The sequence below is a fragment of the Rattus norvegicus genome, chromosome X (genome assembly GCF_036323735.1).
Source record: "Rattus norvegicus strain BN/NHsdMcwi chromosome X, GRCr8, whole genome shotgun sequence".
NCBI lineage: Eukaryota > Metazoa > Chordata > Mammalia > Rodentia > Muridae > Rattus > Rattus norvegicus.
The window spans coordinates 60,500,870-60,569,098 of NC_086039.1; the positions used below are offsets into that span (position 1 = coordinate 60,500,870).

The 68,229-nt window shown below is 38.7% G+C and overlaps 1 protein-coding gene and 2 pseudogenes across 1 annotated transcript; 2 read left to right on the forward strand and 1 right to left on the reverse strand.

The window, feature by feature from the left end:
- Positions 1–32,340: 32,340 nt before the first annotated feature.
- Positions 32,341–33,975, forward strand: Pkm-ps11 (pyruvate kinase M1/2, pseudogene 11; annotated as a pseudogene).
- An 8,199-nt stretch (positions 33,976–42,174) lies between these two features.
- Magebl1 (MAGE family member B-like 1) lies at positions 42,175–45,760 on the reverse strand. Its single transcript, NM_001128493.1, has 3 exons — positions 45,719–45,760; positions 43,757–43,826; positions 42,175–43,650 (listed from the first exon to the last, which is right to left on the reverse strand). The coding sequence occupies exon 3, from the start codon at positions 43,587–43,589 to the stop codon at positions 42,567–42,569; it is 1,023 nt and encodes a 340-aa protein (NP_001121965.1). The 5' UTR covers positions 43,590–43,650; positions 43,757–43,826; positions 45,719–45,760; the 3' UTR covers positions 42,175–42,566.
- Positions 44,350–56,834, forward strand: Magebl1-ps1 (MAGE family member B-like 1, pseudogene 1; annotated as a pseudogene).
- Positions 56,835–68,229: the final 11,395 nt, after the last annotated feature.

Here is a 68,229-nt window from a genome sequence, read left to right on the forward strand (position 1 = left end):
ATAACTACAGAAACAGAGGAAATTTAAAAAAATCATCAGATCCTACTACAAAAACCTATATTCAACAAAACTGGAAAATCTGGAGGAAATGGACAATTTCTTAGACAGATACCAGGTACCGAAGTTTAATCAGGAACATATAAACCAGTTAAACAACCCCATAACTCCTAAGGAAATAGAAGCAGTCATTAAAGGTCTCCCAACCAAAAAGAGCCCAGGTCCAGATGGGTTTAGTGCAGAATTCTATCAGACCTTCATAGATGACCTCCTACCAATACTATCAAAATTATTCCACAAAATCGAAACTGACAGAGGGCTACTGAATTTCTTCTATGAAGCCACAATTACTCTTATACCTAAAACACACAAAGACCCAACAAAGAAAGAGAACTTCAGACCAATTTCCCTTATGAATACTGACGCAAAAATACTCAATAAAATTCAGGCAAACCGAATCCAAGAACACATAAAAACAATCATCCACCATGAACAAGTAGGCTTCATCTCAGGCATGCAGGGATGGTTTAATATAAGGAAAACCATCAACGTGATCCACTATATAAACAAACTGAAAGAACGAAACCACATGATCATTTCATTAGATGCTGAGAAAGCATTTGACAAAATTCAACACCCCTTCATAATAAAAGTCCTGGAAAGAATAGGAATTCAAGGCCCATACCTAAACATAGTAAAAGCCATATACAGCAAACAAGTCGCTAACATTAAACTAAATGGAGAAAAATTTGAAGCAATCCCACTAACATCAGGGACTAGGCAAGGCTGCCCTCTCTCTCCCTACTTATTCAATATAGTTCTTGAAGTTCTAGCCAGAGCAATCAGACAACAAAATGAGGTCAAGGGGATACCGATCAGAAAAGAAGAATTCAAAATATCACTATTTTCAGATGATATGATAGTATATTTAAGTGATCCCAAAAGTTCCACCAGAGAACTACTAAAGCTGATAAACAACTTCAGCAAAGTGGCTGGGTATAAAATTAACTCAAATAAATCAGTAGCCTTCCTCTACACAAAAGAGAAACAAGCCTAGAAAGAAATTAGGAAAATGACACCCTTCATAATAGACCCAAATAATATAAAGTACCTCGGTGTGACTTTAATCAAGCAAGTAAAAGATCTGTACAATAGGAACTTCAAGACTCTGAAGAAAGAAATTGAAAAAGACCTCAGAAGATGGAAAGATCTCCCATGCTCATGGATTAGGAGGATTAATATAGTAAAAATGGCCATATTACCAAAAGCGATCTACAGATTCAATGCAATCCCCATCAAAATACCAATCCATTTCTTCAAAGAGTTAGACAGAACAATATACAAATTCATCTGGAATACCAAAAACCCAGGATAGCTAAAACTAGCCTCAACAATAAAAGGACTTCTGGGGGAATCACTATCCCTGAACTCAAGCAGTATTACAGAGCAATAGTGATAAAAACTGCATGGTATTGGTACAGAGACAGACAGATAGACCAATGGAACAGAATTGAAGACCCAAAAATGAACCCACACATCTATGGTCACTTGATTTTTGACAAAGGAGCCAAAACCATAAAATGGAAAACAGATAGCATTTTCAGCAAATGGTGCTGGTTCAACTGGAGGGCAACATGTAGAAGAATGCAGATCGATCCATGCTTATCACCCTGTACAAAGCTTAAGTCCAAGTGGATCAAGGACCTCCACATCAAACCAGATACACTCAAACTAATAGAAGAAAAAGTTGGGAAGCAACTCGAACACATGGGCACTGGAGAAAATTTCCTGAACAAAACACCAATGGCTTACGCTCTAAGATCAAGAATCGACAAATGGGATCTCATAAAACTGCAAAGTTTCTGTAAAGGAAAGGACACTGTGGTTAGGACAAAACGGCAATCAACAGATTGGGGAAAGATCTTTACCAATCCTACAACAGATAGAGGGCTTATATCCAAAATATACAAAGAACTCAAGAAGTTAGACCGCAGGGAGTCAAATAACCCTATTAAAAAACGGAGTTCAGAGCTAAACAAAAAATTCACAGCTGAGGAATGTCAAATGGCTGCAAAACACCTAAAGAAATGTTCAATATCTTTAGTTATAAGGGAAATGCAAATCAAAACATCCCTGAGATTTCACCTCACACCTGTCAGAATGGCTAAGATCAAAAACTCAGGTGACAGCAAATGCTGGCGAGGATGTGGAGAAAGAGGAACACTCCTCCATTGTTGGTGGGATTGCAGACTGTTACAACCTTTCTGGAAATCAGTCTGGAGGTTTCTCAGAAAATTGGACATTGAACTACCTGAGGACCCAGCTATACCTCTCTTAGGCATATACCCAAAAGATGCCCCAACATATAAAAAAGACACGTGCTCCACTATTTTCATAGCAGCCTTACTTATAATATCTAGAAGCTGGAAAGAACCCAGATGCCCTTCAACAGAAGAATGGATACAGAAAATATGGTACATCTACACAATGGAATATTAATCAGCTATCAAAAACAATGACTTTATGAAATTCATAGGCAAATGGACGGATCTGGAAAATATCATCCTGAGTGAGGTAACCCAATCACAGAAAAACACACATGGTATGCACTCATTGATAAGTGGCTATTAGCCCAAATGCTTGAATTGCCCTAGATGCACAGAACACATGAAACTCAAGACAGATCATCAAAATGTGAATGCTTCACTCCTTCTTTAGAAGGGGAACAAGAATTCCCTTGGGAGGGAATAGGGAGGCAAAGATTAAAACAGAAACAGAAGGAACACCCATTCAGGACCTGTCCCATATGTGGCCCATACATATACAGCCATCCAATTAGACAAGATGGATGAAGCAAAGAAGTGCAGGCCGACAGGGACTGGATGTAGATCTATCCTGAGAGACACAGCCAGAATACAGCAAATACAGAGGCAAATGCCAGCAGCAAACCACTGAACTGAGAACGGGACCCCCGTTGAAGGAATCAGAGAATGGACTGAAAGAGCTTGAAGGGGCTCTAGACCCCTTATGAACAACAATGCCAAGCAACCAGAGCTTCCAGGGACTAAGCCACTACCTAAAGACTATACATGGACTGACCCTGGACTCTGACCTCATAGGTAGCAATGAATAGCCTAGTAAGAGCACCAGTGGAAGGGGAAGCCCTTGGTCCTGCCAAGACTGAACCCCCAGTGAATGTAATTGTTGGGGGGAGGGCGGTAATAGGGGGAGGATGGGGAGGGGAACACCCATAAAGAAGGAGAGAGAGAGGGTTTAGGGGGATGTTTGCCCGGAAACCGGGAAAGGGAATAACATTCGAAATGTAAATAAGAAATACTCAACTTAATAAAAAAAGAAAGAAATGCATATCAAAACTACTTTGAGACCCCATCTTACACCTGTCAGAATGGGTAAGAACAATAACGTAAGTGACAAGTTGTACTGGCAAAGTTTGTATTAAGCAGAACACTCCTCCATTATAGGTATGAGTGAAATTTTCCACAGTTACATTGGAAATCAATAAGGCAGTCACTTAGAAAATTGGTAATCAATATACCTCAAAACCCACTATACCATGCTTAGGCATATACCCAAAGGACATTGCAACATACCACAAAGATACTTGCTCCATTATGTTCATAGCAGTTTTATCCATAATTGCCAGAAACTAAAAACAACCTTGCTGTCCCTTAATAGAAGAATGGATTTAAAAAAATGTGGTATATATTCACAATGAAATATTACTTGGCTGTTATACAAAAAGACATTGTAAAAATTGCAGGCAAATGGCTGGAACTAAAAGGAATCAAAATTAGTGAAGTAACCTAGACTCAGAATGATAAATATAGAATGATTAGCTTACATGTGGATATTAGCTATCAAATAAATGATAATCAACCTAAAATCCATAGACCCAGAGAGGGTAGGTATAGAGGAAAGGTCTAGGGTTAGGATAAATGAAGTCCCTGGGAGGATGAAATAGAATTGATTCTATGGGTAGACTTTAGGTTCATTAGAATGTGGGCAAGATCAGATAGGGAGAATGAGGGGACATCAGGTTGAGGGAGGAGATAATTTAATAATTTAACACCCCCAAAGACTTACAAACTCCTAAGATTATAAAAGCCAACGAAACCTGAATTAAAGATGTATGTTTAATCACTTATGTCTTTGCTAATTTTGTTAAGTTTTTGCCATTTGGAGAAGTTGAATCATAAAGTACTTTGTAAAAATATACTATAAAAGGATCAAGGCAATAAAGTTACCATTCTCTCCATAGACTTTATCTATGATTTATAGGTTTTCTTTTTGATAGCCAAAGCATTTAAAGTTAAAGATGTAATATTTAAGGATCAAAATCTCAACATGGAAAAGTTATAAAATTCTAGTCTCATGAGGGATACTAATTTATTGAAAATTGTTAATGATAATCAAGACATAAAATTTAATGGTCAGTCCCCTTACAAATGATCAAATATTTTAATGTACTCAAAACTATGATTATAGCCACGCTAGGTACAAATATAATTCGTTTAGACAGACAAGCTTGGAGAGAGACACAAATGTATAGGCTCTACTACCTAGTCTTTTGCACATGTTCTCAAATTTAAAGTTAAAGCAAGTTAACTCAAAACAAGTTTAAAATAAAATTTAAAATTTATTTATATACGTTTTAAGTTTATCCCAAGCCATATATATTTAAAATCCAGTTATAAAAATTAAAAACTTGAATAATATGGGTTAATTTACAATATACCTCCATAGCAGAACATCCCCAGGTTCAAATACTATCATTCTCTTGGATGAGGCCCAATCCCATCAGAAAAAGTTGAATGGAGTCCTCATTACAAAAAAAGGAATACATGGCAAAATAAGACTTACCAGAAACTTTCCACTCCTGTCTCCATCTGTGTAGGCCTGTCCACCACTGGGTATACAGAGCAGACCATGAAATCCTCTTCATCTATAAGGAAGAGAAACCTTACTCCTTATGTTTCACAAGAAAAAGGAATGGATTATTTTGCCAAGTGTTAGTACAGCCTTAGGGTCTGTACCACACTTTAAATGTCAAGGTAACAGAGAGAGGCAAATGGGAATCAGTCTTCAACATCTCCAAAACTGACACATGAAAACGCTGTGAATAGAGAAACCTTGTACCTAAGCCTACAACCTAACTGGTATGGAAGATGTGTATCAATTCAATTTGACATGCCCTTTACCCAGATTTTCAAATATTCCTCTGAGCAAAGCTTAATTCTATGGTCTATACCCCAACCATCCATGTTCCCCAATTAAAAGAATCTTCTATTATCTCTGTCTTTGGAAACTTTACTAAACAATTCAATAATAGTGACACAATAAGATGATATGTCTCTTTTAAATTTTCAGTTAGATGCTGCTTTTAAATTATTTTAAATAAATTATTTATTTGTTATTTATTTATTTATTTATTTATTTAATCTTTTTTGTTACAGTCCAAACTTTAATCCCCTCCTGGTCCACCCTCTGACTGTTTCACATCTCATATCTCCTCCACCCATTGTCACAAGGATGTCCACATGCCTCAACACCACCCTTTCAGGCCTCCCCACTCCCTTGGGCCTCCAGTCTCTTGAGGGTTAGGTGTATCTCCTCTGACTAAGGCCAGACCAGGCAGGCAGTCCTCTGCTGTATATGTGTTGGGGGCCTCATATCAGCTGCTGCAAGCTGCCTGGTTGATGATTCAAAGACATCGTCGGGGTCAAGATTACTTGAGACTGCTGGTCTTCTTATAGGGATGCCCTCCTCATAAGCTTCTTCCAGTTTTTCTCTAATTCAACCACAGGTGTCAGTATGCTCTGTCCATTTCATGAGTGTAAATTTCTTCATCTGATTCTTTCAATTGCTTGTTGAGTCTTTCAAAGGACAGTCATGATAGGTCCCTTTTCATGAGGTCACCATAGCCTCAGTAATAGTGTGAGGTTGTCAGGCCTTCCCTTGAGTTGGATCCCAATTTGGGCTTGTGCCTGGACCTCCTTTCCTTCTGTCTCTTCTCCATTTTTGTCCCTGCAGTTCTTTCAGGCAGGAACAATTATGGGTCATGGTTTTTGACTGTGGGATGGCAACCCCATTTCTCCACTCAATGCCCTGTCTTTCTACTGGAGGTGGGCTCTACAAGTTCCCTCTCCCCACTGTTGGGCATTTCATCTAAGGTCCCTGCCTTTGTGTCCTGAGAGATTCTCATCTCCCAGGTCTTTGGTACATTCTAGAGGGAACCCTCCCATCTCTTACCTCCTGAGCTTGCATGTTTCCATTCTTTCTGCTGGCCCTCAGAATTACAGTCCATTTCTCCCCCTAAATGCCTGATAATTTCCCCATAATCCCCTTCCTGTCCACTTTTCCACCAAGGTCACTACCTCTTTCCATCCTGTAATTGCTCTCTTCTCCCTCAGATGTGGGATTAAGGAACTTCAGCATAAAACTAGATATACTGAATCTAATAGAACAGAAAGTGGGAAAAGGGCCTCAAACTCACTGGCACAGGGGGAAATTTCCTAAACAGAACTCCAAGGGTTCATGCTCTAAGGTCAAGAATTGATAACTGGGACCTCATGAAACTGGAAAGATTTGTAAGGCAAAGGATATACCCAATAGGACAAATCAGCAACCTACAGATTGGGAAAAACATCTTCACTAAACCCACATCCAATAGAGGGATGATATCCAAAATATATAATATATAAATAAATAATAAAATATATAAATATATAAAGAACAAAAGAAGCTAATCACCAATAAACCAAACAACCTATTCAAAAAATATGGTATAGAACTAAACAGAATCCACAACAGAGGAATCTCGAAAAGTGGGAAGGTGCTTAAAGAAATGTTCAAAACCATTAGTCACCAGGAAAATGAAAATCAAAATGACCCTGAGATTACAAATTACACCAATAAGAAATGAAACCTCAGGTGACAGCACATGTTGGCAAGGATGTAGAGGAAGAGGAACACTCCTCCAATGCTGGTGGTATTGCAAGGTGGTACAACCAGTCTGGAAATCAATTTGGAGATTCCTCAGAAAATTGGAAATACATTTACATGAAGACCCAGCTATACTATTCTTGGGAATATACTCAAAAGACGCCCTACCATGCCAAAGGGACAAGTGTTTAACTATGTTCATAGTAGACTTGTGTATGATAGCCAGAAGCTCCAAACAACCCAGATGTCTCACAGCAGAATGGATACAGAAAATATGGTTCACTTACACAATGGAATACTACTCAGCTGTTAAGAATGAGGAAATCCTGAGTTTTGCAAGTAAATGGATGCAACTAGAAAATATTATCCTGAATGAGGTAACTCAGTCCCAAAAAAGATATGCATGGTATGTACTCATGGTATGTGAATATTAGCAAAAAAAAAGTACAAAATATACAAGATACAATCCACAGAACTCAAAATGGTTAACAAGCTGAAGGGCCCAAATTGGGAAGCCTCAATCCAATTTGGGAGGGAGACAAAATTAACTTCTTTTACAAAGCTTTTTCACTTATGTTGGAATTTGATTTAACTAACAGCTAATTGCATTTAACTTGTCTTTCTACGGAAATCTGGTATATGTCCCTGACCATTATATAATTGCATTTAACCTTCCTAAACATAATTTATGTTAATCTTAGTGTAAAATTTTTCCTCATTAATTTTGTCTCATTAATGTTCCCCACAAGGTTGTATAGTTATTACCTCCTGACTTAAATTCTGGATCTTTGTCATCTGTTAAATTTTGTGGTGATCACTTGGATAGATGCTTCCTTGAGGCACTGTAACTGTTGTCCTTTCTACATCACCCCTTTTGTCAGATCGAAGCAGTTAATATACTTTGGTGCCCTAAACCCCTGAAATTAATTTAGATGACCTCTGAAGGGTCTATCCAACTCCTTCTTCTTGCCATTTTCAGTATGTTTTTAGGGCTCAACTAAATCATCTGAACCAAAGCCTTTTCTACATCACTTAACTTTTCTGAATTGTCTGCTCTCAGAAATCCTTTTCAGCTCAGCTTGATATCCTGCAAGACCAACTCAATTCTTTGGCTGCTATAGAACTTAAAATTTAAATCTTGCTACTAGTAAAGATAGAATTTATGGTTTCTGTGAATGAGGCTGCTTCCACACCAACAAATTTTAGCTGGGTTTTAGATGTGTTCCAAAATAACCTTCAACTTCAAGCCTCTCCTTATGTTTTCTTTTTTAATTTCCTCCCACTCTGACTCCCCCACTTGCCCACTTCTTTCATCTTTATCTTATCCCATACTTATGTTTTTAACCTCTATTATAAATACTTTACTTACTGAACCCACTATACTTAAAATAGTCAGACTTCTCTCAATACCCTAACAAAATGTTCCACTAAGCACCAAGTGACTCTCATCCTAACACAGCTCCATGTGTTTATAACACAACTGCAAAATATCTCTTATCATCAAAGACATAAATGCTCAAGAAACTCTACCTGCAAAGGATCTTCATGACTTGTGCCCCAAGTCAAATAAATTTCTTTATTATTCTGTCCTGTTGTCATAAACTAGGACTCCCTCATATATGCTTTCAAACAGTTTTGGCTCCGGGAGATGTCCATCAAGTATACACCAGACCAAATCCATTTTTTCTCCTTCTGCCTGTATATCTTCCTCTTTCTCCTCAGGGATGTTCAGTAACCTCTGTAGTCTGGATACAGAGTTGCCCTTTTCTTCCTATTGGGCCTGCAATCTACAGACCCCAACACCTGGAATTAGAAGGAGAAGCTATTTCTAACTCTCCTGTATTTTACTATTGTCATATCACTAGGAGTTATCTACTACGGTCCCTACCTCACAGCACCTTCTAGCTAGACAACACCCTCAATTATGTGCACTCAAATCTTGACCCTTTACTCTTGCACCTGTTTCAACTTCCTCTTGTCAAACACTGTGTCACTCCAACCACACTACAAAAAAAAATGGAAGCTAACCTGTTCCAAGGTGTCCTCAATTTCTGGAACCCTACTCAACTTTACCATGTGCCCTCTCCTTGGCCTCTATAACCTCTTTCTTCAGATGATATGGTTGCAATGAAGCAACAAAACTGATGTTTATCTTAAATATCACTCTGTCTAGGGAGCCTGGACAATCCATTTCTTCAAAGAGTTAGACAGAACACTTTCCAAATTCATCTGGAATAACAAAAAACCCAGGATAGCTAAAACTATCCTCACCAATAAAAGGACTTCTGGGGGAATCACTATCCCTGAACTCAAGCAGTATTACAGAGCAATAATGATAAAAACTGCATCGTATTGGTACAGAGACAGACAGATAGACCAATGGAACAGAATTGAAGACCCAGAAATGAACCCATACACCTATGGTCACTTGATTTTTGACAAAGGAGCCAAAGCCATAAAATGGAAAAAAGATAGCATTTTCAGCAAATGGTGCTGGTTCACCTGGAGGTCAGCATGTAGAAGAATGCAGGTCAAACCATACTTACGACCATGTACAAAGCTTAAGTCCAAGTGGATCAAGAACCTCAACATCTAACAAGATACACTCAAGGTAATAGAAAAAAAGTGGGAAAGAATCTCAAACACATGGGCACTGGAGAAAATTTCCTGAACAAAACACCAATAGCTTATGCTCTAAGATCAAGAAATGACAAATGGGATCTCATAAAACTACAAAGCTTCTGCAAGTCAAAGGACACTTTTTAGGACAAAAGGGCAACCAACGAATTGGAAAAAGATCTTTACCAATCCTACAATAGATAGAGGGCTTATATCCAAAATATACAAAGAACTCACAAAACTAGACTGCAGGGAGACAAATAACCCTATTAAAAATGGGGTTCAGAGGGGCTGGGGATTTAGCTCAGTGGTAGAGCGCTTACCTAGGAAGCGCAAGGCCCTGGGTTCGGTCCCCAGCTCCGAAAAAAAGAATCAAAAAAAAATGGGGTTCAAAGCTAAACATAGAATTTACAGCTGAAGAATATCGAATGACCAAGAAGCACCTAAAAAAACTGTTCAACATCTTTAGTCATAAGGGAAATGCAAATCAAAACAACCTGAAATTCCACCTCACACCAGTGAGAATGGCTAAGATCAAAAAATCAGGTGACAGCAAATGCTGTGGAGGATGTGGAAAAAGAGGAACACTCCTCCATTGTTGGTGGGATTGCAGAGTGGCACAACAATTCTGGAAATCAGTCTGGAGGTTCCTCAGAAAATTGGACATTGAACTGCCTGAGGATCCAGCTATACCTCTCTTAGGCATATACCCAAAAGATTCCCCAAAATATAACAAAGACACATACTCCACTATGTTCATAGCAGCCTTATTTATAATAGGCAGAAGCTGGAAAGAACCCAGATGCGCTTCAACAGAGGAATATATACAGAAAATGTGGTACATCTACACAATGTAATATTACGCAGCTATCAAAAACAATGACTTTATGAGATTCATAGGCAAATAGTTGGAACTGGAAAATATCATCCTGAGTGAGGTAACCCTATCACAGAAAAACACACATGGTATGCAATCATTGATAAGTGGCTATTAGACCAAATGCTTGAATTGCCCTAGATGCACAGAACACATGAAACTCAAGAGGGATGATCAAAATGTGAATGCTTCACTCCTTCTTTAAATGGGGAACAAGAATACCCTTGGCAGGGAATAGGAAGGGAAAGTTTAAAACAGAGTCAGAAGGAACACCCATTGAGAGCCTGCCCCATATGTGGCCCATACATATACAGCCACCCAATTAAATAAGATGGATGAAGCAAAAAAGTGCAGGCTCACAGGAACCAGATGTAGATCTCTCCTGAGAGACACAGCCAGAAAACAGCAAATACATAGGCGAATGCCAGCAGCAAACCACTGAACTGAGAACGGGACACTCGTTTAAAGAATCAGAGAAAGGACTGAAAGAGCTGAAGGGGCTTGAGACCCCATATGAACAACAATGCCAAGCAACCAGAGCTTCCAGGGACTAAACCACTACCCAAAGGCTGACATAAACTGACCCTAGGCTCCAAATGCATATATAGCAGAGAATAGCCTTGTTGGGGCACTGGTGGAAGGGCAAGGCCTTAGTTCTGCCAAGGTTGGACCCCCAGTGAATAGGATTCTTTGGGGGAGGGTCGTAATGGGGGAGGATGGGGAGGGGATCACCCATGTAGAGGGAGTGGGGGAGGGGTTAGGGGGTTGTTGGCCTGGAAAGTGGGAAGGGGAATAACATTTGAAATGTAAATAAGAAACACCCAATTTAATAAAGATGAAAAAAAGGGCAAACAGATTTGCTTTGCTCACAAATTTCGCATTAAATGAGTGCTCTCAATAATCAACTGCCTGTATCTCACAGTAATAATTGGATTAAAAACATAAAATTTTAACTTTATTTAAGGTCTAAGAAAAATGTTTATGAAAAATATTTCAGATTGATAAATGCAAGTGATGAAGGTTAAAGGATGTAAATGAACTTGGATGATGATAAACACAATGATTTGGAAACAAAAATTCTTCAGATTAAAGATGATTAAAGTTGGTAAAAGCAAGTTATAAATGTTGAAGAGCTTAAGAAAATGCTTGTATAGGTATAAATGCAAAGTATAAATAGAAAAGTGATTCAAGATATAAAAATTGGCTCTTCTTCCAGCCAGCTTCCTACCCAGGCCAGATATTAGACAAGTATTAGACAGATATTAGACCCATACCTTTAGTCTGCTTGCCTCCCAGGAGGTCTGCAAAAATCAAAGACACAGGTGAGGACCTCACCCAAATACCATGGCATATGCCTCAGTACAACACATATGAATTTGGTTAGAACCACAAACAGGGGCCTAATTTTTTTCATCTCTATTAACTTGGGTGTTTCTTATTTACATTTCAATTGTTATTCCCTTTCCTGGTTTCTGGGCCAACATCCCCCTAACCCCTCCCCTTCTCCTTCTACATGGGTGATCCCCTCCCCATCCTCCCCCATTACCACCCTCCCCCAAAGAACCCCGTTTACTGAGGATCCAGCCTTGGCAGGACTAATGGCTTCCCCTTCCACTGGTGCCCCAACAAGGTTATTCTCTGCTATGTATTCAGTTGGAGCCCAGGGTCAGTCTATGTCAGTCTTTGGGTAGTGGCTCACTCCCTGGAAGCTCTGATTGGTTGGCATTGTTCATATGGGGTTTCAAGTCCCTTCAAGTTCTTTCAGTCCTTTCTCTGATTCCTTCAATGGGGTTCCCGTTTTCAGTTCAGTGGTTTGCTGCTGGCATTCGCCTATGTACTTGCCGTATTCTGGCTGTGTCTCTCAGGAGAGATCTACATCTGGTTCCTGTGAGCCTGCACTTCTTTGCTTCATCCATCTTATCTAGTTTGGTGGCTGTATATGTATGGGAGGCAAGCTACACCCTAGTAAAAGCAAGAAACTAATCATTTTGGCAACAAAACAGAGAGAAGAAAAGCACACAAACATAATCTCACATCCAAATACGAAGATAACAGGAAGCAACAATCACTATTCCTTAATATCTCTCAACATCAAAGGATTCAATTCCCCAATAAAAAGACATAGACTAACAAACTTAATATGCAATGAGGACCCTGCATTCTGCTGTCTACAAGAAACACACCTCAGAGACAAAGACAGACACTCCCTCAGACTGAAAGGCTGGAAAACAATTTTCCAAGCAAATGGTCTGAAGAAGCAAGCTTGAGTGGCCATTCTATTATCGAATAAAAATCAATTTTCAACTAAAAGTCATCAAAAAAGATAAGGAAGGACACTTCATATTTGTCAAAGGAAAAATCCACCAAGATGAACTTTTAATCCTAAATATCTATGCTCCAAATACAAGGGCACCTACATACATAAAAGAAACCTTACTGAAGCTCAAAACACACATTGCACCACACACAATAATAGTAGGAGATTTCAACACCCCACTGTCTTCAATGGACAAGTCATAGAAAGAGAAATTAAACAGAGATGTAGACAGACTAAGAAAAGCCATGAGCCAAATGGACTTAACAGATATTTATAGAACATTCTAACCTAAAACAAAAAGATATACATTCTTCTCACAACTTCATGGTACTTTCTCCAAAATTGACCATATAATCAGTCATAAAACAGGCCTCAACAGGTACAGAAAGATAGAAATAATCCCATGCATTCTATCAGACCACCGCGGGCTAAAGCTGGTCTTCAATAACAATAAGGGAAGAACGCCCACATATACATAGAAGTTGAACAATGCTCTACTCAATGATAACTTGGTCAAGGAAGAAATAAAGAAAGAAATTAAAGACTTCTTAGAATTTAATGAAAATGAAGGTACAACATACCCAAACTTATGGGACACAATGTAAGCTGTGCTAATTACTAATATCATTGCCTATGTTTATCCAAACTTACCTTTGATTTATGAAAATTATTTGGGCCAAGATGGAATAGGTGTCCAAAGACTGCAAACATATATGCTCCTTCATTCTCTGGGTCTTTTGGGTATGGGATCCAGAATATGGAAAATAGTTTGGCCACCCTTTAGATAATTTAGATCTCCCTCAGTGGAGATCCTAATTTTAAAGACATAATAAGTATTTTTCTCTTATGTGAGGTTATGAAACATTAGCTTTCTAGGTAACTGGTAAGGATAATTATATTTAGATAGAGAGTCTTGAGAGACACTCAAACACTAGAAAAAAATCAACCACATTCACATTAAGATTATATGTATATATGTATATACATATACATATAGATAGATAGATAGATAGATAGATAGATAGATAGATAGATAGATAGATAGATAGATAAATAGATGTGTGTGTGTGTGTGTGTGTGTGTGTGTGTGTGTGTGTGTGTGTATAAATGGGATAGTACAGGAAAACAGAGGGTGTGTTTTGGGTAGGGCCAACTGTTCAGAGCAATAACAGTCCTTATGGAAATGGTATTAGCACAACCTAGAAGAGGAAAGAGAGATTTCTGCTCCCAATTAGACAATGTGTAAGTGACATAATTAGCACTTTTGGTCCAAGAGTACCTCTGGTAATAAGCATGAGCATAGCCAGGTCTGCCAACATGAAGCAGCAACACTTACTAAGGGAGATCAAAATTTCAATTATTTAAGCCAACGAAGGCTGATATAACGGTGTGTCCCCCATGTCTCAGAGAACAAAAAAAAATGAGTCAATGATTTGACTCATTGGGACAACTCAAAAATGGAGGTATGTTATGGTCTGATACCCCTCCCAGAATTGCTATAGCCATTTTGTTCCATGCCTGCCAGCTATTTCATATTGTTACTGTAACATGCCTGTCAGTCATTGACAGAGAAGTGAATTGGCTCAAGGACATGCTGACCACAAATCCTGGTTTGTTCTGTATGTTCTGAATGTTATTTATGATGTTTGTTAAACACACAAAATTCCACAAAGCCTTCTGTAGGACCCATCAAGTCAAAGTCCATATGAACTGTTATATCAAAAATATCTTGAGCCAGAAGTGGCCACCTGGCAATCCTTCCTGCACCTATGTGTGAGCTCAATTAAGTTTTTGTGGCTGACACTGAAGAATGCTACCAATAAACCAAAAAATTATAAAACTCATGAAATGTTATGTCAGTGTTCTGAAATTCCCCTGTTCACCACCCATCCACCAATCCCCTTACCCTACTTGGGACCAATCAGTATAAAGGTTCCATGGAATCTTTGGCCATAAAAGAAGAGGAGATACATTTTACCTCTCTATGTAATGAATTATACATTATTTAGAAGACTAACTTTTATTTGTAAATAAGTACTTTAACTTTTACCATAGAGCTAATATTCTCTGCAAATAAGAAGTGAAGCCCCTAGAAAGAGCTGCTAGACAGAACCTATGAGTCAACCCTGGAATGGCTACAATCACAGTCCACTTTAGCTCTGTTTCCCATTTTTCTGATCTTCTAGAACTTCCTCATACATATTAGGAAACAAAAAATGCCATCATTGCTCTAGGTAAAAATGTTCAGGACTTTAATCTAGGTGATGAAATCACTTACAAGCAGTCATAACATGGTACAATAAGAAGAGTCCAGCCTGGGTGATGTAGTAAGATGATATTTATACAAATAAAAAACCTTAAATTAAACATTATAAAATACAATGTTTCTTAAACATGTTTTTATTTATATGGCAATTCAATGAAACCTAAAAGATTTCTGATAAAACAGGAACCAATTAACCAATAAACTGTTTTTGCTGATAAATCTGGGGTCTTTTACTATTCTTATTTGGAAGTGGAAATGAGAGAATATATTGCAAAACAGATAATAATCAGAAGTTAAAGTTGCTTGTTCTAAAAAACAGAATATAGTCTGTGAATATGGCAGAATAGAGAACTCAAAAAGACTACTGGTTTAAAAGACTTGTCTTGTTGATTATGTACATAGCTCTACACCTCCGTGATATATTACTGAATTTAAATTTTAGTCTCACTAATGAACATGTCATTTTTCTAAATGGACTTGCCTTTGAGAATTTACATTTACCTAACACTGCAGCTGACACAATTATTTTCCACTCCTCTTCTGACTGATAGTGTCATTCACAGTATTACATTTTCTAAAAACAAAGTTCATGAAATCCTTAATAACTATACATACATCATAAAAGAAATATCTACTCCAATGCCATTTTACCCAGTTCTGGGTTACAAAGCTTCCCAATTTGATTTCAATAGTATGAATACTTGAGAAATATGATGTCAACAAGGGAAATTAAACAATGTATACAAGGAAGATTTTATGGTGAAGAAAATGAGTGCCAGGGATCAGTAGGAGGTGAAGAAATGGCCACCAACTGAGACACCAATGATGAAAGCAGTACATATGGGAACATCACAAGGAAAAAGCACTGCAATGTTAGGGGGAATTGTAACTAAGCAAAATACCAGCTCCATTTTAATTTTCCTTTTAAATGGTCAGTGATCATGATCTTAAGACATTTCTCTATACAGAGAAATTAATTTGTAATTATTTTTATTTGCTTTCCCTTTATAAAAGTATTTTAGAACCAAAGAAGAGGCTGAAAAATACAAGATGCATGATTTAATCATTATTTTTAATTTCAATTTTCTCTCTATTATATATTATTCCACTTAGTATGGGTTGTTTTATATCTTCAAAATAACCCCTATTGTGAAGCTATGTTCCCCTCTGAGTAATCAGATATTTTCATATAGTGATGGCAGCTCTAGCTGTAGCAGTAGTGACAGAATTGGTTTCATATGTGATTCAGGCATTCACTTGCTCATCTCTCAAAGCTTCTTCACAAATCCTGATAAGGGACCAAGGGTGGTTTTGTTGATTTTAGCCAAAACCTGCATGACTTTTATCTTGCTTGTTTCAGCATGGGCTTGGTGACCCCACAGGAACTCATAGCGTGGAGGATCACTGTGGGCCACCTGCCGGTACTCCAGGTACTTCAACTTCACCAAATACTGGGTCATGAGCTTCCGGGGCTCACCAAAGACGCGGTGCTTCTTCCATGGATAGATTTGCTTCTTCTTCAGGATTTTCCACATGTCTTCTTCACTGGTGCTGTTGCCTTGAATGAAGATGATACCCAGTATACTCATCAGGAAACCGGTCTTGGGTAAGCCTTTACCAGCACGGATCCTCCCATTGTTGGGGAGCTTCAGCGTGCTGATGAGGTCGTATGAGGACTGACTGGAGCTGACTTCCCTCACTTCCACTACAAAGGCATCTTCCAGCTTCTCAGAGGAAAGTCTTTTTCATATTTCTTGGTGATAACCTTCGTCATAACTTCCTTGGTACTGAGCTTTTCATATTGTAGTTGTGGATTACAAACTGCAAAATCAAAGTCACCATTTGGTATAGATGTTCCTGATATAGAAAATAAGCAGTAATTTGAGATCTCATAAAAGCTTTCCGTTCTGTTACTGTCATTACTGACACAATTGTGGATCGAAAGCAAAAAGTGACTCCAGTATTGGTGGATGGTGGAAGGTTCTTCCGCTGTTTAGGTACACTACAGTATCCAGCCTCATTCTGGCTATAGAAAGTAGAAACCTCTTTTGTTGAGTCTTCTGTTTTCTGAGCACCCTACAACATGAGCATCTCTTTGAGTTTGGTGGTGGTGACTGCGTTTTCCACATGTTTGATGCCTACCCTTCTGATCTCAAGGCATGACTGATATAGAAATGATAATAAAGAGTGTAAACACTCTGCTGGAGTAGTAGACAACTGATTAAGGAAGAAACAGATGGTATGAGCACCTTCAGCATGGAACTCCTTTGTTGCTTTTCACAATGAAGGCTACTTTTGAGCATTTTCATGTGGGACCTACTTTACAAAAACTTTTTACAAAGCCAGAGCTCCTGTTCTAATCAACCTGTCTCATGGGAATAAGGTGATTAAATGTAATTCTGAAGACTGTCTTTAGGGTCAGCATTCTACAGAGATGGTAACAGGTTTAAAGAGCTCTTTTTCACTCTACATCATCATATCAGCTCTTGCTAAATCCTGGGTCTTCTACTCCAACAAGTAAGTCAATAGGTTTCCTCCTGAGGTACCTAGGAAGAAGTTAAAGAAATTCTCACCCTATGATCCAGATTGGCTAGGGAGAGAAACAACTGAGAGTTATCAGGAGCTCTTTATATAACAGGACACATGGCAAATGTTTTGCTCTAATCAACTTTACCTAATTTCTAGGTACTTCTTTTCTCTGCTAAATGATATACTCATTTTTCAAATATCTCACTTATTCTAGTTTTTTTGTACCATGAATAAGATATAGTAATAAAAAGCTGCAATACCATATACTTGGGAGTCTGAGGCAGGATAATCACAAGTGCAAACCCTTTCTGGGCTGCAGAGAGCGTTTTAGTGCAGTGTGGGCAAATTAATGATACCAAGTCACAAAATTAAAAGTTGGTTTGTGATAGTCTTTTCCTCAGAAGTGTGGCTATTGAGGAGAAGGAATTGGATGAGTGATAGGAGATGGAGGTATGGTATGGATTATGAGGAGAGAATAGTAGTAAAAATAATATACTTATGAAAACATTTTGAAACCTATGTTACATGCTCACTTAAAAACACTATAGTGATTAAAATATAATTAATTCAAAAGTAATGATTTTGAATATTACATTATAGGCACTTCAGCACAGTATATATCTATACATAGGCATTGCAGAGGAAGAAAAGGCTGACTCATCTTGTATATCTGTACTAACCTGTGCTACCCTATCACCCTAGCCTGGCAGCTATTTTATATTTGGTGATAAATGTTATAGATATACTTTTTTTAACCCAATAAAATGATTGCTAACTCTGTAGATATTAACACAATTACGGCCTTATCTGGCATCAAGAGAAGGAGAGGCCCATGGTCCTGTGGAGGCTTGATGCTCCAGCAGAGGAGGACCCCAGAAAGGTGAGGCAGGAGTGAGTGAGTGGGTGGAGCAGCAAGTTCATACATGCAAAGGGCAGGCGGAATGGGATGGGGAGTTTGTGGAGGGAAAACTGGGAAGGGGGATATCACTTGAAATGTAAATGAATAAAATGATTAATAAAAAGTGAAAAAAACAAAAAAAATGAAGGTTCAAACGAGGGCTGAGATATCAGGAAGAAAATCCCACTGTGGCTATAAGGAAGTCTACATATACACTTTTCATTGGCAGTATTGCTCTGGAAATCTCCCTAGAATAAGCTTAGAAGCCTGTTCTTTTCTAATGACAAACCAAAAAGGAATGGATCCATAATGGAGGGCTACTAGGGCAGGAGCTAAGAGGAGTAAAGAGAGGGAGAACTATAGGCAGGATATAATGCACACGAAAAAATTTATTTTCAGTAAAAGGAAAAGAGGAAAAGAAGATACAACAAAACTTCTTAAATACACAAAAAGCAACTCAATGAAAGAAATTTATAGCTTTAAGTGCCTTCATTAGAAAACATCACTATATTCAGGTGATATGATAATAAACTTAAGTGACCCCAAAAATTCCACCAGTGAACTCATAAACCTGATAAACAACTTCAGGAAAGTGGTTAGATATAAAATTAATTCAAACACATCAGTAGGCTTCCCTACTCAAAGGGTAAACAGGCTAAGAAGGAAACTTGGGAAATGACACCCTTCAAAATAGTAACAAACAAAATAAAATACCTTGGTGTAACTCTAACCAAGTGAAAAATTTGTATGACAAGAACTTCAAGTCTCTGAAGAAAGAAATCGATGAAGATCTCAGAAGATGGAAAAACCTCCCATGCTCATGGATTGGCAGGATTAATATAGTAAAGATGGCCTTCTAGCCAAAAGCAATCTACAGATTCAATGCAATTCCTATCCAAATTCCAACTCAATTCTTCATAGAGTTAGAAAGAGCAATTTGCTAATTCATTTGGAATAACAAAAAACCCAGGATAGGGAAAACTATCCTCAACAATAAAAGAACCTCTGAGAGAATCACCCATTATCCCTGATCTCAAGCTGTATTACAGATCAATAGTGGGAAAAAAACTGTATGGTATAGATACAGGGGCAGGCAGGTAAATCAAGGGAATAGAATTGAAGACCAGAAATGAACCCACACACCTATGCTCACTTGATTTTTGACAAAAGAGCTAAAACGATCCAATAGAAAAAAGACAGCATTTTCAAGAAATGGTTGAAGGGAGGTTAGTATGTAGAAGAATGCAAATTGAACCATTCTTATCACCCTGTACAAAGCTTAAGTCCAAGTGGATCAAGGACCTCCACAAAAAAACAGATACACTCAAACTAATAGAAGAAAAAGTGGGGAAGATGCTTAAACACATGGGCTCTGGGGAAAATTTCCTGAACAAAACACCAGTGGCATATCTCTAAGATCAAGAATCAACAAATGGGACCTCATAAAACTGCAAAGCTTCTGTAAAGCAAGGGACACTGCCATTAGGACAAAATGGCAACCAACAGATTGGGAAAAGAAGATCAATCCTACATCTAATAGAGTGCTAATATCCAAAATATACAAAGAACTCAAGAAGTTAGACTCCAGAGAGCCAAATAACCCTATTAAAAATGGGGTACAGACAAATGCTTGAATTACCCTAGATGCCTAGAACAAATGAAACTCAAGACGGATGATCAAAATGTGAATGCTTCACTCCTTCTTTAAAGGGGGAACAAGAATACCCTAGACAGGGAATAGAGAGGCAAAGATTAAAACAGAAACAGAAGGAACACCCATTCAGAGCCTGTCCCACATGTGGCCCATACATATACAGCCATCCAATTAGACAAGATGGATGAAGCAAAGTGCAGGCCGACAGGAGCCGGATGTAGATCGCTCCTGAAAGACACAGCCAGAATACAGCAAATACAGAGGCGAATACCAGCAGCAAACCACTGAACTGAGAATGGGACCCCCGTTGAAGGAATCAGAGAAAGAACTCAAAGAGCTTGAAGGAGCTCGAGACCCCTTATGAACAACAATGCCAAGCAACCAGAGCTTCCAGGGACTAAGCCACTACCTAAGAACTATACATGGACTGACCCTGGACTCTGACCTCATAGGTAGCAATGAATATTCTAGTAAGATCACCAGTAGAAGGGGAAGCCCTTGGTCCTGCTAAGACTGAACCCCAAGTGAACGTGATTGTTGGGGGGAGGGCGGCAATGGGGGGAGGATGGGGAGGGGAACACCCATAAAGAAGGGGAGGGGGAGGGATTAGGGGATGTTTGCCCGGAAACCAGGAAAGGGAATAACACTCAAAATGTAAATAAGAAACACTCAAGTTAATAAAACAAAAAAAAATGTGGAGAAAAGGTGAGCTCATCGAGAGAGAGGGAGGGGGCGGGGGGAGGGGGAAGGGAGGAAAAGGGGGAGGAAGAGAGAGAGAGGGAGAGAGAGAGAGAGAGAGAGAGAGAGAGAGAGAGAGAGAGAGAGAGAACAAGTGTTGAAAGACTAAGCTTCTTGTTAAACCCAAGAAACATAAACCTCGGGAAATATTCTAAACCTGGTAGTGTGAACGAAAGAACAAAAAAATGGGGTACAGAGTTAAACAAAGAATTCACAGCTGAGGAATATCACATGAATGAAAAGCACCTAAATAAATGTTCAACATCTTAAGTCATCAAGGAAATGCAAATCAAAACAACCCTTTACACCAGTCAGAATTTCTAAGATCAAAAACTCAGGTGACAGCAGATGCTGGTGAGGATGCGGAGAAAGAGGAACACTCCTCCATTGTTGGTGGGATTGCAGACTGGTACAACCATTCTGGAAATCAGTCTGGAGGTTCCTCAGAAAATTGAACATTCAACTACCTGAGGACCCAGCTATACCTCTCTTGGGCATATACCTAAAAGATGCTCCAACATATAACAAGAACACATGCTCCACTATGTTCATAGTAGCCTTATTTATAATAACCAGAAGCTGGAAAGAACCCAGATGCCCTTCAACAGAGGAATGGATACAGAAAATGTGGTACATAATGGAGTACTACTCAGATAGTAAAAACAATGACCTCATAAAATTCTTATGCAAATGAATAGAACTAGAAAATACAATTCTGAGTGAGGTAACCCAATCACAAAAGAACATACATGGTATGCACTCACTGATGAGTGAATTTTAGTCCAAATATTCGGAATATCCAAGATACAATCCATAGACCACATGAAGTTCAAGAAGTTGGAAGACCAAAAAGTAGATACTAAAGTCCTTAGAATAGAGAACAAAATATTCACAGGAGGAAATACAGAGACAAAGTGTGGAACAGAGACTGAAAGGTCATCCAGAGATGGTCCCACCTTGGGATCCATCTCATATACTTCACCAAACCCAGACAATATTGTGAATGCCACAAAGTACATACTTACAGGAGCCTAATATAACTGTCTCCTGAGAGGCTCTGTCAGATGCTGAGAAACACTGAGTCAGATGCTCTCAACCTATTCATTGGACTGAAAATGGGGCCCCCAATGAAGAGTTAGAAAAAGGACTGGAGGATCTGAAGGGGTTTTTAACCACATAGGAAGAACAACAATATCAACCAATCAGACCCTCCAGAGCTCCCAGGGTCTAAACCACTGAACAGAGAGTCAACATGTAGGGACCCATGGCTCCAGCTACATATGTAGCTGAGGAAGGCCTTAATTGGTATCAGTGAGAGGAGAGCCCCTTGGTTCGGTTAAGGCTCAATGCCACCACGTACGAGAATGTCAGGATGGCAAGATGGGAGGGAGTGGATGGGTCAACACTCTCATAGAGGGAGGGGAAGGGGAAAGGGATAGGGGGTTTCCAGAGGGGAAATCAGGAAAGGGGATAATATTTGCAATGTAAGGAGAATATCCAATAAAAATTAACACAAAGGATTAAGTAACATATAAAACATACTGCAAGCTGTCAAAGCATAGAACATCACTAATAATATGAGTTTGCCAAATTTTTGGTGCAGTATCGGAAAAAGATTATTTGTAAAAAGGAATCCTTTAAAATACCTTTGCCTTCACCAACTATATAAAAAAAGACAAAGCACAAATGAATGAATTAATGTGGCAACCCTCAAAATTAGATAAACAATACCAAACCAAATACAAAGCCAGTTGATGTCAAATAATAAGAAAAATCAGAGCAGAAATCAATGAAATAGAGGCAAAGAATATAAAAACAAAAATTTCTACAAATGTTACAAAAAACTAACAGAATGACTAAGACAAAAAACTCAGTGACAGCAGACACTGGCAAAGATGAGGTAAAAAAGGAACACTCCTCCACTGTTGGCAGGATTGCAAACTGGTACAACAACTGTGGAAATCAGTCTGGAGGTTCCTCAGAAAATTGGACATTGTACTACCTGAGGGCCCAGGTATACCTCTCTTGGGCATATACTCAAAAGACGTTCCAACATATAACAATGATACATGCTCCACTATGTTCATAGCAGCCTTATTGATAATAATGAGAAGCTGGAAAGAACCCAGTTGCCGTTCAACAGAGGAATGGATTCAAAATTTGTGGTACATCTACACAATGGAGTACTGCTCAGCTATCAAAAACAATGATTTCATGAAATTCCTAGGCCACTGGAATGAACTAGAAAGTATCATCCTGAGTGAGGTAACCCAATCACAGAAAAACATATTTGGTATGCACTCACTGATAAGTGGATATTAGCCAAAAAGCTGGAACTAACCAAGATGTAATCTACAGATCACAAGAAGCTCAAGAAGAAGGATGACTGGATGACCAAAATGCAGATGCTCCCACTCCTTCTTGAAAGGGGAAAAGATTATCCATAGGAGGGGATATGGAAGCAAAATTTAGAGCAGTGACTGAAGGAACACCCATTCAGAGCCTGCCCCACATATTTATATGTGGCATATAAATGTGTATACAGTCATTAAAACTAGATAAGATGGATGAAGCTAAAAAGTGTATGCTGAGAGGAACTGGATATAGATCTCTCCTGAGAGACACATCTAGAGCATGTCCAATACAGAGGTCAATGCTAGCAACAAACCACTGAACTGAGAATAGGACCCCCGCTAGGGGAAATTAGAAGAAGGATTGAAAGAGCTGTTCTCACTGGTGTGAGGTGAAATCTCAGGGTTGTTTTGATTTGCATTTCCCTTATGACTAAAGATGTTGAACATTTCTTTAGGTGTTTCTCAGCCATTCGGCATTCCTCAGCTGTGAATTCTTTGTTTAGTTCTGAACCCCATTTTTTTTCTTCTTCTTTTTTTTATTATTATTATTATTTTTTTATTAACTTGAGTATTTCTTATATACATTTCAAGTGTTATTCCCTTTCCCGGTTTCCGGGCAAACATCCCCTTCCCCCCTCCCCTTCCTTATGGGTGTCCCCCTCTCAACCCTCCCCCCATTGCCGCCCTCCCCCCATAGTCTAGTTCACTGGGGGTTCAGTCTTAGCAGGACCCAGGGCTTCCCCTTCCACTGGTGCTCTTACTAGGATATTCATTGCTACCTATGGGGTCAGAGTCCAGGGTCAGTCCATGTATAGTATTTAGGTAGTGGCTTAGTCCCTGGAAGCTCTGGTTGCTTGACATTGTTGTACTTTTGGGGTCTCGAGCCCCTTCAAGCTCTTCCAGTTCTTTCTCTGATTCCTTCAACGGGGGTCCCGTTCTCAGTTCAGTGGTTTGCTGCTGGCATTTGCCTCTGTATTTGCTGTATTCTGGCTGTGTCTCTCAGGAGCGATCTACATCCGGCTCCTGTCGGTCTGCACTTCTTTGCTTCATCCATCTTGTCCAATTGGGTGGCTGTATATGTATGGGCCACCTGTGGGGCAGGCTCTGAACCCCATTTTTAATAGGGTTATTTGTCTCCCTGCAGTCTAACTTCTTGAGTTCTTTGTGTATTTTGGATATAAGGCCTCTATCTGTAAAGATCTTTTCCCAATCTGTTGATTGCCGTTTTGTCCTAACCACAGTGTCCTTTGCCTTACAGAAGCTTTGCAGTTTTATGAGATCCCATTTGTCGATTCTTGATCTTAGAGCATAAGCCATTGGTGTTTTGTTCAGGAAATTTTTTCCAGTGCCCATGTGTTTGAGATGCTGCCCTAGTTTTTCTTCTATTAGTTTGAGTGTATCTGGTTTGATGTGGAGGTCCTTGATCCACTTGGACTTAGCTTTGTACAGGGTGATAAGCATGGATCGATCTGCATTCTTCTACATGTTGACCTCCAGTTGAACCAGCACCATTTGCTGAACATGCTATATTTTTTCCATTGGATGGTTTTGGCTCCTTTGTCAAAAATCAGGTGCCCATAGGTGTGTGGGTTCATTTCTGGGTCTTCAATTCTGTTCCGTTGGTCTATCTGTCTGTCTCTGTACCAATACCATGCAGTTTTTATCACTATTGCTCTGTAATACTGCTTGAGTTCAGGGATAGTGATTCCCCCTGAAGTCCTTTTCTTGTTGAGGATAGTTTTAGCTATCCTGGGTTTTTTGTTATTCCAGATGAATTTGCAAATTTTTCTGTCTAACTCTTTGAAGAACTGGATTGGTATTTTGATGGGGATTGCATTGAATCTGTAGATCTCTTTTGGTAAAATGGCCATTTTTACTATATTAATCCTGCCAATCCATGAGCATGGGAGATCTTTCCATCTTCTGAGGTCTTCTTCAATTTCTTTCTTCAGCTTGCAACCCCATAAGAACAACAATGCCAACCAACCAGAGCTTCAAGGGACTAAACCACTACTGAAAGACTATACATGGACTGACCCAGGGCTCCAACTGCATATGTAGCAGAGAATAACCTTGTTGGGAGCACCAGTGGAAGGGGAAGCCCTTGGTCCTGCCAAGGTTGGACCCCCCAGTGCAGGTGGATGGGGGAACACCTGTATGGGGGAGGGGGGCTTATGGACAGGAAACCATGAAAAGGAATAACATTTGAAATGTAAATTAAGAAATATATCTAAGAAAAAAAAGAAAAGAAAAGAAAAAGAAAAAGAAAAAGAAAAAGAAAACTAACATATCCTGAGTCCAGTTAACCAGGTAAAAGAAAGAGGACCCAAATTAAAAGAAACAGGGAAAAAATGGAAACATTATAACAGATACTAAGACAATTCTGGATATTATAAGGAGTATTTTTAAAAACCTGTAGTCCTTTAAGCTGGAAAATTTTAAAAAATAGATTATTTTTCTAGAATCATCTAGTCACCAAATTAGACTATGAAGAAATCAACAACCTAGGCAGACCCATAACAAATGGGGATATTGAAATAATAGTACAAAGCTTTGCTGATAAAGAAAACAAAGGGTCCAGGGCCAGATATATTCACAGAAGCATTCTATTAGCCATTTACAGAAGATATATAGACAGTACTTAAAGTATTCAAAAAATAGAAACAGATGGAATAATGCTAAACTCCTATGAAACCAGTTTCTATTCTAGGACCCAAACCATGTGAAGACACACACACACACACACACACACACACACACACACACACACACATACACACACACACATACACACACACACACACACACACACACACACACACTCACACAAAGAAAGAAAAAAGAAAACTACAGGCTAATATCCATAACAAACATAAACTAAAAGATCCCCAATAAAAGACTTCAGAATAAAAGAAAGGTATACATCAAAAAAGATTATGAAATTTGAATATGCTGTTTCTATCTCTGAAATGCAGGGAAGGTTCAACATAAGCAAGTCAATAGAGGTAATAAACTATACAAATAGATTAGTTAAAAGACAAAATGGAATTATTATCTTAATATATACAAAAATTTAACATATCTTTATAAAAAATTCCTGGAGAATGTAAGGCTAAAAAGTGCATACCTCAACATATTAAAAGTTTTATGTCAGAAACTTAAAGCCACCATCATGCTAAATGGAGAAAATCTTGTAGTTACACTGAACTCAATAATTAGAAATGGTTTTCTCTATTCTTTTCAATAATATGCTTGAAGTAGAAGCTTGAGCAGTTAAGCAAATGAGAAAATTTAAAGGGATAAAAGTAAAGAAATTCAACTATCCCAATTACAAATGACATGATACTACATATTATAGATCCAAAAATTGCTACTATAAACTTAGAACAATTTTAACAATACATCAATGTGGCAGGACACAGAATCATCTTACACATGGAACAAAAACATACAAACAAGAAGAACATGGACACACTACCATCCAGGATAGACTCAAAGTAAATAAACCATATAGAATAATGCTGACCAGGAAAAAGGACCTTGAAATTGAACTTTCAAATCACTGTCCAGAAAGAAATAAAGAAATGTAAGGCACAAGAAAATGGAAAAGCATCCTATCTTTATAGACTGGTAGAATTAATACTGTAAAAATGGCCATTCTAACGGGGTTGGGGATTTAGCTCAGTGGTAGAGCGCTTGCCTAGGACGCGCAAGGCCCTGGGTTCTGTCCCCAGCTCCGGAAGAAAAAAGAACAAAAAAAATGGCCACTCTACCAAAAATCTTTTTATAAATTATATGCAATCCCAATCAAAATCCCCATCCCTTACTTGACAAAATAGAGAAAACTGATCCTACGATCCATATAGGAAGACAAAAGATCTCCAGGTAGCCAAAACAATCATGAACAAAAAGAATAATACTGGCAGGATTACCATTCCAGATCTTAAGATATATTGTATATGCTATTGGCACAACAGTCATATAGTGAAATGGACCCGTATCAAAGATCCACATGTGAATATATGTAATATCAGCCTCTTAATATTTGTCAAAGAAGCCAGAAAGCATCTTCAAAAAATCGTTCTAAGAAAACTGGATGTCCACATGCTGAAGAGTGAAATTAGACTTGTACCCATCATCTTAAACCTGGTAAAAAATTAATATAAAATGAACAAAAGGCATAAACCTGAAACCCCAAACATTGAAAGTGCTAGAAGACATTATATTACATGATGTAAGTGTAGGAAAAGACTTCCTAAGTAGAACTCCATTTGTTCAAGAGTTAAGGCCAACAGTTGATAAGCAGGCCCTCTTTGAACTCAGAAGCTTCTGCATAGCTAAAGAAACAATCAATCGAGTTACAAGGAAACCCATAAAAATGGAGAAAATATTTACTAGCTATAAATTTGTAGAGATTTACTATTCAGACTATCCAAAGACACAAAACACAAAGTAAAAGAAAAGGGTGTATTTAAAAAATGGGTCTGGGGGCCTGAATAGAGAATTCTCAGAAGAAAACAAAATGGTTAAGGAATATCTCAAAACAACAAAATGCCTGAAAACACCACAAGAACTCACTATTACCTACTTACCAAAAAAACCAACAAAAACAAACAAAAAACCTATAATACATGTAATTCCATGTATATAAACACACATACATTCTTTTGATGAACATTTATGATCTGGGCTGCTAGTGTACCTTCCAATAGCCAAAGACAAACTAAAACCTCAGTATTGGACATGAGAAACCCTCCTTTGAGTTTTTGGCCAAGGCTGGCCAAGAGATTCCTAACCATTTTACACTAATTGCTATTTCCACTGATTACCTCTCAGAGGTGAAAGATCCACCTCTATTGCTAAAGACACCATATATTTCAGAAACAGAACCCATAGACCCCTGAGCTGGAACTGACCTGAAAGTCATATCCCTGAGTATTAGTTTTCTTGGTACCAGAAGGTGCCATCCAAACTTCCAAAGGAGGGAGGCAACCAACAGTCCTACCTAATTATCATATGTATGAAACATATCAGTAAACAGTATGACACAATAACTCTAAGTGGCCAGTAGTGACACACATACATTGGTAGTAACAGAACTCTCTAGTGGAACCTAAGACCTACCAAACAAGAGGAAGACCATGACTGCTGCTGGAAAACTAGCTCAGTTTTAGTGAAGTCATGGCTGTTGGAGGAGAATCTAAAATAACTATTATATTAACCCAGTATAATCCCTAAAAAGATCTATAAATATTTGTTCTTATACTTACATGTAAGTGAAGTCTTTGCCCCTAATAAAGTAAACCATTCTTTGTAATAAACAGAGACTATTACAGAAAATACAACCAAAAAAATACAGAGTTATGGAGTCTGGTCCCAATGAATACATTCATAAACCACTCATATAAGGCTCATGGAACATGACAGAATAAAGAGAAGATTGTGAAAAATACAGGAATGAATAGTTTATTTGGATACTCTATCACCTAATAGCAGAAGGTATACTCATCAAGTCTCATCAACAAGACTGCACAAATGTGAGCTTCACGAAGGCAACACCAATGAAAATGCCAAACAAAATGGACAAAAGCCCATAAGGCCTCAACCCTACACAAAGAACTATAAGTAAGTGAAGAAAGCTGGGAGCAATAGAAATGGCCTTCCATAGAGAGTAACATACCAATTGGTTTTGACAGGCCAAATAAGCCATCTTGAAAATAGACATACAGTTTGCATTATATGAACTAATATGTTATATTTTAGGAATTTACATATCTAAGCAAATATACATGCAATAACAATTACTAAAATATTGTAATTAAAGTATATTAAATTATTTCTTTAAATAAATTAAAGGAATAAAAAATTGCTCCTCAACTTTCTTTAGGTCATACTGTTTTATTACACAGATATAAAGCGAACTAGGACATAGGGTTACAACTGGGTAGGACTACTGCTTGCTTTTCTACCTTGGCAGTTTGCATAATACATTCTGATACTGTGAGAGCTATTCTTCAAGGAAGAGGCTTCCAGGTCAGTACTAACTCAATTTCTCCAAGTTATGAGGCTTAAGGTTATGGTGTGTTCAGTGATAGGGTCTTACATTCACTAGAGAGCAACCAAGGAAAATGCTAACAGCCTACATTACTGTGGGAGTCTCTTTGATTCTTTTGACCGCAACTCCAAAGGAGGTTTCTTATGTGTTGAACTTAGGTTTTTGTTAGTCTATGGCTCTTGAAGTGAACATTATCGCCTATGTGGCATCATTTCATTAAAACTATATATGAATATTCTTGGTTTTATTTATCTCTCCTTCCTCTGTCTCCCTCTATATTATCCCTTTTCTTCACCCTGTTAGAGATCCCCCCCCGCCAGATTTTATCTTCCATCTTCATAGCAACTATATCCTATGACTCCCTTACTAGAGCTCCTTCTTCCTCTTCCTTAATATCCTTACTTCTCCATTTACTCAGTTATATGCTCAGATCTAAAATTTAGGAGCTAGGAACTGTTCTCCTACCTTTATAATTCCTATATTTTCACATTTAATCTTCATCCTACAACAACATGCCTGAAGAAGCGCCTTCTCCCATCCTAATCCTATTCCCCAGGGAGTCTATCTCTTTGTACTGCTCCACCTTATCTCTTGACTTCAAATCTTCTAAACTAATTTCCATTCCTTTGTTTCATCCAAAATTCTGCAGTACCACTTTCCACCAAATACATCAGTGCTGATACTAGGCTGGAATACAGTATGTAGTGTTTTCACTTCCCTTTCTGCTCCTGATTCTGATCTCTCTAGATTTACTCTTAGTTCTGTAGCAGACTGCCTATAGAATCCCTTGTTCCAACCAGACATCTAGTCCCAGTTCGTGGGAAAACTTCCTCTTTTTTTTTCCTGAAAAAGAAAATCCTTCTGATTCTTTCTTTTGGTTCTTCTCAGCTTTTCCTTCTAACATGTTTCAATTCTCTTATGTTATCCTCTGACCTGCAGAAGCACTCTATACAAGGGAACCTATAGTCACTACACTTGAAAGAGGGGACAATAGCAACTAAATAACAAATCATCCATCCCAAAAGATAAGACCAGATATTTGTAACAAGAGTCACCTCGAACAGATGCCTAGATCCCAATTCAAAAACACAAACATGAACTGTAAGGAAATAGGACTTTTATAGAAACCAGTAACTTATTGAAATAGGCTCTGAGAAATATAATTTAGATAAAGCACATGGCAAAATAGCAATAATGAATAGTGAATATCTTCATGGACCTCAAAGATGCCTTGAACAAATGACTTAATGAAGGCCATAAATACACAAACAAATAGTTCGATGAAGTAATCAAAACAGTATAAAACATGAAAGTAGAAATAGGGTCATTGAAGAAAATCTAAACTGAAATAAGATCAGGAGTGAAAGATTTAGGGTATCAAAAAAGAACCTCAGAGTTAATATGCCTTACCAACAGAGTAAAAGAGATGAACCGGATACTATTGGGAATTAACGTCAGGGTAAAAGAAAGTCATGCCTCAGTCAAAGAAAACCTGAAATTTGAAATATTGAAGCACAAAACAACCAAGAAACTTGGGACACTATGAAAAGACCAAATAAATAAGAATAAAGGAAGGAGAAAAATATCAAGTTCAATATACATAAAATATTTTTAAAAGAATCATAAAAGAAAAACTTCTTAATCTAAAGAAAAAGTTAGCTTTCCAGGTACAAAGACCATATAGAAAGCCAAATAGGAAGGACTAGCAAAGAAATTCCTCATGACACATAATATAAAACACTAAATGTATATGACAAAGTATATTAAAAGCTGCAAGAGGAATAAATCAAGTAACATTGTAAAGGCAGACCCATTAGAATGTCACCCAAATTCTCGGTGGAGATTCTAAAAGTCAGGGAAGCTGTACACATATTTTACAAACTCTAAGGGACCAGAGATGCCAGTCCAGACTATCACACTTAACAAAACTATCACAATAGATAAAGAAAACATAAAAACATATTCAAGCAGTGTCAAGCTAGCAGCTCAGCTCTACAGAAGGCATTAGAAGGAGAACTTCAGTCTTAAGAGGATAATCACATGGAATCAATAATCCCAAAGCAGCACAGCAAAAGAACCCATACAAGAATAAAAAATAAGAAGAATTAATAAACATGGTTCATTGATAACTCTCAATATAAATGGTCTCAATTCTTTAATTGTAAGAACTAGCATTGTTAGGCCAGCAGATTAGAAGACACAATCCATCCTTCTGCTACATTCAAGAAACTCATTTTAATATCAAGAACAGGCATAACCTCAGGTTAAAAATATATAAAACAGTATTTCAATCAAATGGCCCCAAGAGGGAAGCATGTATAGCTATTTTAATATCTGGCAAAAGAGAAAACAATTAGAAAAATAAGGAAGAACACTGCATGCTCAACAAGGTAAAATCCACAAAGAAGATATTGCAATTCTAAACATCCATGTGCCCAACACAAGGGAATCCAAGTTCATAAAAGAAACACTACTATAGCTAAAATCACATATTGGTTCTCTGGCAGGGGTAGTGAGTAACTTTCATACCCTACTCTTACCAATAGACTTGTCATCCAGACCAAAAAAAAAAAAAAACCCACAGAGAAATGCTGCTGTTAAATAACATAATGAATAAAATGGACCTAGCAGACATCTACAGAACATGTCACCTAGTGCTTCTCAGCAGCTCATGGAAATTTCTCCAAAATTGATTAAAGCAAGTATCAATCTATGTAAGAAAATGGAAATAACTACCCTGCATCCTGCCTCAAAACCAGGGATCAAAGTAGTACACAACAATAACAAAAACAGAAGAAATTATACAAACCCATGAAACTGAACTCACAATTGAATGGAGAGGTTCAAGACAGAAATAAAGAATGATTGTTTTTTAAAAAAAATAACTTTTAGAATTGATGAAAATTAAAACACAACATAACCAAACTTGTACACAATGTATGCAATACAAAGAGGCAATTTCATAACACTGCATGCCTACATTTAAAAATAAAAATGGGCACAGCAGTGACGTGTCCTGACTCTACAGATGTCTGCTTTAGGTATCGCAACAAGATCCAAAGTACACCCGAGAACCTCAGGAACCATGCAGAAGCCATACAGCGAAGCAGGGACTGCCTTCATTCAGTCCCAGCAGCTCCATGCGGCCACAGCTGACACCTTTCTGGAACACATGTGGCACCTGGACATTGACTCCGTGCCCATCTCGGCCTGCAACACTGGCATCTTTTTTTTATTGTGCTTCCTAGTCTGTGGAGATGCTAAAGGAGATGATTAAAACTAGGATGAATGTGACAAAGCTGAATTTCTCTTATGGAAGCTATGAGTACCATGAAGAGACCATCAAGAATGTCTGTGTAACCACAGAAAACTTTACATCTGATCCCATTCTCTACCATCCCATTATGTTGGCTCTGGATACAAAGGGACCTGAGATCCGAACTGGATTCAAGGGCAGTGACACTGCAAGAGGTGGAGCTGAAGAAGGAAGCCACTCTGAAGATCACCCTAGACAAAGCCTACATGGAAAAATGTGAAGAAAACATCTGGTGGCTGGACTGTAAGAACATCTGCAAGGTGGAAGAGGTGGTCAGCAAGGTCTACATGAACAATGAGCTCATCTCACTGCAGGTGAAGGAAAAAGTTGCTGACTACCTGGTAACAGAGGTGGAGAATGGTGGCTCCTTGGGCAGCAAGAAGGGCTTGAATCTATCTGGTGCTGCTGTGGCTCTCCATACTATGTCAGAAAAAAAAACAACAAAACAACAACAACAACAACAACAACAACAACAACAAAAACCTCCAGGACCTGAAGTTTGGGGTGGAGCAAGATGTGGACATGGTGTTTGCATCTTTCACTCTAAGGCAGTCGACGTGCAAGAAGTTATGAAGGTCCTGGGAGAGAAGGGAAAGTACATCAAGATAATGAGCAAAATCGAGAACCACAAAGGTGTCTGCAAGTCTGATGAGATTTTGCAGGCAAGTGATGGAATCATGATGGCCTGTGGTGGCCTGGTCATTGAATTTCCTGCAGAGATGATCTTCCTAGCTCAGAAGATGATGATCGGACAATGCAACCCCATTGGGACGCCTGTCATCTGTGCCACACAGATGCTGGAGAGCATGATCAAGAAGCCACGCCGCACCCATGTTGAAGGCAGTGATGTGGCTAATACAGTTCTAGATGGAGCAGACTGTATCACACTGTCCAGAGAAACAGCCAAAGGGGACTACTCTGGAGGCAATTCTCATGCAGCACCTGATTGCTGGAGAGGCAGAAGCTGCCATCTACCACTTGCAGTTATTTGAGGAACTCCACTGCCTGGTGCCCGTTACCAGAGACCCCACAGAAGCTGCCACTGTGGGTGCCGTGGAGGCCTCCTTCAAGTGCTATAGTGGGGCCATTATTGTGCTTACCAAGTCGGTCAGGAGTGTTCACCTAGTGGCCGAGTACTGCCCAAGGGCTCCGATCATTGCTGTGACACACAATCCCCAGACTGCTCACCAGGCCCATCTGTACCATGGCATCTTACCTGTGCTATGTAAGGATGCTGTTCAGGATGAGGATGTTGATCTTCTTGTAAACTTGGCAGTGAATGTTGGCAAGGGCGGAGACTTATTCAAGAAGGGAGATATGGTCACTATGCTGACTGGGTGGTTCCCTGGCTCTGGCTTCACCAACACCATGCTTGTAGTGCCTGTACCTTAATGGCCCTCTGAAGCTTCTCTTCTAGTCCCTGTCCCTTCCCTTTCCCTATCCTATCCTTTAGGCCAGCAACGCTTGTAGTGCTCACTCTGGGCCATAGTGTGGCGCTGATGGGCTGGGACACCAGGGAAAATGAATGCTTCTGAAACATGCAATAGAGCCCAGCTATTTTTCATGGCCCTACCAGAGCCTAGGGTGAAGGAGGAATTCAGGATTGGAAGCCCTCTGACTTTATCACAGAAGGGCAGCATCATTTCTGTGTACTTTGCTACTGTAGAAAGTTATCCGGAGAATTCCCAGACCTAGCCTGGAGTCAGGAGATATCAAGAGCAGGGGATGAGGGCTTAGGACCCAGGGTTCCAGTGTAGATGAGTTTTGGCTCTGGCCCTGACTTGATTTCCCTACAGCTTTTTGCCACCCACCCTCCACCCCTACCCCGCCGCCCGCGCACTCCACTGCTGTCACTGCAGACACCCCACTCTCCACCTTGTCTTCTTCAGAGTCTCCAGACCTGTTGCTATAATGCCCACCTGAATGTCAAAAAACAATAGCTGAAGCAAAAAAGAAAGAAAGAAAGAGAGAGAGACAGACAGACAGACAGACAGACAGACAGACAGACAGACAGACTGGAGAGTGCTCATATTAGTAACTTAGCAACATACCTGAAAGCTCTAGAACAAAAGAATAAGTAACATATCAAAGGAATAGGTGGCAAGGACTGCACTAGGTCTTAAATCGTTAAAATAGAATAAAAAAGCTATATTAAGAATCGATGGAATAAAATAATCAGTTCTTTGAGGAAATCAGCAAGACTAAACAACTCTTGACTAAATGAGCTAAAATACAAAGAAAGAAGATACAAATTAATATTGTTAGAGGTAGAAATTGAGGATTACAACAAACATGGGAAATTCAGAGAATAATAAGATCATATTTTAATAATTTATACCCCACAAAACTAGTAAACCTAAAAGAAATGGATGGATTTCTTGACATATATAAGCAATTTAAACAATTTTAGTGTATGACACACTAATGAAATAGAAACACTAAAAAGAAAAAAAACCTCTCAGCCAAAAAGAATCTAGGTTAAGATGATGAATTCTATAAAAACTTCAAATAAAAATTAATGTCAATACTGCTTAAATTATGATGCAAAATAGAAACTGAAAGAACATTTTCATATTCCTTTTTAAAAGCCTCTAATACTCTGATGTCAAGACCATAACAAAGATTCAACAATTAAAAAATGACAGAACAATATCCTTTATGAATATAAACTTAAAATTGTTCAGTAAAATATTTGCATATATCATTCAAGAATACATCAAAAAGATCATCCACCATGACCAAATAGGCATCATCCAAGAGATGCTGGGATGGTTCAACATATAGAAATAACCACAATATAAACTGAAAGAAAAACAAAAACTCCGCATGATCATCTCAGTAGATGTCAAAAAAGACTTTGAAGAAGTCTAAATGCTTTCTTGATAAAAATCCTAGAGAGAAATTATGAATAAACATTATGTATTTTAACAAAATAGCAGTGCATATCAAGCCTATAGCTAACATCAAATTAAACGGAATGAAAACTCAAACAAATTCAATGAAATTAGGAACAAGATGAGGTTATCAATTCTCTTCATACCTATTCCACATAGTACGTGAAGTCTTAGCTAGAGCAATAACACAACTAAAGATCAATAGGATGCAAAGAGGAAAAGAAGAAGTCAAAGTATCTTTATCTGTAGATGATATATGATTGCATACAGAAGTAACCCTAAAATTTAACCAGGAGACCCCTATAGTTGATAAGCACATTCAACAAAGTAGCAACATATGAAATAGATACACAAAATTAGTAGTTTTCTTATACAAAAATGCCAAAAAGACAGATAAAGAAATCAGGGAAATAGTTAACTTTCACAACAACCTCAAAAATATCTTGGTATAATTATAACTGCATAAATGAAAAACTTTTATTGTGAAAACTTTAAGACATTGAAGAAATAATTTGAAAATGACATTAGAAGATGAAAAATCTTCCACAATCATAGATTGGTATGACTAATATTGTAGAAATTGACCTCCTACCAAAAGCAATCTATAGGAATAATGAAATCACCTAAAAGTTAGAACACAATTCTTTATAGAAATTAATAAAAGGAATTTTCAAGTTCTTATGAAAAAGCTAAGAGCCCAAGATATCTAAAGCAATCCTAAATAATAATTTTAAAAAAACTGCCAGAGGTATCACAAGATTTCAAGTTATTGTATAGATCTGACTTAATAAAAAGCATGGTATTGTGATTAGACAAAATGATCAAGGAATCAAATTGAGGATACAGACATATATCTATACACCTATGAAAAACTGAATTTTGGCAAAGAAGCCAAATATAGACAATGGTAAAGAAAGAGTATCAACAACACCCAGCATCTTCAAAAACTATTTCTGGTCAAATTGAGTGAATGAATGTAGAACAATACAAATAGATCCATATTTATCACACTGCCCCAAAGTCATCTCCAAATGAAGAGGAGACACCACATACATAAGTCCACAGTACACTGAATCTGATAGAAGAGAATGTGGAGATTAGCTCGTTGGCATGGAAAAATCTTTCTTAGCGCAAGTACTAAGACAAAAAGCCATTAAATGGGACCCCTTAAAGCTGAAAATCATCTGTACAGCAAAGAATACTATCACTTGTGCAAATCAATATCCTACAGATTGTGTAAAATTCTTTATCAGTTATACATCACACTGAGGGTGCATATCTAAAATATATTAAGAAGATGTTTTAAAAATTGAACTCAAGAAAATAATCCAATTAAATATGGGGGAAAGAACTACAAAGTTCTCAAAGATTAAAGACAAATGACTAAGAAAGAAATATTCAACATCCTTATGTAGCAGGAAAATGCAAAGCAAAACTAATTTGAGACTTTGTCTCATCGCAATCAGACTAACCAAGGTCAATAAAACATGATAGCACATGCTGGCAAGGATTCAGAGAAAAAGGATCAGTCATTCATTCCTGGTTTGAATGCAGACTTGTACATCCAATAGAGAAATTGCTGTGCCTGTCCTCAGCAACCTAGAAATAGAGCTAGCACAAGTTCCAGCTATACTGCTCTTTGGATACTAAACAAAGTACTCCACAGCATACTGCAGAGATATGTGCGCATCTATATTCACTGTTACTATACTTACAATAGCAACACATTGGAAAGAGCCCAGATGCCCATCAACTGATTAACAGATAATGAAAATTTGGTATATTTACAGAATGGAATATGATTCATGTTCAAAAATGAAATTATTAAATTCAAAGGTAATGGGTAGAACTAAAAACAATTATCTTGATTGAGGCAATGTAGATCCCAAAAACAAATAATGCATTTTCTTCTAAATAGGGATGTTAGTTTTTAACCTTGAAGATGTGTACTATAATCAGAATAACCACGTATCTAGTTACGTATCTAGTAGGGGACTAGAGGGAACAGACAATCTTTTTTTTTTTTTTATTAACTTGAGTATTTCTTATTTACCTTTCGAATGCTATTCCCTTTCCCGGTTTCCAGGCAAACATCCCCCTAATCCTTCCCCCTCCCCTTCTTTATGGGTGTTCCCCTCCCCACCCTTCCCCCATTGCCGCCCTCCCCCCAACAATCATGTTCACTGGGGGTTCAGTCTTAGCAGGACCCAGGGCTTCCCCTTCCACTGGTGCTCTTACTAGGATATTCATTGCTACCTATGAGGTCAGAGTCCAGGGTCAGTCCATGTATAGTCTTTGGGTAGTGGCTTAGTCCCTGGAAGCTCTAGTTGGTTGACATTGTTGTTCATAAGGGGTCTCGAGCCCCTTCAAGCTCTTCCAGTTCTTTCTCTGATTCCTTCAATGGGGGTCCTATTCTCAGTTCAGTGGTTTGCTGCTGGCATTCGCCTCTGTATTTGCTGTATTCTGACTGTGTCTCTCAGGAGAGATCTACATCTGGTTCCTGTCGGCCTGCACTTCTTTGCTTCATCCATCTTGTCTAATTGGGTGGCTGTATATGTATGGGCCACATGTGGGGCAGGCTCTGAACGGGTGTTCCTTCTGTGTCTGTTTTAATCTTTGCCTCTCTATTCCCTGCCAAGGGTATTCTTGTTCCCCATTTTAAAGAAGGAGTGAAGCATTCACATTTTGATCATCCGTCTTGAGTTTCATGTGTTCTGTGCATCTAGGGTAATTCAAGCATTTGGGCTAATAGCCACTTATCAATGAGTGCATACCATGTGTGTTTTTCTGTGATTGGGTTAGCTCACTCAGGATGATATTTTCCAGTTCCAACCGTTTGTCTATGAATTTCATAAAGGCATTGTTTTTGATAGCTGAGTAATATTCCATTGTGTAGATGTACCACATTTTCTGTATCCATTCCTCTGTTGAAGGGCATCTGGGTTCTTTCCAGCTTCTGGCTATTATAAATAAGGCTGCTATGAACATAGTGGAGCACGTGTCTTTTTTATATGTTGGGGCATCTTGTGGGTATATGCCCAAGAGAGGTATAGCTGGATCCTCAGGTAGTTCAATGTCCAATTTTCTGAGGAACCTCCAGACTGATTTCCAGAATGGTTGTACCAGTCTGCAATCCCACCAACAATGGAGGAGTGTTCCTCTTTCTCCACATCCTCGCCCGCATTTGTTGTCACCTGCGTTTTTGATCTTAGCCATTCTCACTGGTGTGAGGTGAAATCTCAGGGTTGTTTTGATTTGCATTTCCCTTATGACTAAAAATGTTGAACATTTCTTTAGGTGTTTCTCAGCCATTCGGCATTCCTCAGCTGTGAATTCTTTGTTTAGTTCTGAACCCCATTTTTTAATAGGGTTATTTGTCTCCCTGTGGTCTAACTTCTTGAGTTCTTTGTATATTCTGGATATAAGCCCTCTATTAGTTGTAGGATTGGTAAAGATCTTTTCCCAATCTGTTGGTTGCCGTTTTGTCCTAACCACAGTGTCCTTTGCCTTACAGAAGCTTTGCAGTTTTATGAGATCCCATTTGTCGATTCTTGATCTTAGAGCATAAGCCATTGGTGTTTGAGGGAACAGACAATCTTTAAGGATGGAGAATTATATCATTATAAAGAGAAAAAATAATCTAGAATATTTGTATTAAATGGGGAGGAGTTAAAAGAGAAAGGGGGAAATGAGTATGAGGTGGGACAATAACACTATGACCCTTAAAAATACATAAAAACCAACAGAAATAAACTACACCCCAGAGCCTGCATACCATTTTCACTCCACCACTCTGTCTGCTTTCCAAGAAGCTTACCAAACTTATACACAAGCTAAGACCTTCCCCACCCAAGCCTTTAAACCACCAACTCTGCTGAAAACACCCCTAACATCTGTAAACTGTATCCTATACCTTGTCTTCCATTTACCACCCCACAACTCTGCCAGCATTCTGGGAGGCCCACAGTTACCAGGGACAACCAGGTAAGACCCTTACCCAAGGTATTGCTCCCTATATTCTCCTAAAACACAACCATCAGCTTTAGACTGCACCCCAATCCCTGGACTCCATTTTCTAGCCCACAAACTGGCTTGGTTTTTTGCAGGTCTGTCATCACCAGGAACTTCAGGCAATGCTGGTACTAGATAGGACCCAAAATCCACAGGCCACACAGGCTACAAAAATTTCAGGAAAGATACCCTACTGGTCCTAAAGTGTAACTAGTCACCAGAACTCCATGCAACCCAGAAACTAGACAGAGGAAACAGAACAAAAAGTGTAAAACATCTAAAAATTCCCATCCAACAAAGATAAATTAAGCCTAAAGCCCACCATAAAAGCACATTCAATAAAGCCAGGGCACCACGAGAGCCCAGTTATCCTGCTACAGCAAGTCCTGGATATGCTAAAAGCTGAATCACAAGAAAATAACCTTAAATCAAATCTTCTGAAGATGATAGAGACTTTTAATACGGAAAGGAATCAATCTCTTAAAGAAATACAGGAAAATACAATCAAACACAAAGAAAATGAATAAAACTGCTCAAGACCTGAAAATAGAAATAGATGCAATAAATAAAGCACAAACTGAGGGAATACTGGAGATAGAACCTAGGGAAAAGGTAAAAAACAAAACAAAACAAAAACAAAAACAGAGTAACTACAGATGCAAGGATCACCAATAGAAAACAAGAGACAGAAGAGAGAATCTCAGGCATAGAAGATAAAAATTGAGGAAATATGATCCATAGGTTAAAGAACATGTCTAATCTAAGTGTGTCTGACACAAAATATCCAGGAAATCTGAGGCATTCTGAAAAGAAAAACGTATGAATATTAGGAGTAGATGAAGACGATTCCTACCTCAAAGGTACAGAACGTTTTTTTAACAATATCATAGAACAAAATAGCTCAAACCTAAAGAAAGAGATGCCTATAAACATACAAGAAGTTTACAGAACATCAAGTAGCTTCCACCCGGTAAGAAAATCCTCTTGTCACATAATAAAACACTAAATGAACAGAGAAAGAATATTAAAAGCTATAAGAGTAAAAGGCCAGATGACCGATAAAGTAAGACATGTCAGAATTACATCTGATTTCTCGACAGAGAATCTAAAATCCAGAAAGGCCTGGACAGATAATCTTGCAAATTCTATGAGGCCACAGATGCCAGCCCAGACTCCTATGCTCAGCAAAACTTTCAATCACCATAGATGGAGAAAAGCAGGTATTCCATGAGAAAACTAATTTAAACAGTTTCTATCCATAAACCAAGCACTGCAGAAGAAAATAGAGAACAAATGCCAACCCATGATGATTTTCTACACCTAAGTAAACACAGGAAATTATTTGGCACTAAGAAAACCATGGCAGGGAAGGGAGAGGCAAAGATTAAAACAGAGACTGAAGGAACACCCATTCAGAGCCTGCCCCACATGTGGCCCATACATATACAGCCACCCAATTAGACAAGATGGATGAAGCAAAGAAGTGCAGACCGACAGGAGCCGGATGTAGATCGCTCCTGAGAGACACAGCCAGAATACAGCAAATATAGAGGCGAATGCCAGCAGCAAACCACTGAACTGAGAATAGGTCCCCTATTGAAGTAATCAGAGAAAGAACTGGAAGAGCTTGAAGGGGCTCGAGACCCCAAAAGTACAACAATGCCAAGCAACCAGAGCTTTCAGGGACTAAGCCACTACCTAAAGACTATACATGGACTGACCCTGGACTCTGACCCCATAGGTAGCAATGAATATCCTAGTAAGAGCACCAGTGGAAGGGGAAGCCCTGGGTCCTGCTAAGACTGAACCCCCAGTGAACTAGTCTATGGGGGGAGGGCGGCAATGGGTGGAGGGTTGGGAGGGGAACACCCATAAGGAAGGGGAGGGGGGAGGGGGATGTTTGCCCGGAAACCGGGAAAGGGAATAACACTCGAAATGTATATAAGAAATACTCAAGTTAATAAAAAAAAAAGCCAGAAAACAAAAAAAAAAAAAAAAGAAAACCAAAAGAATGAAAACACACACACACACACACACACACACACACACACACGGTGTGGGGAGAGACAGAAAGAGAGGGGGGGAGAAAGACTACTATCACCAATGTCAAAATAAGAGATGTCAGAATAAGAGAGATTAAAAATCACTGGTCATTAATATCTCTCAACATCAAGGGACTCAACTCCCCACAAAATAGACACAGATTAACAGAATGAACATGTAAAACAGGATCCACCATTCCACTGCATACCAAAACCAGACCTAAACATCAAAGATAGGTATTACTTCAACGTTCTGGGAAAAAAAAATTCCAAGCAACCGGAAAGCAAGCTGAAGTTGTCATTCTGATAACTAATAATTCCAATTGAAGGGGGAGTGGTTGGGGAAGGGGAACACCCATATAGAAGAAGGGAAGGGGGACAGCATAGGGGGCTTATGGATGGGAAACCGGGAAATGGAATAACATTTGAAATATAAATAAAAATATCCAATTAAAAATAATTCCAACTGAAATTAATCAAACATGATGGAGAAGGACATTTCATACTAATCAAAGAAAAAGTTCACCAAGATGACATGAAGCAATTAAAGAGTAAATACGAAATTTTTTATAATTTACTGGTTCATACATTGAGTAATCAAATCCAAGTTTGTCTCAATTGATATTACAAACAACAGACAAAAATCACACAATTAATTAGTTTATTACTGTATTTGTTTCACCAATATGTGACATTACATTTCCATGAGAATCACTTTTACAAATTCATGTTTTCTTATGTAATACTAAAAAGGAACTTGTGGAAATTTTCCAATTGGTTTTTAAAGTAAAGAGTTCTTGGTTTTAACATTGAAATGCAGCAATAAATGTATCAATCATAGCACTGAGAAACAAAGATTGTGAAACAAATTAACTTTCCATTAGTGGAATATTTGCAGTTCACAAAAGCAAATATACTTATCATTTACTAATGTATAGACAAATAAAAGAAGCTTTATTCCTGTAACCCATGAACTCTACTTCATAGAAAGCAACTACATTTCACACAGGAAGTGAAAACTCAACTTTGGTTGCAGCTATTTGTAGAAGCTGCAGGACATGCATAGAGGACAATCCCTGCCCGCAGCAGCTGTGGGAACCAAGACTACAGATTCACGTTCTGCTCTCTCTATTTTTTCTTTAAGAGCTTCATCATACATAGTAGGGAAGAAGCTGGGAATGGTGTCATTGATCTTAGCCCAAACTTCTAGGACTTTCATTTTACTGGTTTCTATATGGGCCCGGGAACCCCACAGGAAATCATATTTTGGGGATTTACCCTTGGACATTTTGCAGATCTCAAGGTACTTTTGCTCAACCAGATCTTTGGTGATGAACCTTCGGGGTTCCCCAAAAATCAAGTGCTTCTTCCCTGCATATACTCCTAATATATTCAGGAATTTCCAGATCTCTTCCTCGGTGGCACGGTTGCCTTTTGTGAAAATCAGACCCAAGATGGTCATCAGAAGACCCATCTTTGGCAACCCCCTCTTGCCACTTAGAATTTCAGCAGTGGAGAGACCTAGTTTGCTGACAATAGCATAGGTTTCACTACTGTCATTGATTTTCTTTAACTGCATTCCAAAGATCATTTCCATGCGGAGGGAAGATTTCCTCAGGATGTCAGAAAATTGTATCTTGTATTTCTTGCTGACCACCCTCTGCATATCAGCATCTGTAAACTCTTCACTTTTCTTAAATTTCTCCAGCAGGAACTCTACCAGCATACTAGCATTCTTAGTAAGAGCATCATTAGATATCAGCTGAGGGATGGATTCTGCTTTGAAGGTACCTAGACATTCTGCATCACCACAGCCAACAGCACCCTCAGCCCCTTTATCAAAGCCTGTACTGGACGTATTTGCACCAGAAGATGCAGAAAACACAGCTCCCCAAGGAGTGCAGGCCTCAGAAATGCTTGGGGAATTAGCTTGACTAACAGGAAGAGATGCTGACCCTGTGCCTGACATACGGTGATCACCCTGGAGACCTTGGCTACCCCCACATGCATGGTGACGTTTGGCACGGGAGTGGCCCTTCTTCTTGTGGCCCCGTGGCATGATAACAGGGGTCAGAGGCAACAGGCAGGGCTATGGTCAGGAGAGTTGGCAAAGCAGGAACCTGAAAGAATAGAATGACAACATGTGAGCACCATATCATTGCAAAGTAGAGTATACCTTTGCTTTTAGGAAGGTGTCTTTCATTGCTTTCCTGGAGGGAAACATACCGTGTTCCTGTTCTCCTGTTCAGCTTGGTTAGGACTACTATTCTCTTGGTCAGTTTGAATCCCAAGAACACTGCAAAAGAAATTAGAGTTTGATAGATTGCTGCATGATAGCCCAGTTACCTAGAGAGAGAGAACAGACTGTTCCCCCTGAATAAGACTCAAAATGCTCATGATCTATATTCCCAACTATCTATGTAATCATGGTTTTAAAGTCTGAGTATAACTTTCCTCTGTTACTTCCTCTGAAGTTCATTCTGTAAACTTCTCTAGTTGCATACAGGAAAGTTTAAAAATCATTTCACTACTACCACATTATTCAGGGGACCTCAGGACTCCTAATTCTACAACCGAGGATATATTGAAGAGCCCTTGTCGCTGTTACCAAGAGTATAATTCCCACACTCCACATACCCAAAGAAGTTAAACAAGAAGGAAGGCACAAGTGAGGAAGCTTAAATCTCACTTATAAGGAAGAATAAAATAGTCATAACAGGCAAATGGAGGGAGGGAACTTGAAAAAAGTGGTACAGGGAGGGAAATGGGGAGACTCGGGATCAGGTGTAGTGAAGGACAGGAAAGATGGCTATATGGACATGAAAATTAATGAAAATCTGCAACTGAAAGGGGTGACGAGGTGAGGACCTATCCAGGAGTAGACAGAGTCCTAAGATAAGGGAGGTGCCCAATAATTAATGGAGGTGACCTTAACTGTGACTCACAGCATTAGGGATATGGAACCTAAACAGACCCCCTCTGCAGCCAGGCAGGAACCCCAGTAGAGACACCAACCCACCCACAAAACTTGCAACCATAATTTGTTATGTCTACAAAAAATGCAAGCACAGGGGATGGAGCTGAGACTAAAGGAATGACCAACCAATAATGGGCCCAACTTGAGACCCATCTTATGGCTAAGCATCAATCCCTGGCACAATTAATGATACTTTGTTAGACTTACAGACAAGAGCAAGTTATCCTCTGAGTGGCTCCACTCAGCAGCTGACTCAGATAGATACAGACACCCACAGCCAAGCAGTGGATTGTGGGCTGCAAGGGGGATAGGTATTCCATGGGAAGACTAAGAGAGTCAACTAACCTGGACCCTTGGAGCTCTCTGAATCTGAACCACTAATCAAAGAACTTACATGGGCTGGACCTAGGTCTCCTGCATATTAGAAGCATAAGTGCATCTTGGTCTTCATATGGGACCCAAACAACTGGAATGAGGGCTATCCCAAAAGCTGTTGCCTGTATATGTGATATATTCTAGCTGTGTTGTCTTGTCTGGCCTCAGTGGGAGAGGGGGCCCCTAGCCTTCAAAAGACTTGAAGTGCCAGGTGGTGGGATGATGGGGGGGGCGGCACCTGCTCAGAGAAGAAGGGAAGAGGAGGGGGAATGATTGTGGGAGGGGTGACTGGAAGAGGGCAGTGAGCAGGATGTAAAGTAAATATGTAAAAAGAAAAAAAATTAAGTCTGATTGCCACAACGAGCAAAGTCCTCAGCATGCAAGGCCCCTTGCAACAAAGCTCTCATCTCCCTATTCTACCAGAGACAAAGGTGGGTAGTACATCATTTTTTGTGGCTGCTTTCATCCCCAATTACTATCATACAGAAATTTGCTCTCTGCCCTCCTCCCAACCATAGATCTTGATATCTGTACAGTTTTAACAATGAGCCTGTTTGTAATGCAGCAAATCTCAAAAATTTCCCTTTTGCTGCCTGAGTCAACCAGCCTTACCCCTGAGACTTCATTCCCTTAGAGACCAGACATTAGGAAAGATAATGGCCTCTTGTTGTAACTGCCAGTGTTCTGGAACTCCAGAGACAAGTGTAAGGGTGGGGCCTGTGTGACGTCCTTTCTAGGATTAATTATGGTTTAGGAGAACTCACGGGGTTTAGTTTTGCCACTGTTTTAATTCAGATTATCCCCCAAGGCACATAAAACTTTTAAGTCTCTCTTACTTGACCAGAGGACACATTCGAAGGCCTCAACCCTACAGGCCGTGAAAGCGGAAGTCAGAGTCCTCTTCTTCCGGTTCCATGCCCCCACCCTTTTCTAGGAGGCCAGTTCCATTGGTCAAGGCAAAGGGGAATTGTTCTCCCCCCAAAAATGTTTTTTTTTCCTGTTGATATTTCACAGGCTAGGATATCTCTTGAATAAACTGACTGTAGAAGTAAACCTCTTATTTCTATCAGAGTCCTAAATAGAAAGGAAGATGAAACAATTTTAAGTTTATGATTCATACCCACCACCTTAAATTATGGACAGTTCTGTAGGAGGTCAATCTTTCTTTGAGAGCCCTGAATCTTAAAGTTTTGTCTCCTTTCCTTCCGGGAATAGCTATATAGCCTAGGGTTGCCTGAAACTCTTGATCATCTTTCTTCAGTTTCCAGAATCCAGAGTTACCCAATGCTTGGTTGCTACCAATATTCTAATTAGATATTAGCTTATTTTAAATGTTTACTTTTATTTTGATGCAGCATCTAGCTATATAGTCCAATGTAGCCTCACATATTCTGTATAACAGAGGGTGACTTCAAACTTACAATCTAACTGGCTCTGCCTTTTTAGTGCTTCCATTGTAGGCTTGAACACCTAAGCTCTTGATTATATGTTAAGTGCTCAGATACTTCTGTATTGCAATCCCTGTGGATTTTAGGCCAGCCATCCAGAACCGGACCAGTCCTTAAAACTGCTGATATGAAATACTATATGATTTGTGTGACCACTTCTTTTTTTTTTTCCATTTTAAATTTGAGTATGAGTTGTTTCTATTTTATTACTTTTTATTGGATATTTTTTACTTACATGTCAAATGTTATTCCCTTTCCCGGTTTCCTGTCCCTAAGCCTCCTACCCCATCCTCTCCCCCTTCTTCTATAAGGGTGTTATCCCTCCCCATCCACCCTCCTTCCCACCTCCTCGGTGTGACACACTTCTGATTGAACTGATTGTTATAGGTAAATCAGCATGAAGGGAAGATAGATGCATGTTGGGTCCTTTGTAATTTGAGGTATGGCGTCACTCTCTCCTTATGCAGCATCATGATACTGACTGCTGGCTGAGCCTGGAAATACAACCATTCTGATATAAAATCATCTCTTTCCTCTCAACATGGTATTCTGCAATACTACCTAAATGTAAAGGTGAAGGTATTAAATAAACTAACATCCAACTTTTTTTTGGCATCATACTATGTTCAAGAGTTAAAATTTGAGTTTCAGTCATATCAGATAAAGTCAGAAGACTTGATACTTGATTCCCACCTCATACTTGTGGGCATATTTTGATAAATGTGAGATTAAATGAATAACTATTAATCATCCGTTAATCTTTTATGATTTAGTGGCATAATCTCTCAACACATTGACTGAAAAGTTCTCTCGTAGTCAGTTTGATCATTTGCTTCGGTATGTTTCATATCTGATTCTACTTCCAAGTACATTTATTTAGTTCTAAACATATTTGGTGGCACTGCTGTTAATTATTAATATCTCTTATTTACTTCACAATTTTTTCATGGTTGATTTCAATCACAGAAAGAGCTGTTTAATGGGAGTTGTCATATGTATGGTCATTAATGTAAAACAATGAATGTGAAAAATTAAAAATTGTTGACATCCTTACAGTGTTCTCATATGTAGCAAATAAACAGTATATATCATGATGTAGACATAATTCTTTCCTGTTTTATGAATAGGTTGTTATATCTACTCCATAAAGAATTTTTATGTTTCTATTTACTTTTATATTTTTATAGTTGGAATATTCTTGATGTTTTGAAAGCTGTCCTTTCCATCAAATGATTAACAATGACTTTTAAATATATTTTTTTCATTTGTTTTAACTCCTGCACATGGTCATGTTTGCTTACGCTCTTAGGGTAGCACTGGCTTCCAGTGTACTCTTATCTAATGTGAATTCATTTTCTTGTTTTTACTTCACAAAAGCACAACACAACACAACCTATCTTGTGTACTCCTAAATTAGATACACATGAGCTTGTAGAAAATACTGTCTCCATGAGTAAGTTCTCTTACATACCCTTTTAATGGTGTATTGTCATTTTGTTTTTGAATAAAGGGAAACTAACCTATTAAAATGGTTGAGTGATTATAATTATATAATTTCTCCTATACTTTTCTCCTTCCATACTCTAATATCCTTTCTCTCTTTAAAATGTATAGATATAAAATACCCATAAATAATATGTACAGCCAGATAGGCTGTATAATAGTATTTGAATGTATGTCTTCAGGGCTGACCATTTGCTATTAGGTCACCAAGTAGTGTGCCTTCCATTGAGAAAACTATGTCTCCAGTTTTTGGCAATCCTTATCTACTTGTAGTTCTTTAATGTAGGGTTGGAGCTTCATGGACATTTTATAGTACACTTTGGCATGTACATTGGTGTTATGTATAATCAGCTAGTGTTCAGGTACTCATGCCAGAGAGATGTTGTATATAATCACAAAAATAAAATAACTTTTAAAATACTAAAGTAAGCTTGATATTTTGACATCATTTGAATAGAGATAAATTAAATGGCAATTTGTTCATTTCTACATACCTAATGAGATAGGTTCATAAACCTAATCTTGTCTAGAAGACTTTTTGGAAGTGTGTTGTACAACTTATTTAACTATACAAACTACAAATCATTGGTTTTCTACTTCTCTAGACCCTCTCTTACTTATCCTAGTTTTTTGGGGGTTTTTTGTTTGTTTTTTTTACTTTACTACACAAAAAACATTATCAAGTTTCCATACACTACATGTGTTAGTGTTGTTTTAGGATGAATTTCTTTTTTGGATATTTTATTTATTTACATTTCAAATGTTATCTCCTTTCCCAGTTTCCCCTCCACAAACCCCCTATGTCACCCTTCTCCCCTGCTTCTGTGATGTTGTTCCCCCCCTCACTTACCCATTCCCACCTCACCGCCCAGATATTTCCCTACACTGGAGTATCAAGCATTCACAGGACCAAGGGCTTCTCCTCCCATTGATGCCCAACAAGACAATCCTCTGCTACATATGCAGCTGGAGACATGGGTCTGTCCATGTGTACTCTTTGAGTAGTAGTTTAGTCTATAGGAGCTCTTGGGAGGAGGGGTCTGGTGGTTGGCATTTTCATTTTTTCTATGGGGTTACAAACCCCTTTAGCTCCTTCACTCCTTTCTCTAACTCCACCATTGGAGTCCTCATTCTCAGTCCAATGGTAGGCTGCAGCCATCCTCATCTGTATTTGTCATGATCTGGCAGAGCCTCTCAGGAGACAGCTTTATCAGACTCCTGTCAGCAAGCACTTACTTCTTCACATTTGCAATACTGTCTGGGTTTGGTGTCTGTATATGGGATGGATCTCCAGGTGGGACAGTCTCCAGATGGCCTTTGCTTCAGTCTCTGTTCCACACTTTGTCCACATATTTCTTTTAGACAGGAACAATTCTGGGTTAAAAATTCGGAGATGAGTGGGTGGCCCCATGCCCCATCCAGGGACCTTGCCTAACCTCTGGATAGGATACAGATTCTTTCTCTCCTTTGTTGGTCATTTCAGCTAATATCATCTCTATTGGGTCTTGGTAGCCTCTTGCTTTCCTGGCATCTGGGGCTTTCTGCTGGCTACCACCAGTTCCCCATCCCCTAATCTTACACAACACTGTTCAAATTCCTGGCTCTCTGAATATCATCCCCATCTCCCCTCATACCTGATCCTGCCCCCATTTTACCCTCCCCCATTCTCTTCCTTCCAAGCTTCCCACTCTATACCTCCTGTGAGTATTTTGTTCCCCCTTCTAAGAAGGACTGAAGCATCCACACTTTGGTCATCCTTCTTCTTGAGCTTCATGTGGTCTGTGAGTTGTATCATGGGCATTCCTAGCTTTTTTCCTAATATCCACTTATCAGTGAGTACAAACCATATGTGTTCTTTTGTGACTTGGTTACCTCACTAAGAATGATATTTTCCAGTTCATCCCATTTGTCTACAAATTTCATAAAGTCATTGTTTTTGATAGCTGAGTAATATTTCATTGTGTAATGTACCACATTTTCTGTATCCATTCCTCTGTTGAAGAGCATCTGGGTTCTTTCCAGCTTCTGGCTATTATAAATAAGGCTGCTATGAACATAGTGGAGCATGTGTCCTTGTCAAATGTTGAACCATATTTGGAGTATATGCCCAGGAGTGGTATAACTGGGTCCTCAGGTAGATATATGTCCAATATTCTGACAAAGTTCCAAACTGCTTTCCAAAGTGGTTGTACAAGTTTGCAATCCCACCAACAATGGAAGAGTGTTCCTCTTTCTCCACATCCTCGCCAGCATCTGCTGTCACCTGAGTTTTTGATCTTAGCCATTCTCACTGGTGTGAGGTGAAATCTCAGGGTTGTTTTGATTTGCATTCCCCTGATGACTAAGGATGTTGAACATTTCTTTAGGTGCTTCTCAGCCATTCCATATTCCTCAGCTGAGAATTCTTTGTTTAGCTCTGTACCCCATTTTTAATAGAGTTATTTGATTCTCTGGAGTTTAACTTCTTGAGTTATATTTATATATTGGATATTAGCCCTCTATAAGATGTAGGATTTGAAAAGATCTTTTCCCAATCTGTTGGTTGCCATTTTTGTCCTGTTGACACTGTCCTTTGCCTGACAGAAGCTTTTCAAGTTTAAATTAATTTTATTATAATTTTCTATGACAGGAAGTTTGCATGATTATTGTATATATCATTTTGATACAAAATAATTCCTACAAATATTTCTCCAAATACTGCTTTTTTTTTTTTTTTGGTTCTTTTTTTCGGAGCTGGGGACCGAACCCAGGGCCTTGCGCTTCTTAAGCAATCGCTCTACCACTGAGCTAAATCCCCAACCCCCAAATACTGCTTTTTATGGCACTCAGATATTTTAAATAATTTGTTTCATTTCATTTATCTTTAATAATGCTTTAAAGACTCCTTAGTTTTGTGTTTTCTTTAGAAGTATGTACTGCAATCTCTAAATGTTTTAAGGTATTCTTATAATGATTCTGAAGTCAATTTCTAAATTAATTTCTATATGACCTTATAGAATACATTGTAATATTTCTGTTTCTTTAAAAATGTTGTTATGAGTTACTAAAAGGGGAAGAATATGATCCTTGTGTATGTTTATTCTATGTAAACTTCAAGGTGTTCACTATTGTGATCGATATTGTATAAAGATTACATACATGATGATTCTTTTCAACTAAATCATTATTAATTATTTGCTTTTGAGCTTGTAAATGACTCATAGGGGAATGTTAAAATATTTAACTATATAAGTGGATTTGTCTTTATAACTATTTTCATTAAAAATGTGTTTTATTTTGAGTATCTGGGTGTTTCATTTATACGCATCTTTTAACTGCAAGTGCTGTGCATATCTCGTGCCTCCAGAGAGTAAAAGAAGCTACCAAATTTCATGAAACTGGAGTTAATGATGGCTGTGAGCTGCCATTATGGTGCTGGGAATTAAATCTGGGTGCTGAGGTAGAGCAAGCAGTTCTCTTAAATGCTAAACCATGTCTCAAGCCTTTTACAATTATTTGTAACACAGGAATATTCAGTATATACACAACTCTGATTGTTATATATTTTGGATAATTGATTCCTTTAATATCATATTGCACTGTCCTCTCTATGATAATTTTCATTTATCTAAATTCCATTTTTCAAAAACAAAGATGGCTATTTTATTTCTATTCAAATGTTAGAACTTTCTCTCACAGTCACTTTTAATATATTTTAACCTTGTATTTAATGTCAGTTTCTTGTATATAAGATGGCTGCTGTTTTCTAATCTACTTTGAAACATTCCAACATTTAGCTAGCATGTTTATGTCACTGACTTCTAGCATCCATATTGTGATAGTTATACTAATACATAGCAAGTGCTCTTTTGCTTTATATGTTTTGTCATTTGGGGGCTGTCCGATTTGCTTTTGATTTTCTATGATAATTGAGAATTTTCATTTTCCTGTTTCCTCTTTTAACAGAAATTGTATATTTTCAAAAATTTGTTGCTGATTTCTTTAGATATTTAAGTGAATCTTTGCAAACAGTTTGAGTCCACTTTGAAAGTCTATTATAACAGTTTACTTATTTTTTAATTTGACTTTTCTTCAATATTTTATATATTGATATTTCAAATGTTATCCCCTTTCCCCCCATCTCCCAAACCCTCTTCCCCTTTTCTCTTCTTCTATGAGGATGCTCCTATTCTCACCCACTCACTCCAAACTCAACTCCTTGGCATTACCCTACATTGGGGAAATGAGCCCACATTTCACATAACCAAGGGTTTTTCCTGCTATTTATGCTGGACAATTCCAAACTCTACTAGCTATATGGCTGGAGACATAGGTCCCTCCATGTGTACTCATTATTTGGTGGTTTAGTCCCTTGGAGCAGTAGTAGGTCTGGTTGGTTGATATTGTTGTTCTTCCTATGGGGTTGCAAACCCCTTCAGCTCCTTGTTCTTTTCTCTAACTCCTCCATTGGGGTCCCCTTGTTCAGTCCAATGGTTGGCTGCAACCATCCTCATCTGTACAATAGGGCTCTAGCAGAGCCTCTCAGGAGACACCCATATCTGGCTCTGGTCAGCAAGCACTTCTTGGCATTTACAATAGTGACTGGGTTTGGTGGCTGCTTATGGACTGGACCCCAAGGTGCAGTGAGCTCTGAATGGCCTTTCCTTCGGTTTCTACCCTAAACTTGGTATAAATGTACAATATTTCTGATGACTAATGATATTGCGCATTTTATGTGCTTTTCAGCCTTTAGGTATTCCTCAGTTGAAAATACTTCATAAATGTTGCAAATATCTTTTAGCAGACTACTCTCAACTTTTGCTTCCTCTTTCTTGTACTATTGCTCTCATGTGTTTTGCTATTCATAAGATGTAACGGAATGCAAGCATTTCATGCAAACTTTTATCTGCTAGATGTACTTAGAAAACAGAATAAAATGTTATAGTTTATGTTTATTTATTCTACCACACAATCACGTTTTCCTATAAACCTGTGTTTCTGATTTACATTTATTTTTTATGAAGGAATTCTTTTAATATGTATTGCAAATAAGGTCTTGCCAAGCAGGCCAGATTTTGCTTTTCACACAGGAACTTTCCATTCTTCATGTTGAAAGAATATATGGTGACTATAGAATTCTAAGTTAGTGGGTTGTTTAAAAGAATTTATTTATTTAACTTCATTTGCTCTGATGTATCTATTTAAACTACAGTTAATGTTTGTATTTTTCCATTCTATTTTTAAGAGTCTTAATATATTATGCATAGGTATTTTAATTGCCTACACTGATAATTCCTAAATATATTCCATATTAAAAGCTAATTCTAAATATTCATGGTATTTCATAGTTTTTGTTTTATTGAAAGCATGGTATGATGTCTTGATTTATAAAGAACTAATATCTGCATGCATTATGATATTTTATATTTTTCTGATTACGATTCATGTTGTATTCACTATATCCATAGGTGTTAAAAGCTGAAACTTTTGCTATTCTTCATTTTTGTCTTCTTTCTTCTTTCAAATATGTAATATTATCTTTAGTATCCCTGTGCTATTAACATAGAAGCCTTCTAGTGGGAAATGAGAAGAATCATTATATAATGCATCTTGGTGAGTCTTTCTTAACTACTTCATGAGGCCTTCTTAAAAATTTTATAACTCAGGCAAGGAAAAAAAAGTGAGGCACGTATGCTACTTGGCGTTTTACTGCCAAATCTTAGAAAGCTAGAGTGGGGGCAGGGGGTTGTCTATTCACCTTCCCAATTTGTTTGAACTGTAGTGAAATCATATGTCACTTAGAATATGTTAAATATTAATAATTTTTCTTTTGAAGGCTTTATTTTGAAGCACAGATTGCTCTGTCCATCTATCATATTAGATATTTCACTTCCTCAGCTGGCCATACAAAGGCATATTCATCCAGTCTACAGGATATATTGTAGGGACCTACATGGACTGACCTTGGCCTCCAACCGCATAAGTAGCAATGAATAGCCTAGTAAGAGCACCAGTGGAAGGGGAAGCTCTTGGTCCTGCCAAGACTGAACCCTCAGTGAATGTGATTGTTGGGGGGAGGGCGGTAATGGGGGGAGGATGGGGAGGGGAACACCCATATAGAAGGGGAGGGAAAGGGGCTAGGGGGATGTTGGCCCAGAAACCGGGAAAGGGAATAACAATAGAAATGTAAATAAGAAATACCCAAGTTAATAAAGATGGAAAAAGAAAAAAAAGAAGTACAAGAAGTAAATCTCAAAAAATTTTGAGTCTCTAGCACACTAAAAACCACTTGCATTCTTACGTCTAAATAATTTATAGTGTGGCCCAACAATTTGCCAAATAGATTAGATTTTCATGCTGCCTCCATTTGTTGCTTCTGTTTCTGGACTTTGGTCCCACTGAATTCTTTATAATTTCCAGTGTGTTTCTCTAAATTGAGAAATGAGCAGCTTGTCCTGTGACCTCAGAGGCTATCTTTTTTTTTTTTTTTTTTTTTTTTTTTTTTTTTTTTTTTTTTTTTTGCTGTAGCCTAGAGGCCAAACTCAATACTATACTATGTAACATTTTCTCTTTCCGTAGTTGGTAAAAAATATGGTAGCTTTCTTCTTTAGGTCAATCAGAATATCAAAAGCTAATTAATATCAAAATTACTCATACATAGTATTCATTATCAGAACAGTGTTTTCTCACTAGTACCATATAACATATCTTATAATACCTAATGTAATTATAAGGTGCTATTCATTTTTTCATGATTAAATCTTAGAATGAAGTCAGCCTTCCTCCCCACATTAGGTCAAAAGTATATACAACTTATGATCATCAAAGCAGGATCATTGAGGAACTGAATGTTATTCTTTTTCACATTCTGTCTTCTAGGTCCTATTGCTTATAACCGTACTATGTAAAAATATTCTAATCTTATCCAGATATGACCCTCTAATACCAATCACATTAAACCATCACCTCAAAATTAAGATTTCTTCTTCTAAACCATATGAGGATTCTCTGGGAAATTAAGTGTCAAAAATATGCCCACTGAGAAATTTACACTTTTTGGCATGGACCCATAAGAACTTGAAAAGTACCACCTGCTTCATACTCAGTATACAGTAGGATAGACCTAGAAATATATTTGCTCTGTACCCACTGACGCACATGGATATGTCTACACTTACTTTTTCTTGGCTAGACCTTCTCTTTAAAATGATTCCTCTGTGTTCTTTTACTCTTCATCTTGCAATTGTTTGTATCACAGAAATAGTTAAAAAATAACTATTTTTTTCAGAAAAAGATAATTTTCTTAGTCTCATGTACACATTATCCCACTTCAAATATCTCCTTTTTTCTGTTTTATTGAAAATACATTTTTCTCACACAGTATATCTTGATTACATTTCACCACCCTCTATGCCTCCCCACCTCCATCCAATCCAGATACAGCCCCTTTCCTTCTCTCATTAGAAAACAAACAGGCTTCTAAGGGGTAATATAACAAAATTAATACATAGGTAGTTGAGCAAACTAAACAGAAGGAAGAACAAACAGAGAAAGCACAACAGACCCACTCTTTTGCATACCCAGGGATCCTATGAAAACACTAAACTAGAAGCCATTATATGTATGCAAAGGACCTATAGGGCAAAAGTGTGTGTGTGTGTGTGTGTGTGTGTGTGTGTGTGTGTGTGTGTGTGTGTGTAAAATCAATATTATAGAAACAATAATAAAAAGAAGCAAAAAATTTAAAATAATAATTATGTATATTTATAATTATATATTAATAAATAAATATATGTTTAATCCCTGAGAAGTCACAAGACAAGATGCTGTTGTGTTTGTTTTATGTTGGCTATCTACTCATGTGGCCTACACTTAAGAGTATTTCTATACACACCGAGACTCCACTGGAGAAAACTAGATTTTCACTTACAAGTGGTTATCAACTGTAGATAGTTTCTGGATTAGGGATGGAGGCAGGTGGTTGTTTCTCCCTTCAGCTCTAGGACTCCATCTGGTGCAGACCCGTATGTGCCCCGTATGTACTACCTCAATTTCTATGACTCCATATGTGCATTGATCCTGTTGATTTAAAAGGCCTTGTTTTTCTTTGTATCCTCCGTCCCCTCTGGATCATACACTCTTTCTGCTTCTTCTTCCATGGTGTTCCCTGAGCACACAGGGGAGGGATTTATTTCTAAACAGAGACAACCTGCTTAGAGTGGTGTTTCAAGGTCTTACTGTGAGTCTCTGTATTTGTTCCCATCTGTTGCAGGAAGAAGCTTCTCCTATGCTGGCTGAATAAGGCACCAATCTATGGGTAACTCATGCAAGCAGTGTTGCTACCTTGAGGTGTGTCACCAAGTCATTGTGTTTCCCTGGCCAACTCAATACTGACCTGAGCAAGCTAGCTATGAAGATGGTGCCCTTCCCATGCTTGCATTTCTTCATCCTCCATCACAGCCCAAGGTAATCAGCAGTTTGGTGCCCTGACAGTGCCTGAGTTGACACAGGAGATGCTGATGCTAACAACATAATGGCTGCCTGTGACCCATGCCATGGATGCCACCTGACCATCACTACTGTCTTCAGGGGCTCCATGCCAATGAAGGAGGTGGATGTGTAGATGCTGGCCATGCAGAACAAGAACAGAAACTACATTGTTGAGTGCATTCCTAACAAGATTAAGGTAGATATGTGTGACATCCCACCACTGGGCCTCAAGATAGCCTCCACCCTCATTGGCAATAGCACTAACATCCAGGAGCTATTCAAGTGCATCTCAGATCAGTTCTCAGCCATGTTCCATCATAAGACCTTCCTGCACTGGTTCACCAGTGAGGACATGAGCGAAAGGGAGTTCACCAAGGCTGATAGTAACAGGAAAGACCTGGTCTCCAAGTACCAGCAGTACCAGGATGCCATGGTCAATGACAGGGAAGAGGCTTTTCAAGATGAGGATGAAGAAGAGATCAATGAAAACGGAACCTCAAGCTGCTACAATGCACATTTACTTTTTTCTTAGTTCTGATGATGTGGAATGGTGCCCTGGTCTAAGCATGTCACAGGTCACTCTCAAACCAAATACACTAAACTGATCTCCAGGTTAGCTGGAACAGAGAACTTTCCTTTACCAGAGAATTAGCAGTCCCAGCAGACAGGGAGATTTTATATAAGAACACTGAAAGCAAAGTAGTGGGTCTTACAGTGAAAGATCCCCGAAGAGAGAGACCCTTACTCAAGTCTCGGGAAGTCTCGGACCCCAGACACCGAGAGACCATTTTGGATGTAATATGCAAAGGCGAGGTTTATTACCGAGATCTATTATGGAGATCTCCGGGCCGACACGTATCCCACGCAGGAGACAGAGGTGTGACCCCGAGTGGCTGGGAGAAGGGTTTTTTAAAGGAAGAAGTCACAAGCTCCAGGAGATGGGGGTATGTCAAAAGGAAATACCAAAAATGTCACAAGGGGAAACTCTCAAAGTCACAGAATTGTTCTTAAGACTTTAGGGTTTAAATGAGGGAAAAGGTCAAGCTCTCTTTCTCCTGAGAACAGATCTCGATTGTCCTTTAGGGTAAATGTCTGCATCTGAAACACATCTGGTTAGGCTTTGAGGCCAGTTTCCTGGAATACTCTCTGCAGGACACAATGACTGGAGGGCACAAAGGAGACTGGGGCAGAACAAAACCCATTACTCATTTACTCAGTCTGGTGATAAGCAGGAGGGTCAGTGTCTCTGAACCAGTTCTCCTGCATTTTTAACAATCTGTCTTCCTGAGTCAGATCCTGTTGCTGAGTTTTGAGCTAATTTAAAACTCTATCTTTCAACAGGGCTAAAGAAAGTGACTACCTTTTAAAATTCCCCCCTCCAATTAGCAGTGGAGTTAGAATAAGGATTTGTTTTTCATCCTTGGTATTAAAAACTAAAGCTGCACAATGTTATCTTAATCGAATACACAATATGGAACTCTATGAAAATCCATTCATAATAAAATGCTAAACCTGCCCATTGGTCTCTTGAACTTCATCAAACCACTATTATACATAGGTCTCATTTTTCAAATACATGTTTTGTGAGATACCAGAGAAAATCTTGGCAGAGGAAACTTTCAAGAATGCAGCCTATTATTTAACCAACATAATAAGCCAAGTGTGGTCAATAGTTCTTCTAACGAAACTCTGGCATCTCAACCTTCAGAATACAAAGTTGAAGGTGCTTACAAAACAGAATACTTTTTAGTTATAATATGAGAAAATTGATGGCATAGGAATTTTTACAAGAGGAAAATCTTCTAGAGTAAAAGATAGTTTGGTATGGTATTACGAAAAATATCGAACCCTGTTAATTTGAAATAATAAATGTAGATTTCTGCTGATTGATGACCTTCATTTTGTTACCTTTTCCCCTGTTCTCTAAAATAAGTTAGGAATGAAGATTTGATCATTTAAGCCTATATAAGACAAGTGTGGCTTTCTACTTCCTAGATGTTCTACTCTTCTTAAGTAATTTACCCAGTTTGATGTTTTGGTACAATATATCTTTCAATTTAAAAGAATAGTATTGAATTTCATTACTGCTGTTTTTCAAATTGTGCTTTTTTCTATAAATTTCTGTCTCCAATGGCATACTTTCTAAGTCATTGAAATTTAATATCAAATTTTACTATTATTAAAAAATGCATATAAGGCACTGGGTGGTTTGTTTTGCAGCAGGATTGCAAGGGACAAGGCCACAGACCTCAAAGTTGCTTGAAGTTAGAAAGTGTTGCAGAGATTGACAGAACTAATTCTGAGTAGCTACTGTAGTCTTTCCTAATAGAATTCAATCTGAGGAAACATGACTAGGTCTGTTTTATGACTATTTGAGATCTTCATAAACAACCCAAAAACTCTAACTTTCATTTTACAGAATCAATTCAAAGCACAGTGCTATTGAGTTGGGCTTTTTGGTTTGCTTGTTTGTTTGTTTCTAATTGTAGTTATTTTCAGATTTGTGTTATTAAAAATGCTAATGTTGAGCAGGAGAGATGATTCAGGGTTAACAGCACTGTTTACACTTCAAGAGGCCCCTGGTTCATTTTCTACCACCTAACACAGTGCTTGAAACCAACTGTAAGTTTAGTCGCAGGGAACTTAGAGGACCAGACAGGCACAGGACAAATATACAAGCAAAGCACCCAAGAACATTTTGGACAAGTACTAATGATTTTCTGTAAAGGACTTGTTTTCAGTAAATTAAATATAGTTTAATACTTAAAGAAAGGAAGAAAAATCTTTTCTTCATTGTAAATAAAATAACCAAAAAGGTTTTACATTCACTTTGCATCCTGATTGCAGCCCCACTCCCTCCTCTAATCCCAGTCCCACCCTCGCAAACCTCTCTACCCGCTACTCCCTCCCATTCTCAGGGAAGGGGAAATGCCCATTGGGTACCAAAAATACGAACGCATCAAGAAGCATCAGGACTATGCACATCCTCTAATACTGAAGCCTGTCAAGGCAGTTCAGCTAGAGGAAATGGATCCAAAGTCAAATAATACAACTCATGCCTGGTATAGAGGTACATATACAACATTTGTGCTTTTAATTAATAACTATGATTTCTCCTCATATAAGCAAGAGTTATATAGAAATAATTTCATAATTTGGTTATAAGCTACAGCTGAACTATCTTTTATACATTGCTGCTTTTATGTCAGACCTCACTTGTCGATCTTTTTGTTTCTTTTTCCTTTTTTTTCTGTTTCAAAATCAGTTGTTACTTTTTGTTTTCTTTGAGTTTTTTTGTTTGTTTGCTTGATTTATTTTATTTATATACATTTCAAACGTTGTCTCTTTCCCTGTCTCCCCTCCACAAACCCCATCCCACCCCAGTCCCCTATACCCTGGCCTCAGTGGGATAGAATGTCCTTTATCCTGTAGAAAATTGATGCTCCAGTGAAGGGGGATGGTGGTGGAGGTGAGGTGGGGGTGGGTACATGGGTGGGAGAACACCCTTTCAGAAGCAAATGGAGTTTATTTCCTGCCTTCTACTCCTCCTAGGTTTATTTGTTTCTTTTTGTTCTAGAGCTTTTAGGTGCTGTCAAGCTGATGATATGTGCTCTCGCCTGTTTCTTTCTGCAGGCACTCAAAGATATGAGTTTTCCTCTTAGCACTGCTTTCATTGTACTCGTTAATTTTAATATTGTTCCTTAAGGAGCATTAAGTTCCAAGAGGCATTAACCTAAGGTACATGCATTTAATTTCGTTTTCAAAATAGCAAAATCATGTCTTAAAATATCAGTTCAAAATATGATTTAAAAAGTAAATCAATAAAGAGCAGTGTAAAAGTTCTTATTTGCACAAGAAAATAAAATAAAAATGATATTCATTTCCAGGTGTTTTGATGGACATGTGTTTTCAGAACTCTGTATGCTGTCCATCTGGAAATGTATATTAAAGCCTTTTACTAACTTCTGAAGCACAAGACTCCAGTGGACATTTTCCACATACTTGTTTGGCCACTGCTATTGTAGAACTAGAGTTTCATAAAGGTTACTCATTGTCAGAGCCCGAATGTGCAGAACTAGAGTTTCATAAAGGTTGCTCATTGTCAGAGTCCAGATGTGCAGGGCGGGACGTGCCTGAGGGAGAGCCAGAGATAGCCAAACCAGCTATCAGCCCCAAGGACACTGACCATCCGTAGCTACCCCATCCCCTTCCTTCACGCCCCCTGAGTGAGATGAGTCACCCTACCTGCCTGCCGAGCTGCTGGAGAGCACGTACTCCTTGCTGATGTAATTTCGCACCAAAAGTAACTGTGCACCATTTGAATTGACCAATCATGTGCAACCTCGTGAATGCCCCTTACCTCCCCTATATAAACCCCCGAGTTTGGAAGCTCGGGGTCGATTCCTCTGTCTCCTGTGTGAGATACGTGTCGACCCGGGATCCCGATAAACGTGGGATCTCGTTAATAAAGCTACCTCTTGCTGTTACATCAAGAATGGCTCCTCGTGAGCAGCTCTCTGCTCCCAGACCCGGTGAGAGAGAGACCCAACCGCCTGGTCAGGTGGGCACTCCTGAGGCTGCAGAGCGGAAGAGACCACCAACACTGCTCACCCCTGCCCACATCCCTGGCCCAAGAGGAAACTGTATAAGGCCTCTGGGCTCCCATGGGGGAGGGCCCAGGAGCGGCAGGACCCCTGCCAGAGACACCGCCGGACCCTGAAGGAAACAGACCGGATAAACAGTTCTCTGCACCCAAATCCCGTGGGAGGGAGTGCTAAACCTTCAGAGAGGCAGACAAGCCTGGGAAACCAGACGAGACTGCTCCCTGCACACACATCTCGGACGCCAGAAGAAAAAGCCAAAGACCATCTGGAACCCTGGTGCACTGAAGCTCCCGGAAGGGGCGGCACAGGTCTTCCTGGTTGCTGCCGCTGCAGAGAGCCCCTGGGCAGCACCCCGCGAGCAAACCTGAGCCTCGGGACCACAGGTAAGACCAAATTTTCTGCTGCAAGAAAGCTGCCTGGTGAACTCAAGACACAGGCCCACAGGAACAGCTGAAGACCTGTAGAGAGGAAAAACTACACGCCCGAAAGCAGAACACTCTGTCCCCATAACGGACTGAAAGAGAGGAAAACAGGTCTACAGCACTCCTGACACACAGGCTTATAGGACAGTCTAGCCACTGTCAGAAATAGCAGAACAAAGTAACACTAGAGATAATCTGATGGCGAGAGGCAAGCGCAGGAACCCAAGCAACAGAAACCAAGACTACATGCCATCATCGGAGCCCAATTCTCCCACCAAAACAAACATGGAATATCCAAACACACCAGAAAAGCAAGATCTAGTTTCAAAATCATATTTGATCATGATGCTGGAGGACATCAAGAAAGACATGAACACACTTAGGGAAGCACAGGAAAACATTAATAAACAAGTAAAAGCCTACAGAGAGGAATCGCAAAAATCCCTGAAAGAATTCCAGGAAAACACAATCAAACAGTTGAAGGAATTAAAAATGGAAATAGAAGCAATCAAGAAAGAACACATGGAAACAACCCTGGATATAGAAAACCAAAAGAAGAGACAAGGAGCTGTAGATACAAGCTTCACCAACAGAATACAAGAGATGGAAGAGAGAATCTCAGGAGCAGAAGATTCCATAGAAATCATTGACTCAACTGTCAAAGATAATGTAAAGCGGAAAAAGCTACTGGTCCAAAACATACAGGAAATCCAGGACTCAATGAGAAGATCAAACCTAAGGATAATAGGTATAGAAGAGAGTGAAGACTCCCAACTCAAAGGACCAGTAAATATGTTCAACAAAATCATAGAAGAAAACTTCCCTAACCTAAAAAAAGAGATACCCATAGACATACAAGAAGCCTACAGAACTCCAAATAGATTGGACCAGAAAAGAAACACCTCCCGTCACATAATTGTCAAAACACCAAACGCACAAAATAAAGAAAGAATATTAAAAGCAGTAAGGGAAAAAGGTCAAGTAACATATAAAGGGAGACCTATCAGAATCACACCAGACTTCTCGCCAGAAACTATGAAGGCCAGAAGATCCTGGACTGATGTTATACAGACCCTAAGAGAACACAAATGCCAGCCCAGGTTACTGTATCCAGCGAAACTCTCAATTAACATTGATGGAGAAACCAAGATATTCCATGACAAAACCAAATTTACACAATATCTTTCTACAAATCCAGCACTACAAAGGATAATAAATGGTAAAGCCCAACATAAGGAGGCAAGCTATACCCTAGAAGAAGCAAGAAACTAATCGTCTTGGCAACAAAACAAAGAGAATGAAAGCACACAAACATAACCTCACATCCAAATATGAATATAACGGGAAGCAATAATCACTATTCCTTAATATCTCTCAATATCAATGGCCTCAACTCCCCAATAAAAAGACATAGATTAACAAACTGGATATGCAACGAGGACCCTGCATTCTGCTGCCTACAGGAAACACACCTCAGAGACAAAGACAGACACTACCTCAGAGTGAAAGGCTGGAAAACAACTTTCCAAGCAAATGGTCAGAAGAAGCAAGCTGGAGTAGCCATTCTAATATCAAATAAAATCAATTTCCGACTAAAAGTCATCAAAAAAGATAAGGAAGGACACTTCATATTCATCAAAGGAAAAATCAACCAAGATGAACTCTCAATCCTAAATATCTATGCCCCAAATACAAGGGCACCTACATACGTAAAAGAAACCTTACTAAAGCTCAAAACACACATTGCACCTCACACAATAATAGTGGGAGATTTCAACACCCCACTCTCATCAATGGACAGATCATGGAAACAGAAATTAAACAGTGATGTAGACAGACTAAGAGAAGTCATGAGCCAAATGGACTTAACGGATATTTATAGAACATTCTATCCTAAAGCAAAAGGATATACCTTCTTCTCAGCTCCTCATGGTACTTTCTCCAAAATTGACCATATAATTGGTCAAAAAACGGGCCTCAACAGGTACAAAAAGATAGAAATAATCCCATGCGTGCTATCGGACCACCACGGCCTAAAACTGGTCTTCAATAACAATAAGGGAAGAATGCCCACATATACGTGGAAATTGAACAATGCTCTACTCAATGATAACCTGGTCAAGGAAGAAATAAAGAAAGAAATTAAAAACTTTTTAGAATTTAATGAAAATGAAGATACAACATACTCAAACTTATGGGACACAATGAAAGCTGTGCTAAGAGGAAAACTCATAGCGCTGAGTGCCTGCAGAAAGAAACAGGAAAGAGCATATGTCAGCAGCTTGACAGCACACCTAAAAGCTCTAGAACAAAAAGAAGCAAATACACCCAGGAGGAGTAGAAGGCAGGAAATAATCAAACTCAGAGCTGAAATCAACCAAGTAGAAACAAAAAGGACCATAGAAAGAATCAACAGAACCAAAAGTTGGTTCTTTGAGAAAATCAACAAGATAGATAAACCCTTAGCCAGACTAACGAGAGGACACAGAGAGTGTGTCCAAATTAACAAAATCAGAAATGAAAAGGGAGACATAACTACAGATTCGGAGGAAATTCAAAAAATCATCAGATCTTACTATAAAAACCTATATTCAACAAAATTTGAAAATCTTCAGGAAATGGACAATTTCCTAGACAGATACCAGGTATCGAAGTTAAATCAGGAACAGATAAACCAGTTAAACAACCCCATAACTCCTAAGGAAATAGAAGCAGTCATTAAAGGTCTCCCAACCAAAAAGAGCCCAGGTCCAGACGGGTTTAGTGCAGAATTCTATCAAACCTTCATAGAAGACCTCATACCAATATTATCCAAACTATTCCACAAAATTGAAACAGATGGAGCCCTACCGAATTCCTTCTATGAAGCCACAATTACTCTTATACCTAAACCACACAAAGACACAACAAAGAAAGAGAACTTCAGACCAATTTCCCTTATGAATATCGACGCAAAAATACTCAATAAAATTCTGGCAAACCGAATTCAAGAGCACATCAAAACAATCATCCACCATGATCAAGTAGGCTTCATCCCAGGCATGCAGGGATGGTTTAATATACGGAAAACCATCAACGTGATCCATTATATAAACAAACTGAAAGAACAGAACCACATGATCATTTCAATTGATGCTGAGAAAGCATTTGACAAAATTCAACACCCCTTGATGATAAAAGTCCTGGAAAGAATAGGAATTCAAGGCCCATACCTAAACATAGTAAAAGCCATATACAGCAAACCAGTTGCTCACATTAAACTAAATGGAGAGAAACTTGAAGCAATCCCACTAAAATCAGGGACTAGACAAGGCTGCCCACTCTCTCCCTACTTATTCAATATAGTTCTTGAAGTTCTAGCCAGAGCAATCAGACAACAAAAGGAGATCAAAGGGATACAGATCGGAAAAGAAGAGGTCAAAATATCACTATTTGCAGATGACATGATAGTATATTTAAGTGATCCCAAAAGTTCCACCAGAGAACTACTAAAGCTGATAAACAACTTCAGCAAAGTGGCTGGGTATAAAATTAACTCAAATAAATCAGTTGCCTTCCTCTATACAAAAGAGAAACAAGCCGAGAAAGAAATTAGGGAAACGACACCCTTCATAATAGACCCAAATAATATAAAGTACCTCGGTGTGACTTTAACCAAGCAAGTAAAAGATCTGTACAATAAGAACTTCAAGACACTGAGGAAAGAAATTGAAGAAGACCTCAGAAGATGGAAAGATCTCCCATGCTCATGGATTGGCAGGATTAATATAGTAAAAATGGCCATTTTACCAAAAGCAATCTACAGATTCAATGCAATCCCCATCAAAATACCAATCCAATTCATCAAAGAGTTAGACAGAACAATTTGCAAATTCATCTGGAATAACAAAAAACCCAGGATACCTAAAGCTATCCTCAACAATAAAAGGACTTCAGGGGGAATCACTATCCCTGAACTCAAGCAGTATTACAGAGCAATAGTGATAAAACCTGCATGGTATTGGTACAGAGACAGACAGATAGACCAATGGAATAGAATTGAAGACCCAGAAATGAACGCACACACCTATGGTCACTTGATTTTTGACAAAGGAGCCAAAACCATCCAATGGAAAAAAGATAGCATTTTCAGCAAATGGTGCTGGTTCAACTGGAGGTCAACATGTAGAAGAATGCAGATCGATCCATGCTTATCACCCTGTACAAAGCTTAAGTCCAAGTGGATCAAGGACCTCCACATCAAACCAGACACACTCAAACTAATAGAAGAAAAACTAGGGAAGCATCTGGAACACATGGGCACTGGAAAAAATTTCCTGAACAAAACACCAATGGCCTATGCTCTAAGATCAAGAATCGACAAATGGGATCTCATAAAACTGCAAAGCTTCTGTAAGGCAAAGGACACTGTGGTTAGGACAAAACGGCAACCAACAGATTGGGAAAAGATCTTTACCAATCCTACAACAGATAGAGGCCTTATATCCAAAATATACAAAGAACTCAAGAGGTTAGACCGCAGGGAAACAAATAACCCTATTAAAAAATGGGGTTCAGAGCTAAACAAAGAATTCACAGCTGAGGAATGCCGAATGGTTGAGAAACACCTAAAGAAATGTTCAACATCTTTAGTCATAAGGGAAATGCAAATCAAAACAACCCTGAGATTTCACCTCACACCAGTGCGATTGGCTAAGATCAAAAACTCAGGTGACAGCAGATGCTGGCGAGGATGTGGAGAAAGAGGAACACTCCTCCATTGTTGGTGGGATTGCAGACTGGTAAAACCATTCTGGAAATCAGTCTGGAGGTTCCTCAGAAAATTGGACATTGAACTGCCTGAGGATCCAGCTATACCTCTCTTGGGCATATACCCAAAAGATGCCTCAACATATAAAAGAGACACATGCTCCACTATGTTCATCGCAGCCTTATTTATAATAGCCAGAAACTGGAAAGAACCCAGATGCCCTTCAACAGAGGAATGGATACAGAAAATGTGGTACATCTACACAATGGAATATTACTCAGCTATCAAAAACAACGAGTTTATGAAATTTGTAGGCAAATGGTTGGAACTGGAAAATATCATCCTGAGTGAGCTAACCCAATCACAGAAAGACATACATGGTATGCACTCATTGATAAGTGGCTATTAGCCCAAATGCTTGAATTACCCTAGATCCCTAGAACAAACGAAACTCAAGACGGATGATCAAAATGTGAATGCTTCACTCCTTCTTTAAATGAGGAAAAAGAATACCCTTGGCAGGGAAGGGAGAGGCAAAGATTAAAACAGAGACTGAAGGAACACCTATTCAGAGCCTGCCCCACATGTGGCCCATACATATACAGCCACCCAATTAGACAAGATGGATGAAGCAAAGAAGTGCAGACCGACAGGAGCCGGATGTAGATCGCTCCTGAGAGACACAGCCAGAATACAGCAAATACAGAGGCGAATGCCAGCAGCAAACCACTGAACTGAGAATAGGACCCCCGTTGAAGGAATCAGAGAAAGAACTGGAAGATCTTGAAGGGGCTCGAGACCCCATATGTACAACAATGCCAAGCAACCAGAGCTTCCAGGGACTAAGCCACTACCTAAAGACTATACATGGACTGACCCTGGACTCTGACCCCATAGGTAGCAATGAATATCCTAGTAAGAGCACCAGTGGAAGGGGAAGCCCTGGGTCCTGCTAAGACTGAACCCCCAGTGAACTAGTCTATGGGGGGAGGGCGGCAATGGGGGGAGGGTTGGGAGGGGAACACCCATAAGGAAGGGGAGGGGGGAGAGGGATGTTTGCCCGGAAACCGGGAAAGGGAATAACACTCGAAATGTATATAAGAAATACTCAAGTTAATAAAAAAAAAAGATATTTTTAGGAACATTTAGAATCACACTTCTTTATTAAAATGCTTACTTACGTGTTTGGAAAAATGTTTTCACCATGAAAATTCTTTTAAAAAAATTAGTAAGCTTAGCTTTATCACTTCCACGGCATTAACTGCTGAACTTAAAACACACTTAACTAAAATACAGAGTAACTCAGAGAGGCTTTATGCACAAAAACATAGATTTGATACATATTAATGTAATGCAATTATTTTAGCAAGTATTGTCAACTAAGATCCTTTGGAATAGCATACATGCATATTTAAAATTCTTTACAGAAGAAATGCTATTAAAGAGAAGTTTTATGAAATTATCAATAGGCTTTAAAGGAAATCTTGGATACCTTTGAATATTCTCATTGGAGATTCATCAATGGAAATTGTGACTGCATCCAGCTCTGGAACATTTTGTGTTCCTAGGAGCATGTGCTAATGGAAAGGCTTACATTACCTTGTTGAATTCTGTGCATAGTGATGTATTCAGTGAGAATAAAGCAAGATGTTATCAATCTAAAAAAAAAAAAAAGAATGGCTCCTCGTGATTCCTGGGGGCACCCCACCCTGCGATCGGAGCGAGAGACGCGGCTCCCCGTTTTGGGGTACGCTCTTTCACTATGCTTAGGTAACTATGATTTTTCTTCCAACCTTACATGAAAGAGTCTATATTCAATTAAAATAAATTTGCTTTGGAAATCCATAGGGCTTACCATGATTGCTAACAGGTACCACTACTAAGTTTCCTAATGAATCCACCTTGTTTTTCAAAGCACTGAAAATCATTCTCAGTAAATCCCTTATTTTCAATTGGTTTTAAAACACAACTTTTTCTTTTCCCAGGCTAGTTTTCCAGAGCTCACCATTCATCTTCCTATCACTTCATCCACTTTCATTGTCTTTTGCTACAGTTTTTCTTAGCATTTTCCCATTAATTTTTTCCCAGAATATATTTTGATTATGTTTCCCCTTCCCATAGCTCCTCTCTGCCTCATTGTCTACCCAACTT

What these genes read in the sequence shown, in the direction of transcription:
- Magebl1 (NM_001128493.1), bottom strand. Translation starts at nt 43,589, where the DNA reads ATGCCACGGGGCCACAAGAAGAAGGGCCACTCCCGTGCCAAACGTCAC.